Genomic DNA, 62,514 nt, shown 5'->3' with positions numbered 1-62,514 from the left:
GCCTCTGCCTCCCGAATGCTGGGATTAAAGGAATGCACCACCACTGCCTGGCTGTTTTCTTATTAGTATTTTTAAGATTATATTTATTTATCTATTTGGTGTGGTGGTGGTGGTGTATGTGTGTCACGAGTCACAGTTGGTGCACAGAAGTCAGAGGACAGCTTTTGGGAGAGCCAGTTCATCCCTTCTATGCGGGTCCCAGGGAGTGACGTCATTAGATTTAACAGCAGGCACCTTTCCCCACTGAGCCCTGTAACTGGCCCTGACTGGCTGTTTAATTGCAGCCACTGCAGGTGTGGCGTGTTTGCTAGGTTTGGTCATGGACACAGGGAGTGTGACGTTCCAATGTGACCTCCAGGAGCCACACTGTTTACTCTGCAGGCTGAAGACACAGATTGAAAAAAAAAAAAAAAGCATGCCAGGCCTAGGGAGATGGCTCAGAGAACTGACTGTGTGTGCCAGCAAGAAGACATCTCCAGCACCATAGAAAGCTGGACGTGGCTGAGTACACCTATCACCCAGTGATTGGAGATGGAGAGACCCTGGGAGCTCATTGGCCAGAGAACCCAGTCAACACCTGACAAAGTAAGGTGGAAAGTGACAGAAGACACCCTCCTGTATCCTCTCTGGCCTTCGAATGTGTGTGCGTGAGTGTGTCCATTCACACATATCTGTGGAGTCAGGTCCCTTCGGCAGACTGGGGGCTGGGCTCAGGTCACCCAGCAGGCTTTCTCCAAGCAAGTGTTTTTACTGTCTAGGTGATGGCACAGAGAAACTACTGAACTGGACTGCTCCCTGAGCAGATGGGAAGATTTAGTGGGGATCAAACTGCCAAGACCATCTCTGTGTGTGTGTGTGTGTGTGTGTGTGTGTGTGTGTGTGTGTGTTGGGGAGGACAGAGAGAAGACAGAAAAGCAAGTAAGGGTGGGGCACTTGAGCTGACACACGTTGTCCGGATTGATCTGAACTAGGTGCCCTAGGCAGAGGGAGTTGATATTAGGGGAAGATTAAGAGAACGTCTTGGTTAGATCTGATTTTCAGCCAGGCCTTTAATCCTAGAGACAGGTGGATCTCTGCATTATAGGCCAGCCTGGTCTACAGAGAGAATTCCAGAACTGCCAGAGCTACACAAAGAGACACCCTGTCTCCAGCATGGGAGAAAAGAGGGAGAGAGAGAGATCTGATTTTCTAATAAATAGAAACCATTAGGCTTGTTGTTTACCCAGTAACAATCCTTCTGTTTACCCAGCCAGAGGCCTTCTGTTTAGGACAGTGGTTTTCAACCTGTGGGTCTCTATGTCTTTTGGGATCACATATCAGATTCAATTACATTACAATTCATAACAGTAGTAAAACTACAGTTATGAAGTAGCAATGAAATAATTTTATGGCTGGGGGTCACCACAACATGAGGAAATTTATTAAAGGGTCGCAGTGTTGGGAAGGTTGAGAACCACTGGTATAGGACACGGTCACCAGCGCTGCTTGGACCTCTCTCTGGTCATTCTCTCTCTCTCTCTCTTCTTTTCTTTCTTTCTTTCTTTCTTTTTTTTTAAAGACAGTCTCTATGTAGCTTTGGCCCTGAAACTTGACACAGACCAGGGTGATCTGCCTGTGCCTCCTCGATGTGAGATTAAAGGTATGAGCTAACTAGCCAGGCTTTGTTTGTCTGTTTGTTTATTTTTGGGTTTTTTTTTTTTTGTTTGAGGATGCAGTTCTTTATTGGAATATTTTCAATTGTGTTTGCAAACATTAACACTGGGGAAAACAAAATTCTTATTTTTTCAGAGCCTGCTGGGTAGCAGCCTCAGCGACCTGAGCCTTAGCGACCCTCACAGGAGACAGCTGGGTGGAGGCCTCATCAACCTCCTCAAGACACTGGGTCTCATTCTCTGGAGAAAGGTCCTCCTCTTGTATCATTCGCGGGCGGTAATAATTAACCAAGTTGGAGATCATCTGGGAAACGTCTTCTTGGTAATGAGGAGGCCCGAATATCAAAATCTCTGCATCCTCTTCAGGATGCCAATGGGTCACTTGAAGCAAGGTATGTGATGTACTCTCGACATGTAGGATGTACCATCCATCCTTGCCAAATATCGCTTCCACAAACCAAGGATTCACGTACACTGTTTCTGGATCATCCAGATACTCGGTCCGGAACCACTTGGGCAACGTGCTGGAGTCTCCGACCACTTCAAATAAAGTCCCTTCTTTGTGTTTCAGCTGGACCAGCGACTTATAAGTCTTAAAAGGGACCATGGTGCACCAGTATCGTCATAAACAGAATAGGCAACTCCAAACCCAGTAAACCCCTTATTTTTGGTTTTTTTTTTTTTTTTTTTTTTTTTTTTGGTTTTTCAAGACAGGGTTTCTCTGTGGTTTTGGAGCCTGTCCTGGAACTAGCTCTTGTAGACCAGGCTGGTCTCGAACTCACAGAGATCCACCTGCCTCTGCCTCCCGAGTGCTGGGATTAAAGGCGTGCGCCACCACCGCCCGGCATTATTTTTGGTTTTTTGAGACAGGGTTTCTTTGTAGCTTTGGAGCCTGTCCTGGAACTAGCTCTTGTAGACCAGGCTGGCCTTGAACTCACAGAGATCCGCCTGCCTCTGCCTCCTGAGTGCTGGGATTAAAGGCGTGCGCCATCGCCGCCTGGCTATTTATTTATTTTTAAAAAACAGGTTTTCAAGTAGGCAAGACTGTCTGTCCTTAAACCTGCTATATATCTCAGAAGCTGACCTTCCCGTCTGCCCCGCGAAGCCTAGTTCACACAATGCTGGGTTTGCGCATAGGACTTCGCTCATGCTGGGTGAGCTGTCTACTGACTGCGCTCCACCCTCCACTGGCGGAAGCTCCAAAGGAATGAAGGACTCGGGTAGTGTCCAGGGTTCGGGTCAGAGTTGGCAACAGAGAGCTTGAATTCAAAACAAGTTGGAAATTAAAATAAACAGTGGTGACCAGGGGAAGGATAAGTGTCCTTGTTTACTTTCTGTTGCCTTGATAAAACACTCTGACCAAAAGCAACTTGGAGAGGAAAAGGTTTGATGGTCTTGCACTGTCCGGTCACAGTCCATCTTTGAGGGAAGTCGGACAAATTGTCAAGGCAGGCGCCTTAACGCAGTCACGCTTCTTATCCCACACATTATGTCCAACCATGGAACTCACTCCGAGCCAAAGAACCGCAGGAACCATGGGGCTGCTGCTTGCTAGCTGGTTCACTCTCGGCCAGCGTTTTTATACAGTGCAGGACAGCCCCCGCTTCTATATCGATTAATAAGTTTACAGACCGACCCGACCTCGACAATAATTAAACTGTGATTTCTCTCAGATGATTGGGCCAAATTGACAGTTTTAAGGACGATGATAGCCACCCAAGAGCCCTCCGCGTAAGTAGAAAGCGCCAGGGCTCTTGATGTGTGGGGCACAGGTGGCCTACAAGCTAAAACAGCGGCCAAGGTAGTAAGCAGAGCTCCTTCTGTCTGGAGTTTCTCAATGACGACGAACTGCCTCCTCAGGATGCTGCAAAAATCTGCAGAGTGTGGAAGAGCAATTTGGGAATCTCCTGTAACAATCTTTTTCTCTTTGTGAATAGCTTTGTGAATAATTTTAAGACGGTGTCTTAAAAAGGGTTGTGTTCCCAAAGCATGGTAGGTAGGTGCTTAATAAATGATAAAAATAAGAGGAATGAGAAGATGAAGCGGCGGGTCCCAGCGGGACACGGAGGCGGTACTATCCCAGAGTCCAACCCAGAGTTTAGAGAGCGCAAGCTCCAGGACCCGCAGAGGGCGAGGAGGAGGGGGTTGAGGGTGTTAACTCTCAAAAGCAGCCTCATAAAAGTCTGGCTCTGGCCCTTTAAGAGGCGGATGGGGGTTATACTGACAGACAATCAGACCAATCACTGCTTCAAAGAGAAGGGGCTTTATACTTAATTTTTTTCCACCTCCCTCATTGGAAACTATGTCGTTTTGGCACCGTTCAAAAAGACCAATAGCTTTTCGAGATTTCTGCCACTGCCCTTTACCGATTGGCCATAGGCCATCGTCCCGCCCCCGCTCGCCCCACCCCTTTGCACACAAGATGGCGGCGCCCAGTGGAGTGGAGGCCGCGCTTGGGGCTTCCCGAGGCTGACTCTCTCCTTTTGGTGACAGTCGCCGCGAGTGGGAGGACAGGGGCCGGGCGGGGACAGGGGCACCTGCGTGGCTGGACCGCGAGCCCGCGCCCAGCCTGCGCCGCCCCCACCCGGCCCCGGCCCGGCCCGGCTTTCCCGATCCGGTCCCCCCCTTCCCGGTCTCCTCCCGGTCTGACCGGTTCCCGGCCTCGTCTGCCGCTCCAAGCTTCTAAAGCTGAGGGATTTCCTCCATTCCCGCTCACTGTCACTTTCGACATGTTCTGCCTCTCCGCTCCCGCACAGCCCGCCTTCCAAACCGGGACTCCCTTCGCTCTCTTAAGAGTCTTCCCTCCAACCCGCTTCAGACCTTGGTTCTCGCTCGGTTAGGGGTTCGCATCCCTTCCAGATTAGCCCCCCGACTCTCCAGATCCTGGCAGCCTTGACACGGCCTTCACGGAGGAACCGGCCTTGCTTTCGTCCTGAACTCCGCAGCCCTATCATGGAGGCTGTGTTCCTGCTGGTGAACGGGGTGGGCCTGGTGCTGGACTTGCTGACCTTGGTGTTGGATCTCAACTTCCTGCTCGTGTCCTCCCTCCTGGCCACCTTGGCCTGGCTCTTGGCCTTCATCTACAACCTACCACACACGGTCCTGACCAGTCTTCTCCACTTGGGGCGAGGAGTCCTGCTCTCGCTGCTGGCCTTGGTGGAAGCGCTGGTCCGGTTTACCTTTGGCGGCTTGCAGGCCTTGTGGACTTTTCTCTACAGCTGCTACTCTGGCTTGGAGAGCTTGAAGCTCCTAGGGCACCTGGCTTCTCACGGAGCTCTGAGGAGCCGAGAACTACTCAACAGGGGCATCCTGAACATGGTCTCCAGTGGCCATGCTTGGCTGCGCCAGGCCTGTGACATCTGTGCCATTGCCATGAGCCTGGTGGCCTATGTGATCAACAGTCTGGTTAACATCTGCCTCATCGGCACGCAGAACCTCTTCTCTCTGGTGCTGGCCCTGTGGGATGCCGTGACGGGGCCTCTGTGGCGGATGACAGACGTGCTGGCTGCTTTCCTCGCCCACATTTCCAGCAGCGCAGTGGCCATGGCCATCCTCCTCTGGACCCCCTGCCAGCTAGGGCTGGAACTGTTGGCCTCAGCGCTCCGCCTCCTGGCCGGCTCTGTTCTTTTCAACCTCACGGGTTTGGTGTTGCTGGCTTGTGTGCTGGCGGTGACTTTGGCCGTGTTACACCCAGACTTTACCTTGAGGCTGGCCACCCGAGCCCTCAATCAGCTCCATGCCCGGCCATCCTACCACCGGCTCCGAGAGGATGTTGTACGGCTCTCTCGCCTGGCGCTGGGTCTGGAGGCCTGGCGCCGAGTCTGGAGTCGAAGCCTGCAGCTGGCCAGCTGGCCAAATCGGGGAGGGGCGCCAGGGGCCCCCCAAGGAGGTCCCCGGAGGGTGTTCTCAGCCAGAATCCAGGGACAGGACGCTCTTCCTGAAGCAGAAGAGGACGTCAGGACCAACAGGACGGCACCCGCTAGAGGCCGAGAGAGACTCAATGAGGATGAACCGACAGCCGGGCAAGACCCATGGAAGCTGCTGAAGGAGCAGGAGGAGAGGAAGAAGTGTGTCATCTGCCAGGACCAGAGCAAGACCGTGCTGCTTCTGCCCTGCCGGCACCTGTGCCTGTGCCAGGCCTGCACCGAGATCCTCATGCGCCACCCCGTCTACCACCGCAACTGCCCGCTCTGCCGCCGCGGCATTCTGCAGACCCTCAATGTCTACCTCTGATGACTCCCTCCCCGCCCGCCCACCCTCCGCGCTCCACTCGCTGGGACAGCATCAGCCTTCTGCCTCTAGGTCTTGGCCTGAATCTTCTTTGCCTCAACACGAGGCGCGACTCTGTCAAGCCTCAAGCCATATATCCAGGACTTGTAGCTGGAACATTCTGGAAGACTCCAGCCTGGGTGGGACAGGGTAACAGTTTCTCTGCACCCTGTGTGGGGCCCTGTGGTGTCGAGGGTGATGAGTCTGTCACTATGCAAGGGCCCTGAGACTGTGGCGGGCTTTTCCCCAGTCTGCCCAGGGCCCACCCAGATGCCAGCCTCTTGGGCTAGCCTTTGCTTCTGGCTTTTCTGTTGGGGTTTTTGGTCCTTCCCCCCTAGGCCACACCACAGTAGTGTCATGTGAGGATTTCGGCGACTCATGGGCCTTGGAGTGATCTTCATTTTTCTATTTTTGTTTTTTCTTGTTTTGGAATGATCTTGAATCTTTATGTTCAGTCAGAGCCTCTGCCCTGGCGGGTCTGGGAGTAGAATCCCGTAGGTGCCCTTAGAGCCACTTCTGCCTGTTACTGTCTTTTAAAAAAGACTCCCGACTTGACCCAGAACCTGGGGTGAGTAGTTTATCCCTGGGTACAGGGGTGCAGCTAAACCTGGCTTTGGGACCATTTACCCTGAGGCACTCAGTTCTAGGAGGAGCCTCAGAAGGAAGACCCAAATTTCTGCTCATTCCCCTCACACCTCACATGGCACTGAACATGGCATTCCTCCTGGTCTCTCTCTGGCATCGGGGAGGGCATTCTGCACATTTCCCTAGGGTTCAAACAAGGGGCTAGGCCTCTGGGCATGCAGCCCCTGTTAGGTCTGCCTGCCCAGTTTCTATGAATAAAGCTGCGTTGATAGCTCTAACAGTTTGGTCCTTGCAAGGGTCAGCGGGTGTTCAACCAGTGTTGCCTGGGGGCTTTCAACTGGCTAGAGTAAGTGAGCACCTGCATTGCTTAGCTTGGGGGTGTGGACGAGGAGATGGGTGGCAGGGCTGTGTCCCCAGGAAAGCTTGGTGGTCACCCCTTCTGATCTGACCTACCGCACTCATTTCTGGACCAGGCTTCTCTGTACTGCATTAAGTCCTTGTGAGCGGAACGTGAACTCGTTGCCCCTTCCCTGTGTTCCCAGTTGTGCCACTCTTCCTGGGAGGGCACAGTGGAGCTTGCTGCTTGGAGGCCAATTCCTGGAGGAGCTGGCGCTTGTCTGTTTCTTGTTTGGTTTGTTTTTCAGGACAGGGTTCTTCTGTGTAGCCCCGGCTTTCCTGGAACTCACCATGTAGATTAGGTTGGTCTTGAACTCAGAGATCCACCTGCTTTTGCTTCATAAGTGCTGGGCTTAAAGGCATGCGCCACCGTGCCCAGTGTGGTGCTTGTCTTTTTTGTGTCTTGGTTCAGGGCCTGGTACTGTGATGGGCTCCATGGAGTAAGGGACTTTTTGCTAGAGTGTGAGCTGGAGCCTAGAGATCAGCAGGTCTGCCTGGAAGACACAGGAAACCTAGAGCCTTTGATACAGCGCCCTCTCATGGCCGCAGGAAATTAGGGGCAGCACAGTCTTCTGGAAGAGGGGTAGTTGCTGGGTCCCAAAGGAGGTCCCTCCACTCTGCATGGAGATGTTGAACAGTTGTGATTAGCAAACCCGGGATGTTTGTTAGTCATAGCCTGAGCCCTCAGGGGTTCTGTAGCCAGCCTCAGACTTAATGGCTTGGCCCACCCAGGCTGTGCCCAGCACAGTGGAGACAGTTCTCCACTGCCCCTGAATTTGGAGGCCTGTGGCAGGGCTTGCAACACACCCCTCCCCACCCGCCCCCTGCTGAGCAAGGAGAAGCCTGGCTCCTTCCAGTCTCTGTTTAATGTGGAGGATAAACATTTTATTAGGGAAGATAAACTTCCTGAGCTGGGGGCCAGGGACCTCCTTTCCTACCACCCCGGTCTGAAATTCTTTCTTCAGGTCTTAATTCCCTTTCCCCAACCACCTTAGAAGCCCAGACCTTAAATCATTGTTCTAGTCTGGAGCGTGGTCGCCCCCTTGTGGTCATTCCAGAAACTACTTATGTCTGGGTGGGGTGACAGCAGCGGCTCTACAGTTAACTAAGAAAGCGAGTTATCCTTACCGTTATCCCGCTCACAGTGAGGGCAGCCATGAATGAAAGCTCCCGATCCTTTTTCAGACCAGACAGTGGCTGCTCCCGCGTGGTGTGGCATGTCTGAATTAGAAAAATGTGTTCCTTTTTCTGGGTGGCCAGAGCCCCAAATCAGGAGGGCAATCTGCTGGTCAGGCAATCCTTTTCGCCTCCACATAGCTAGGTGGCATCTCCGTGAGCCGACTGATTAATCTAGGTCTGCCTACTGTTAGCTCTGCCTCGTGGCTCCATCCCACCCAGGAACCCTCCCTGCTGTGGATCCTCAAAAAAAAGGCAGAAGCCAGTGGGAAGTTTTTGAGGTTTATTGAGTGAGCTCTGAGAAAAAGGCTGGCCCTAGGAGCAGGAGATATGGAGTCAGGGACCTAGAGGGGACACAGGACTAGGAAGGAGCATCCCACCTTGGAATCCTGGGCCAGGACAACCAGGAACCCACAGTTGCCAGCACAGCACACTCCTGGGCAGAAACCCAGCCGCTGTTCCACACTGCCTGCCTTGACCTCAGACAGCCTGTCTCCATTCCTTGCCAGCAGTGGGACAGGAGGTAGCTCCTTCTCTTCCCTAGTCATTCACAATATTCCAGGGGGCCAGCCCTCCTGGTATGCGCCTGACAATGTCACAGACCCTCCTCTAGGAGCAAGTGCCAGCTCCAGGTTCACTGTATATTAGGCGAAGACTGGGGAGCTGTGCCAGTCAGAATAGACGAGAAATCCAGAGAAGGTGCTGTCTGTCTTGATGCTGGCATAGATGCCAATGTAATCACCCACGCCCACCTGCACCCACACCTGGTCCTCGGGTTCCAGCCTTACCATAGCACCCCCCGAGAGCGAGGCTGGCTTGGGCCACCCCCCGAAAAACTGGAAGAAAGAGGCGATGGACTCGCCATTTTTGACAAGATCGAACTGCAAGCTGGCCCGGTAGACGGTCGCGTGGACGGCGAAGTAGTAGACACCAGGCACTTGGCAGGTGAACTTGCCGGTAGTGGCATCGTAATGTCCCTGCTCATTTAGCAGCACGCGGTCGAAGGGTAGGGGTGTGTCAGCTGGCGGAGGCACTCGGCTCTCGGAGCGCTTGGCACTGAAGGCTGATCGCGGGGGCACCGAGCACTCCCCAGCAGGTCCGATAGCCCCCACGGGACCTGCCTCTCCACGAGGCCCAGGCTCCCCTCGCGGCCCAGGCAGTCCTGGGGGTGGGGGTGGGTCGAAGGGGAGAAATTAGGAGTCACAGTGGCTCGCAGAAGGGCGACTCTGTTGACTATTCCTAAGTCTCCCAGCCTCCCTGGCTGTTGCCTCCTGCGGGGAACAGATCTGAAGTGCTGAGCAGAGGGACCTAGGCTTTCTGACTCCCTGGGGCTGACTCACCCCTCCACCCACAGCCCACCTCGCCCCACCCTAGCCGACTGGAATGGAGGGGGAGTAGCGCCCCCTGGCGGGACCCTTGAACCCCAAAGGATTCATGAGAGCAGCTGCGGCGCTCACTAGGATGTCCCCACGGACTGCGATGAAGATGACTTCTTACCCGGCCTCCCGCCCTCGCCTTTCTCGCCCGGAGCTCCGGGCGCACCGTCGCGGCCATCACGACCGTCGCGGCCAGGCAGGCCTTGGCTGCCATGGTGGCCTGGTGTGCCTGGAAGGCCGGGCTGCCCGGGACACATGCTGGGGATCTTGTTGTCATCCAGTGGAGGAGAGCCTGACACCAACCCCAGAAGCAGCAGGGCAAGAAGTGGCCTCATGGTGGTGACCTCGGAGGCCCAGACGCCAGGATCCTCTTGTAGTCTGTGGGCTGGGCAGGACCAGAGTCGGAACCCAGAATCTCAGGACCCACCTCGCGCCCCAGGTCCCCGCTCCACAAACATGCCTTTGGGGTTGAGTGCAGTGTGACAGGATGAAGAGGAGGGTGCCCCAGACCAAGAATTGGGAGAGCACAGGAAAGGAAAGGAAAGACAAGCCCTCCCTACCAGGTCCCCTAGCTGGCGCCCAGGCTGTCCCACAGTCCCCTCCCCCACCCATACTCCTCCTCTGCCAGACTCATCCCTCCCCTCTCCCCAGCTCCCCCTGCTGCTCTCTCTGAATGACTTTCTCAGACCCTCCACCTGGCCCTGCTCCCACTCCTACCCCAACCAGGCAGCCCCTGCCCTTGCTGACTGATCCCAGCGTCTGTTGCTCCTTGCCGGCTCCACAGCGCTCCTCCCAAACTCCTAGAGGAAACCAGTTGTTCAGGGGCCAAGAGCTCCGGGACTGGGAAATAGCAGGGAAATAACTCGTGGTGTCGCCCGGCGGCCGGCCAAAGTTGTGGGGGTGTAGGGGGTGTGGAGAAAGGAGGAGGAGAGAGAGACTTGAGCCTGCTTCCCACAGAGGCTGAACTGTCAGACAGACACTTGTGGCTCCAGTTCCCAGGAGCTGGCGGGAGGGAGGGATGGATGGCTGGAACAGTGACAGGGACCAAGGTCAAGACTAGTGTGTGTGGGTGGGGTGGAGGCGGGTGGAGACCTAGATCAGGAGAGCTCAGGGGACCCTCCCAGGCGGAGAATAGGGTCCCACCACACCAACAGACTCTCAGTATAGCTTTGTTGACAAATGGGAAAGCTGAAGTCTGGTGATGGTGATTTTAAACACTCAGACGGGAAGGGGGAAGGCAGAAGATAGGGAACCAGGGTCAGAGACTTGGATAAGAAATCTCTAGGTTCTCTAGGCTGTAAGGCTGTCTTGGCAAACAAGAGCGCAGGGGTGGTACAGGGAAGATCGGGTGGCCCCATTTGCCCTGGGCAGGATCAGGTCCCACTCTCTGGGAAGCACCAAGAGAAGATGGGTGGAGTCCCATGCCCAGGTCACTCTTCCCTTTGTTCTCTGCCTGCCCTGTCCACCCACATAAGTAGAGGAGGATGGGCAGACAGAGGGTAGGGGCTGGCTTCAGGTCAGGGCTGGGAGCAAGCTTCTAGGCTAGTGGCCTCAGGCAGCCGGTTGCAGTTGAAGGGCCAGGGGGTGCCCAGTAGTGCCAGGCTAGACTGGCACTGTTGTTCTGCCTCCTGGCAGACAGAGCGGCAAGGGGGTAGAATAGTGCCTAGTGGGGTGCAGTGAGGTACAAGCAGTCTGCAAAGGAACCTCCGGAAGTTCTGATAGCAGGGTAGAGTTGTCAGACTCTGTGGGAGGGAGAGACAGACCTCAGATGTCCAGTTCCCATGCACCCACCTCTCCCTTCATCCTCCCGCCTCTGTGTCTCAGTACCTTGTAGTCTCTGAGGGTGTCCGCCACCTCCGCCTGGGTGGCCAGGCCTACCCAGATGTTGGGGAAAGCTGTGGTGTTGTAGCTTAGTCCGAGACACATTTCCACTTGGACAGGTTCACAGGTCAGCTCTGTAAGGGGGGATCACTGTGAAGAACAAGACACTGCCTGGCCCTGGGGCCTTGTTTCCACATGGGTCACGGGGACTTCTGTCGAGTGTCTCAAGAGGCACCACAGAACCGTTTCACAGGCTTCAGCAAGCCCTTCTGTTTGCCAGAGCATGCATTGGCCAGCCCCTGCATCATGTAGGCCCATCTGATCTTAGGAAATGTGGAGCACCCTCTGGGGACTACTTGGGAGCACTTCTATCATGTGATCTGTGAAGCAGGCTGTGGAGAGGGACTCTGAGTGACAAGGTAGATAAGTCTCGATACCCCTACCACTGACCCCCACCTTCCCGTGTCCCTCTCAGGTGACATTAGTGTCCAATGCCGTCACTGGCCAAGAGTCCCAGGGTGAGGAGAGGGGCCCAGGCACGAACTTCCCAAGAGGGAAGGAAAGGGAGGTGAGAAAGAGTAGCAGGAACCCAGCCTGTTGTGGCCAGCAGGACTTGCTCGGGTAAAGGCTCCCTACCTGGTTGTGGGAACAGGTGGCTGCTGCAATTGTCATTGCTGTCATCTTCACAGTCTCTCCATAGGTCACACATCCATTGCAGTTCCCCACACCCTCCGTCCTGGCAGAACTCTCTGGGCCCACAAGGGTCTGCGGGCACAGAGGCATGACGGTGCCCTAGGACATGCCTGTACCCACGGCCCTCCACGGTACCCTTTGATGTTCCATGGAGGAGCCTCTGTTGCCCACACCCCCATGCCCAGGGGCACCTACTCTCTGTAGTATTGATGGCCTGGTAGGTGGCTAAGAAGCCCCCACTGCTGATACCACGATCGGTCTTAAAGATTACAGCCAGCTGGTGCCGCGAGGAGACGAGGTGGGGTGGCGGCTCTGCACCACAGAACCTGCCCGGAGCAGAAAAATAGCCTGGCACAGGTCCCTGGCCAGCCCTGGGGGCTCTTGGCCATGCCAGGGATGATAGCGAACAAGATTGCTGATTCATGGAGCTTAGGGAAGGAGACACACGCTGTCACAGAAAGTAGGAAATGGCTTCTTAGACTTGGAAAGAGTAAGGGAAGAGAAGATGGCAGAAGGCAAAGGCCCTACAGGTGGAAAGAATAGGGCTGGGCAGTTGCGGAAGCCAAGGCCTGGTCAGGAAAGCACACGCTGTTTCCGGGGGACCGGTAAAGAGCTCGGAGTTTATAGAGCAGCCGAAGACAGTGAAGCCTAGTGTTGGGAGTCCAGGCTGCCGGGGGGGGGGGGGGGGGATGGGACGCCCTGATTGGTACCTGCCCAGGAAGCTGAAGGCCCCGGAACTGCTGGCCTCGTACACCTCCACGTAGTCAAACTTGCACTCAGCTTGCTCTTCCAGGCTGAAGTTGTGGAACTGTAGTCCTATGCCGTATCCCACGGGCACTGAGATGTACCAGGTGCAGAGCTGGAGGAGGGCATGTGTGAAATAATTAACGAGGACCCTCTCCGGTCTCAGCCCTGTCTTGCAGGGGGCACTCTATGCCCACAGTAGACTAGGCAGGGTGTTGCCTACCTACATCATCGGTGCCTCTTAAATAGGAATGGTCGGTCAGACATGGTGACTTACACCTATAGTTCCAGTGCTTGGGAACAGGGTTCAAAGTCAGCCCAAACTTATATCAAGTTCCAAAGAAGCCTCCTGAGCTATCTACAGAGACTGTTTCAAAAAGCCAAGGACCAGGGATAGAGTAGCTCAGGGGTAAAGGACTTATCTGTCACGCACAAGATCCTGGGGTTGTTCCTCAGCATGGAAAAACAAAAACAAAAACAAACACAGAACAACCCAGCAGGTGTGGGGTTGGGGGTGAAGGCCTGGAGATGCATGCCTTTCTTCCCAGGCAGTGGCAAGTGGATCTCTGTGGGTTCCAGGCCAGCCAGGGTTACATAGTGAGACCCTGTCTCAAAACAAACCAAAGCCCATGCCTGGCATGGTGGCTCATACCTACAATCCAAGCACTTGGTAAGCTGGGGCAGGAGGTTTCTCACCAGTTACAAGATCAGCATGGGCTACAGAGGGAGACCTTGTCTATAAATATATAAATGCCCTTTCAATTGTTGAAGGTAAAGGTGTTTACCCAGCATAGAAATATCTGGGTATACCATTGGTACTGAACAATGTTTCCTTCTGGCCGGCCTGAACTTATCTTACCCAGGCACACAAACCTAGGCACCCTGGTGTCTGTTTCCTGGGGGCACTGTGTTTACCTGTTGTTGAGGGTAGTGCTGTGGGTAGTTGGGGGTAGAGAACACCCCATGGAGCCCAGTCAGATTTCCTCCACACCCTGGAGAGAGTCAAATGGCCATGAGTAGTCAGGCAAGAAAATTCTGGGTCAGAGCAAGGAAGCCCAGCCTCGGACAGAAGCCTGAAGATGTGGCTGCCCCATCCCTAGCTGGGCCCGTACCCGAGGTCTTGGCACTGCAGTTGGCCTCGTCACTGCCGTCAGCACAGTTGGTAATACCATCACATACTAAGTCGTGCGTCAGGCAGAGGAGCAGGTCACAGCGGAACTCATTGTGGGCACAGCTCCCTGGAGAATCATCTGGAGTCAGAATCCCCCAGAGTTTCATCTCCTTTGCTGTGTCGGGAGTAGCTGAAGGGGTGGCATCTGGGGACATGATGGGAAGACACTCACAATGTCCCGGGGCCACAGCTTGGTACCAGGCCTGGAAACCAGACCCTTCCACGTCAGCATCAGAGACGAAGGACACACGGAGGTGGCTGGTATTGGTGTTTAGTGTGGCTGGAGGCGTTTTACCACATACCCTGTCAAAGAGCCAGGCTGGGGGTGATGGAGGCTCTGAACTCCGGCAAGAAACGAACGGACCAGAGCCCAGAGGTGGTGGCGCATGCCTTTAATCCCAGCATTTGGGAGGCAGAGGCAGGCAAATCCCAGTGAGTTAGTTCAAGGGCAGCCTGGTCTACAAAGTGAGTTCCAGGACAGCCAGAACTGTTGCACAAGAAAACCTTGTCTTGAAACTGCCCTCACCCCCACAAAAGAAAGAAATGGATCAGAGAGGGAGGTGACCTTCCTTAGGCCACACAGCAACAAGGTGCTGGCAGGGGAGGAGTCAGAGGTTAGTTCTGTTAATTTCCTTTTTTGCTTCCACTCCCAGTTTCTCCACTTTCAGATAAGGGGGATCCTCTGGATGCAGAGGGACCCACCTGAAGAGAGGGCCTGAAGGCTCTGGGGTAATTTCCAAGCGATCAAAAAGACAGGCGAGCACACCTTCTATGCTGAGGGCTTGAATCTTGAGCTGTATTGTCTGGCCTGTGGCTACCTGGATATGCCAGACACAGTGACTGTGGGGTGGGTAAAGGTCTGGGTAGTTGGGGCTGCTGAAGAAACCCTGTGGACCAGGAAGGAGGCCTCCGCAGGCTGCAGGGGGTGGAGGTTAGAGTTCAGAAGTCAATAGAAGAGAGGTTTTTCCCCCTCACTCCCAAGGTTCCTCTTCCAGGCTTTTCTTCCCCACTACCACCTTAGGCATTCTCCACAGGGCGCCCTTAGAACTCACTGGTCTGGTGTGTAGGGCTCATGGCTGCTTCCTGATGTCCCGCGGTTGCTGGAGAGATGGTGGTGGTGCTGGTGTTAGGACTGGTACTAGGAATGCTACCCTTGGGGGTGAGGCCTTGGGTGGGCAGTGGGCTCTCAGTTGTCCTAGGGAGGGATGTAGTCTCCAACTCTGGGGGCAGGAGGATGGAGGAGAGTCATTTAGAGGAACAGGTCCCTGCAAATAGTTCATAGACTCTCCATGTAAAGTCCTCCCATGTACTCACGGGTCAGGATGACAGTCACCAGCAGCCCCAGCAGCAGGAGCAGCAGGCCACTGAGCAGCAGGATACAGAGGCAGGAGAAGTGGCAGTCTGGTTGTAGCCCTCGGAGATGCTGGGCTGCAGGGAAGACACAGTGGGCTTTTTAGAGGCACCCCTGCCCAGAATGACCCTTGCACCTTAGTTCCTGGACTCTCTCCTGTTCCTGGGCAACCCCTGAGATGGTTACCACGCCAGGGAGCTTTGAGGCTGCTGCTGGCATCTTTCTGTAAGGCTGGTGGAGGGCAAGAAGGCCCTGCTTCAGGGTCGAAAACAGGATTGCAGAACTCTGTCTGGAATGGAAGATAGAGGCTTATGGGCTGAGACAGGCAGGTTCACTGGGGACCGGGATCTTGGGAGGTGGGTTCCATGTGGGCCTTACCTTGCTCAGCTCAGTTGTCTCTGGATAGAGGATGACATCAGAAAAGTCCTTCATGGCTCAAGATTCTGCATGGCCTTTTGGAAATCCTGTGACAGCCCAAGACCCCTGAGGGTCCACTCTGAAGTCACAAGCCACCTATCAAAGACGCAACTTTTACTCTCGAAGGAACAAGGCTATGAGGAGAGACCAGTTCTCTTCCTGCCTTCGGCAGAATGATTGGAGCTCCAGGTTACTCTGTTTCCATGTGGGGGAGGGAAGTGAAGCGAGAAGGAATTCACAAAAGGCACGGAATGGTCCTTAATCCAACTCAGCTGAGGATGCTGAGGTCAAGACCCTGGCACCGAGCAGCAGTCCTTAAAGGTACAGGCTGTGGCCATGAGCACCAACAGAGAAGGAGGTGTTCTGTGGGGTGTGACTAGGTCAGTCACCACGCCCCCACCCCAAGGTATCCAGCTGGGGAGCTGGAGGTCGGAGGGCATTAGAGCCTCAGGTGAAGAGAGACAGAGACAGAGACAGAGTGAGTGCTGGGGTAGAGGTGGGCAGTCTTCTAAGGGTCACAGGCAAAGCCAGCGGCTCACTACTTTGCCCCATTAGAGTGGCAAAGTTACTGACTAACTCTGGACCTTTGGAAGAAGACACTCCTCCACCCTGGCTTTTTGTTTTTGTTTTCAAGACAGGGTTTCTCTTTATAGTCCTGGCTGTCCTGGAACTCTCCCTGTAGACTAGGCTGGCTTCAAACTCACAGAGATCTGCCTGCCTCTGCCTCTCCCTACTACCCTGAGGGCTGGAACTACAGGCCACCACTTGGCTGGATTTTTTTTTTCTTTTAAGGTGGTCTCATATTGCCTGGGTTGGCTTCAAACTATATAAGCAAGAATGACTGTAAACATTTTTTTTTGGTATATATGTGTGTGTGTGTATGATGTGTGAGATGTGGGTGTTTTGCTCATGCTTGTGTGTATGGAGGCTAGAAGTTGATGTCAGTGTCTTCCGTGATCTCACACACACACATACACACACACACACACACACACACACACACACATTCACACACGCACACATGATATTATATATTAAAGCCAAGTCTCTCACTTGAACCCAGAGCTTGCTTGGTTCTACGTGTCTAGCCAGCCAGCCTACTCCGAGGACCACAGACGGGACTGCCACGCCTGTCTGGCATTCACAACCTTTCCATGAGTGGGAAGGGCTTTCCCTACTAAGCCATTTCCTCAAAAGGACCCGGAGCTCCTGAGTCTCCTGCCTCTGATACCCGGTGCTGTGTGTGCTCCCACATGGCGACGGGGTTGAACCTTCACGCATGCTTGAGGGGCTGGCTCCCCACATCTGGGGCCCCAAGCCTGCAGGAGGAAGGACGGGAGTGGGGGGACGCCTGACATCGTGGGCAGGTGGAGTTGTGGAGTCTGGCTGTTGGTCATGGTTGCTGTCATGAGGTAGAAGGCAGACACCACAACCGAGTGTCCCATTCCTGCCTTGCGCAGCTGTTCTGGTGCGAGAGCCAAGGACCTGCCCGCAGACTTGTTTCCTCACAGGGCCGGGCCGGGCTGAGTCTAGTAACAACTCCAGGTTCCTGGCTACGACTTGTAGAATGTCTGTAATGTTTTAGGCCCTGGGCAAGAGGTCTGGCATATTGTTTTCTCTCATTTCAGACATATAACTCATTGAGGGACCATAAGCATTTTCAAAAGCCACTATTAAGGCTCGGTGAAGTCACACAGCTGAAGATAGGTGAGTTAAAACAGAGCTTGTGGGGGCTGGAGAGATGGTTCAGAGGTTGGGAGCACTGACTGCTCTTCCGGAGGTCCTGAGTTCAATTCCCAGCAACCACATGGGGGCTCACAACCATCTGTACTGAGATCTGGCTCCCTCCTCTGGCCTGCGGGCATACATCGAGGCAGAATGTTGTATACATAATAAATAAATAAATAAATAAATAAATAAATCTTTAAAAACAGAGCTTGTGTTCTGTATGTTGACAACTGTCCTCTAGAGGGGGCCATGCCGTGTTAGGAGAGTGGAAGGGGCAGGCAGATCTGTGAGCCACAGACAGCTGGCTCTGCAGGCAGGAAAGCAGTCTTTCTCCAATGCCCTCTCAGAGGCTTGGCCACTTCTGTCCAGGCTTCAAGCCTCTTCCCGGACTCTGAATGGAAAGTTCAGGAGTCCTGGTCTTCAGGGAAGGCCAGCCTAAGTAGCTGCAGGGGCGAGAGTCTTGAGGAGGCTGTGATAGGTACCCTCTGGCCACAAGTCTTGGCCCATTCTGGTTGGGCCACACTGAGCAGTATTCCTAGCCATGCAAAGTGTTTGGAATAGCCAAGTGTGGTGGCTCCCACATTTAATCCCAGCACCTGGGAGGCAGAAGCAGGCGATCTCTGTGAGTTTGGAAGAGACTGGATCAGAACCTATGGACTGGCCTACACTGGGCTCTGCAGATGGTGAGTTTGGGGGGTGAGCCCCGTGGTGTGGTTATTCACTAAAGGTTGTGGGCATCAGGCCTGGCTGGGGATGAAGTGGGCTGATGGAGCTGGTTACCCTCATCTTAGTAGCACATGACTTAGCAGGAGCAGTTTCAAATAGGGGCTCAGAGTCCCCTCCTTCTATCCCCAGTTCAGATTGGGTAGGATTTATCAGTCATGCCTTGGTGGGGGTATAGGGCAGCACAGTGGAACCCTCCGTGTGCAGGGCCCTGCACTTGTCCAGGGGGACAGCCGCCAGGGATGAGCCGTGTCTCAGCTGCCACTGAGTGAACCCCCACTACTTAGAGATAGGAATCTTCTGGAAGTCAGAACTTGTCCCTACACAGAGGCTCAATGACTTGTTTTAGTCTACAGATTAATGTGGACAGATAAGATGACATGGCCAGTGTGAACCAGGGGCTTCCCAAAGGCACCCACAGACCTGTCTGGAGCCCGGGTTGGGGACAACATTGACACAGATGCATGGAGACCACTAGAAAATCATCTCCAAGGGCTCGAGGGCAGCCCATGTAGCCCATTGAGGAGGCTGCTTTCTCAGCCACTGCATCCTCTTTCTTGGCAACCTTTTTTTTTTTTTGAGACATGATCTTTTTTTCCTCCCAAGGTTTATTTTTATGACTTTGTGTGTGCATGCCTGTACCACATGTGTGCAGATGTCTCTGGAGGCCAAGAGCAAGTCTCTCCTTCTACCATGCGGATTCCGTGGATTGGATTTAAGTTGCCAGTCTTTGGCGGCAAGGGCCTTTACTTGCTGAGCTACCTTGCCACCCCAGTTCTAACAAAAGACTGTGTTATCATCTAATAATGCATAATTATGTACTAATATTATCTAATAGAAGACGAGTGTGTCTGCACACACATACACACAGGTGTGAGCTTGGAGGTCACGGGTCAACTTTCAGGAACCAACTCTCTCTTTCCACTGTGGGGATCGAACTCAGGTCTGTAGGCTTGTATAATGAGTGCTTTTAGGCACTCTCTGGGTAGCTCTCTGACCATAAGTTGCTTCCTGTCAGGTATTTGGTCACAGCAATGAGAAAAAGATTACCCCCCCCCCCCCAATCGAGTACCTACTGTGTGTCACATTTTTTTTTCTAAACAGTCTCATAGCTCTGAGTTGGTATTATCATAATCAGTTTATAGATGAGGAAACTGGCTCAGGGAGGTTAAGTCATCACGAGCTGTGGTTGCCAACCACTTCCTCCTGCCCTTTGCAACCCACACAGGTGGTTGTTTGTGCCCATGAGCGTCGAAGGGTAGGGCTCCTTGGACGTGCCCAGCTCCAACAGACCCTAGCAGGGCTCAGCTAGCTCACGCTGGCTTTGCCACTGGGCACGTGTCCACGGTACGTGGTTGGTCGGTTCACTTCCTACTAAGGGAGGAAAATTCTGCTGTGAGGCCTGCCCAAGGCTGTCACCGATTCAACCAAAAGGCTAGGTGAGCACCATCTTCCTTCTGCCGGGTATTTGACAGGTCTCGTTGAGCTCTCTGTACCCTGTCAAAATGACAGTGGCCCCTAAGTTCCCAACCCTAAAGATCCATAAAGTATCAAAATGAGCAATCAAATATGAACCCTGAGGCTGGAGTGGGGGCTAACGTGAACAGGTCTGTCTCTGCATTTCCTTATCTGTTTCGGTATGGGCCCTTCTGGCAGAGCCTTGAATTTGATCCCAGAAACTGACTTGGTAGGAGAACTGATTCTCGAAAGTTCCGTACAGATGCCATTGTGTGTACACGCTGTCCTCCTTCAATAGGTAAATGTAAAACAAACAAACAACCTGTAAACTGGGCTAGAGGCCCTTGGGTGTGTTAAGTCCCTATTCAAGTGTATATTTGGAGGAAAAGTGAGTTAGCATGAAAATTCCTGAGCCAAGGCCTTCGGTTCCTATGAGGCTGGAGGCCTACAAAGTGTGTGTGTGTGTGTGTGTGTGTGTGTGTAGGAGGAGGATCTTGTTCAAGGTCACAAAAGCAACTGCAGAGGTAGCACCTCCTCTCAGCCAGGGCCTGCAGGAGAATGGGCGAAATAATCCAAGTTGCTAGGAGGCGAAGCAGATCGCAGAGAAATGAGCTGACAGACCTGCTTGTGTTTGGGGTTTGGTGCAGTCCTAGGGACCGTTGCCATGGGGATGAGATGGCACCACAGGCTAAGCAGAGAAAGGAAAGCTGGGAGCAAGGGCAAGGGCTGGACTTGAGTCCCCACTTTGATACCGTCTGTGCTCTGGGAAAGAGAAGGCACAGGGCGGCTTCTACCACCCCTGAAAAACCAGGCACCATCACTTGGCTGCGAGCCACTTTCTGTTTAGAAGACGACATTGTTTACCTGGGGCTGACTGGGAGAAGCCATCAGCTTTTAGACATCTCATTCTGGGTCCTGCCACTCCTGGGGTGGACAGGGAAGTCCAAGTCCCTCAGAGAGCAGCCACAAAGGTTTATTCAAATCTTTCTTATGTTGCTGGTGTGGTTTGTGTGTGTGTGTGTGTGTGTGTGTGTGTGTGTAAAGCTCCAGCCTAGCATTTCAGAAGCCCTGGGGTCAATTCCCATTATCAGCTGAAATGGGAGGGTGAGGCACATGGGACTGTAATGGAATCTCAGCCCCTGTGGAAATCGAAGCGGGAGGAGCAGACTTAGCTCATCCTAGGCCTTAGGCAGTTCAAGGGCCACTTGGACTATATGAGATCTTGTCTCAGAATAAAAGTTAAATCCCCAGATTAAAAAGCTGTTTTTCGAGCTGGAACTGGTGGGCCATGCCTTTATTCCCATTCTTCCCAGCATTCAGGAGGTAGAGGCAGGTGGATCTTTGTGAGTTCAAGGCCAGCCTGGTTTACAGAGCGAGTTTCATTACAGTCAGGGCTACATAGAGAAACTGTCTGGAAAACCAAAACCAAACCCAAACCCAAACCAACCAACGGACCAATCAACTAACCAATCAACCAAATAAGCTGTCTCCCTTCATGAAGTGGGGCACACTATAGCAGAGGCCCCAGGTGACAGCAGCGGCTTGTGCCACAGCAAGGATGGACTTTATTCTCCCGGAGTGTCTGGAGCACTGAAGTAGCCAGGAAGAGGAATCCCAATGTAACATTCTAAGCTTATGGGAGTGGGAGAGACTTCAGTTCTAACATCAGTTGAAGAAATGATGATCCCACCCCACACCCAACAATGTCACTGTGTGCCCTAAAGAGCTTGTACCCTTGTTTGTTTTTGACAGGGTCTTACCATATGTAGCTTTGACTGTCCTGGAATTCTCTTATGGACCAGGCTGACCTGGATCCACCTGCCTCTGTCTCTCAAGCACTGGGATTAAAGGGGTGCACTACCATGTTTGGCTTTTTTTATGTGTATGGGTGTTTTTTCTTTTTAAGATTTATTATTATGTATACAACATTCTGCCTCCATGTATGCCCACACGCCAGAGGAGGGCACCAGATCTCAGTACAGATGGTTGTGAGCCCCCATGTGGTTGCTGGGAATTGAACTCAGGACCTTTGGAAGAGCAGCCAGTGCTCTTAACCACTGAGCCATCTCTCCAGCCCGTGTTTTGCCTGAATGCATGTATGTGCACCATGGGCATATAGTTCCTCCAGAGGTCAGAAGAAGGCATCAGATTCTCTAGGGCTGGAGTTGTGAACTGATTTGTGCTTACTAGGAATTGAAATGGGGTCCTCTGGAAGTGTAGCTGGTATCTTTAGTCAATGAGCCATCTCTCCAGGTCCTCTTTTGAAACAATATATATATTCCGACTGCCCTTCAAGTTGCCATATATCTGGGGATGACTTTAGACTTCTGATTCTCGCACCTCTCTCCCTGCTCCTCCAAGTGCTGGTGTTCCAGGCTTGTGCTGCTACGCCTGGCTCTCAAATTTTGATGGAAATTCTTTAGGAAGTGGGAGTGTGACTTAGTATACTTAGTGTAACACCTGCTTAACATGCACAGGCCCTGCATTTAATCTCCAACACCCTAAAACAAACCAAAAGTCAAACCTCCTTAGGGGATACGGTGGTTTGAATGAAAATGCTCCCCATAGACCCATAGGGAGTCGCACTATTAGGAGGTGTGGCCTTGTTGGACTAAGTGTGACTTTGTTGGAGGAAGTGTGTCTCACTGGGAGTGGATGCGAGGTCTCAGATGCTTAACCATGCCCCAGTGTCACTCTCTTCCCACTGTCTGTGGATTGGAGTGTAGAACTCTCAGCTACCTTTCCAGTACCTTGTCTGTCTTTATGCTTCCCACCATGATCATAATGGCTAAACCCTTTAACAGGGGGGGCAGTTATTTCTAAAGGTTTTTTTTTTTTAAATGTATGCAGTGTTCTGCCTGCATGTGTGCTTGATTGCCAGAAGAGGGCGCCAAATCTCATTACAGATGGTTGTGAGCATCATGTGGTTGCTGGGAATTGAACTCAAGACTTCCTGAAGAGCAGCCAGTGTTCTTAACCTCTGAGTCATCTCTCCAGAAAATGGAGGGCTCCAGTCATCAGTCTGCTCTAAGATAAGTGACACTGTGTCCAGCATTTGTTAGGACATCTGCAGCTGAGGTCTGCTCTATGCTCTAAGATAAGCGACACTGTGTCCTGCATCTGTTAGGACATCTGCAGCTGAGGTCTGCTCTATGCTCTAAGCGACACTGTGTCCAGCATCTGTTGGGGACGTCTGCAGCTGAGGTCTGCTCTATGCTCTAAGAGACACTGTGTCCTGCATCTGTTAGGACATCTGCAGCTGAGGTCTGCTCTATGCTCTAAGAGACACTGTGTCCAGCATCTGTTGGGGACGTCCACAGCTGAGGTCTGCTCTATGCTCTAAGTGACACTGTGTCCAGCATCTGTTGGGGACGTCTGCAGCAGAGGTCTGGCCCTCACAGATCAGTTCTCCTTACAGATATGTGAGCGATGTGTGGTGGCTCAGACCTGTAATCTCGATACCGTGTAGGTTAGAGCAGGAGGGTGCTGAGTTCAAGAACAGCCTGGGATTCAGAGAACCTGTATTTTAAAAGGGGGGTTAGCAAGTAAAAGCGCCTGGCCCAAAGCCTGATGGTCTCTTCTGATCCCTGGAACCCACATGGTGGAGGGAAAGAACCGACTCTTGCATGTTGTCCTCTGACCTCCACAGGTAAACGCATGCACCCCTCTCCCAGTAAATGTAAAAACCTCTTAAAGAGTCACCACCAGATATGTCAGTTCTCCCAGGGGTTTAGACAGTGCCCTATAGGATAATGTCTTTGTAAGTATGCTATAGCTCATAAACATTTTGGCCAAAAGAATAAAATACATATAAACACAAGACAGCTCAATCTGGGAATCCATATGTAGAATATGAAATCTGAAACACATACTATTTAAAGAACAAAAAAAGAATTGAATGCTAGGCAGTGGTGACGCACGCCTTTAATCCCAGCACTTGGGAGGCAGAAGCAGGCGCAACTCTTGAGTGTGAAGCCAGCCTGGTCTACAGAGCAAGTTCCAGGATGGTCAGAACTATACAGAGAAATCCTGTCTCAAAAAAAAAAAAAAAAAAAAAAAGGAAAAGTTTAAACTTAACAGGTGTGTTAAGTTTCTAGAGTGCAGTGTTCGGAGGCCAGCAGAAGCAGTGAGCTGTGTGGCCCTCACTAAGCTGGAGCACGTCCCAGATTTGAGCCCCTCCCAATCAAGACGGGCACAGCGGCAGCTTCGTTCTCAAAGCTACTATTTATTCTGTACAAGGCTCCACTGTACAACAGCCATTTGCCTCTTGCTTACATAGTAAACAAGTGTACACCAGCCCTTGGGCTCAGTTCACAGTCTTCCCTAGAGAAGGGTACCAGGCCAGGTAAATTCAGGGTGTCTTTCTCGGGTGCCTCAAGCACTCCAGGTTCTGAGGGCATCATCGGGCCCACCTGTGGGCGTGTGCAAAACACCTTAGTGCTGAATAGCTTGACTCTTGGGACAGTGTGGAGTTTTGCCTAATGACTGAGGGCCAATCAAGTCCATGGGTAAGAATCCTATGAGACAGCCCCAGACATCCAGGCTTTAGCTCCTAGGGTAGGACCAAAGACTGATGCCAAGAGAGGGTTAGGGGTGGCATGGGTGTCCCTGAGCAGCTCAGTCTAGAGGGCCTTTGTCCAGGAGACTCTGAGAAAGGGGACAGGTGGCAGGAAGCTTGGGGACAGGGGCATTAAGAGGAGAATAAATTAAAGGCAAAGCTCTAGGGACAAGGGGCCTGGACTGTCCTTCAAACAGCTGGGGAGTAGACCAGGGGCGGGTGAATGGACAGCAGGAAGAGCTAGATACACTATCTGAAGAAATATCCTTTACCCATTTCCCGCTTAACCTCACTGCAACGCACAACAAGCCGGGGGCTAAAGGCAGCACCTTATTTCCCCAGGAGTCTTTGAACATGGCACTGGGATAAAGGGAAACAGCTGAGGGATATCTCAGGAAGGGGAAGTTACCCCCTGGTCCCCAAATGGTATAAGGCACAAATCTTGGAGGCAACTAGATTCCATCCAAAACATAAAAAAAAAAAAAGAAAAAAAAGAAAAAACCACATTTTGAAACAGAAAACTTAGATTCCAGGTCTACTGTGACTCTGCTTGGGCCTGGCTGACACTCACCTAACACCACAGGGGCCAGCATTAGGGAAGTTGCATTTGGAGAAGGGGAAAAAAAAAGAAAAAAAAAACCAACCCCCCCAAACCAAAACCCAACAAAAACAAAAAGGGAGGGCCAGCCCGAAGTCCCAGCTGTGAAGAGGCGTGAAGGACGGCGTCTCCAGTCGGAACATGTTCGTTACAGTTAATTTTTTAAAAAAAGTTGGGCTTTTGAAAACCCAAACCAGCTTTTTTTCAAAGATGTCCCCCTCATCTGTACCCCTGGACTTAGCAGCGTTAAGAGGGCTCTTGGCTCATGGGTGTTTCCTTTCTGGGCTGGTGAGCAGGTCCAGGGGGCATTCGGCGCAGGCTCCTCCCTAACTCCATCCAGCAGCGATGCTCCCAGCAGGCTCCAGAGGGCGCTGTCCTCCCAGAAGGTGTGGGGCAGGAGAGGGCAGCAGGTGGCCTGAGGATCTTCTCCCCACAGACTGCTGTTGTTTATTACACACAGGAAAAAAACCACAAACTTAAAAATGCTAACAAGAGAAGCCGAGGAGCTGAGGAACACTGCTGTCGTCTCTGCATGAGTCCGTCTTCCCTGATGCGCCGTGGCTCAGGGGCACCTGGCTCCTTGCTCCAGACCCCGACCAGGCCGGACCAACTTCTGCTCGGCAGCTTTATTTTACTTTATTTTTCTCTTACTTGTCAGGATTTTGTTGTTTTTTTGTGGTGTTTTTTTTCTGAATTTTTAAAAAACTTAGGACGTGGGGCTGCCACAGGGAAGAGGGAAGGGCTGTAGCTCCGCAATGCTACATACGGGAGGGTGGACTGGCCAGTTCATAAAAGAGCAAATAGGCGTCGCTGGTGCGCACTTGGCTGGAGGACATGGGTGTGACACTGTGGAGAGACCAGGTAAAAGTCAGAGCCTGTCAACGAAGGCCACAGGGACACAGAGCACAGTGTCGCCAGCTTCTCTATGCCAACATAAGCTCTGCCTCTGTCCTTTCAGGGTTTTGTCAAGATTTTTATTATTTTTAAATATGCGTATGCGGTATGTATGTGGGTACTTGCACTGAGTGCAGGTGCCCATGGTGGCAATGGCAATGAACTCCTCCTCAGCTATAGCTGTAAGTGCTCTTAACCACCGAGCTATTTCTTCAGCTCCACCCTCATATAACCCAGGCTGACTTCAAGCTTGTTATGCAGCTGAGGATGACTTTGATCTTCTTGTTCACCTCTCAGACGCTTGGCTACAGTTGTAAGCCACCATGCCCATTTTTGACAGCCCAGAAAGGGCAGAGCAGACTTGTGTGTATGATGTTTGGCCTCGACTTTCTGTCTGTTCAAGATGGAAGCCGTATGAGGTGGTCTGCTGTCTAGGAGCCCAGTCAGAACCCCAGCTCTCACCTGGAGTCATTGAAAGTGTGCCATTCGCCCGTTCCTGGACTTCGGCAGTAGGCTGTATAATGGCCTCCCATGGTGGTTCCGGAGTGATTGGACACAGCATAAAGGTTGTAAACAGCGTGGTCTGAGGAGGAGACACAGGTGTTGAGCTCTGGAGGCATTCCTGCCCCAGGCCTTCCCTTCCTCTCATTTCCCTATTTTTTTTTTTTTTGTCCCTTAAAGAAACTATAGCTTCTACTTAAAAAGTTGAAAGTTAATTTTAGTTACTCATTGTGTGTGTGGGGGGCGGGGGGGGGGGGTCAGAGAGAAAACCTGAAGGAGCCAATAGTCATCTCTCCTGGGTGAGTTCTGGGGACCGCTCTCGGGTCAGCACCTTTATCTGCTGACCTTTCTCAAGGGCTCCTTACTTCCCAGTTTTTCAGTTTTTCCCAACTGAAAAGAGCTTTCCCCTCTGGCATCTTCGGACTTCCTCCTGATGAAGTATACTCACTGGTGTTTTCTGAAGCAAATTCTCTCAAGTCCAGGTCTCTTAGTGGAAAATTCACAAATGTTGTGAGCTTGCTGGTTCGTATCCTGGATTCCGAGAATCGCTTCAGGTCTGTGATTGTTGCGAGTTAAGGACAAAAAGCCGGAAGAGAGTCCTTGGTGAAGGCTCTTCTCGGGAGCAGGAAGGCAGACAAAGAAGTCTATGCTGTTTTTTCCCTACTCTGCTCCCCTCCCCTCCCCTCCCCTCCCCTTTGGTCCCTTGTCATTAGTCACACCAAAGAGTCAGGTCCCACCCTGGGGCAAGGATACGGAGCACCAAGATCTTTGGGAACCTCTGCACAGAGAACTTCTTTATACATCGTTTTCTGGCTCGGCAGCGGCAGCATGTCTGAAAGACAAGATGAAAGGGGCTAGACCCGGGTGACCCCTCCCCAGCAAGGCACTGGGGGATGGCTTCTCTGTCACTGAGGAGCTGACTTACTGGCTTTTCGTCCCCATCCAGCACATCCTCTTTGGTGAAGAGCCTCATGCAATCCATTAATGTCACCTCAGGATAACCTCTCTGGAGAGAAAAAAAGTCCAGGTCAGCTGCGCACAGCCTTGTAAAGCCCAAGGGAAGCTGGCGCTGGGCTCCAGTGGGGCATACCTATACCTTTACCTTTGCAATGGGCAACGAGAGGTCCCAGAAGGGATCGAAGACTGTGGAGCAGTAGCCGCAGTCAGTGCACGTCAGGGAGCTCTTCAGCTGCCCAACAAAGAGATCTGGGGAGAGAAAGCCAGGGTGTGCTCAACATACTGAGGGCTTGTCTTCCTTTTCTCTCTGCTCATGCCTTAGTTTTAAGAGCCACAGGCAGAAACAGGGTTTCCTGGGAAGACAATCCTCGGAGCTTCTTAAGCAAAAGTAGGGAATGGAAGATACAGGTATTTTCTTATCTGTGTACTTACCCCCAATCCGACTGTCTTCCCTCTCTAGATACTTCCTCCACATCTGCCGCCCCTTTTCGTCATCCCTGGGAACCACAGACAGGAAGACAGCTGTGTCAGACCCCGGTAGGCGAGGGTCTATCAGCTAGACTCTTTATGCGTTTATATGTATTTTCTTTGTGGTGCTAGGCAGGGAATCCTAGACCTTGCTTGTGTTCTTCACACAACCCACTGAGCTGTACCTCCCAAACCAAGGTTTTTCTTGAGACAGGATTAGCCCAGGCTGGTCTCAAATTCATAATCCTTCCTACCTCAGCCTTTTGAAATCTAGGATTACAGGAGTGTACCCCATGCCTGGCTTCAAACTTCTAATCTTTAATGTAACTTAGTGGCAGAGTGCTTGCCCATCACGTCCAAGGCCCTAGGTCCAATCCCCAGTGACACACACACACTACCATCACCAAAATAAAAAAGCTCATGTTTAAAGCAGTAATGAAGCAAATTTGATTCTCCCCAGATCACTACTCTCAAAGAAGTAGGCACAAATTCCAAGTTCACAAAGACTTCCCCTCCAGTGGTGTTCTCCTCTTACTTACGGGAGGTGATCAAGGTTCTCAGGGCTGGGCTTGGGCCTCACTGTCACCCGGTTCACCTCATTGTGGAGCCCATCCAGGAGGAAGCGAAGGAACTCCTGAGCATCCTGCTGACTGAACCCAGAGAAAGTGAGTGAGCAGCGCCCTGCTCAAGCTACCAGCCCTCGGGGGAGGACATGCATCCAAGGCCCTTACTTATAGCCGACAAAGCGTGGTGCGTATCTCTGAATCTGGGTCTTGAACTCAGATGGGCTCACCACATCATTGGGGGATGACGTCCATATGGTCTGGATTAGTTTTGCAAACTCTGTTAGAAGGAATGATCAGAGAGGGGGTGGAGGAGGTGAGATATTTTCTGTTTAAAAAAGTGATTGTATTTTAAACTGTGTGTGTGTGTGGGGGGGGTTGATGTATGCAAGCTTGTGAGTACCCAAGGATTCCAGAAGTGGATGCTGGGAACCCTGGAACTAGAGTTACAGGTTGTTGTAAACTGCCTGACAAGGGCTCTGAGAACCAAACTCTGGTCCTCCTTAGGAGCAGTAAACATTCTTAACCACTGAGCCACTTCTCTAGGCCCAGGTGAGATCATATGTACGAATGACTATCTATCTATCTATCTATCTATCTATCTATCTATCTATCTGTATATATATAACCTTGAGCTGGGTGTGGTAGCACACACCTGTGATCCCAAGTTAAGGTAGGAAGAAGATCAGGAGTTCAAGGCCAGTTTGGGCTACCTGAGACCCTGTCTCAAAAATATAAGACGACCATCCAAGCAAACCATGGATCAACCAACCAATGAACAAACAAGATAGGACCCTGAAACTGGAGTCAGGCATGGTATAATCCCAACACTTGGGGAGCTGAAGCAGGAGAATCATGAGAATCATGAGCTTGGGTCCAGCCAGTGTTACACAGTAAGGCCGTGTCTCAAACAACAGATCCTGGAATGCATCCCAACGAACAACAGGCAAAGAAAGAAAAATAGAGGAGTGGAGTGTATCCAAAACACAACCATCAGTCCAGTCTGGTAGAACAGAGCTGGGAAAGAAGCAGGGCCACACCCACATGGGGCTCCTCACCTTCCATGAGGGCTGTGTGTGCGCTGCTGGTGTGGCCGAGGTCCCGCATGTATAGCCTTTGAAGGCAGTAATCTCTCAACTCTCGGGTGTTGCTCAGGCACTGAAGAATTGAGTTCATGAAGCACTAAAAGAGATGATCTGGGCAATTAGTGGGTGTGCACAGCTCTAAGCTTCCCACAAGCCATGGATTCCCAGTCAATGGCACTGTTGGGATGTGGTAGCAACTTGAAGCAATGGGGCCCAGTGGGAGGCCTTTAGGTATTGGGGGGCTTGCCCCTGAAGGACTCCAATCTCTTCCCTCTCTGTCTTTTGCATTCTGGTCATGAGGTGAATGGTTTTGTTTGCTGCACATGTACTATCTCGTCACAAGCCCAAAGCAACAGTCACTAAGTCAGCCACGAACTAAAACAGCCCAATAAACTTACTGTCATTTCAAGTTGATTTATCTCATGTATCTAGCTGAGGGACAAAAAGCTAACTAACACAGGGATGGAGTTAAGACCTTTACCGGGCACCTCTGTTACTTGCAACTAAAGGCTCTGTTTCACCTCCCAAAGGTGAACTCCCTCACAGCGCCAGGTTCCTCTTTCCCAGAGAGAAGGAAGGCAGGGAGGAGTGAGGCAAGTCCCCTCTATGGGGAAAGGCCATATAATTGGTTATTTCCTACTGAGGTGTACAAAAGGGTGTGGGCACACTGGTCAGCGGTGGGTGGGAAATGATGGGAGAACCAGGAGGAAGGTCCAGGAGAGAAGCAAGCTGGCAAAGAATGGGGCAACTTCCTTTTAGCAGTACTTCCTGCTGGGGGCGGGTGAGACAGAGCCCAGCGATTCACTGAGACACAGTCAGGAAGGGCAGGTACTGATTGCCCTCTAGGATAGGAAGTTAGCTGGAGCCAGGAGGGGACTCCATTGGATTATCCCAGTCAGGAGAATAGGGATGACCTCTACTCTCCTGGGAGGAACTTACCGTGTTCCCAAGGTTTCGAAGACCAGCCAGACCCTGGGCACTCTTCGAATTCTGTAAGCAAAGAAAATGTGACCTATGAGGAGGCCCAGAGCCTGGCTCTGCACAGCTCTCACTCAGCAGCCACCCCACCCCCCACCCCCGCTGCAGTGTTCTTGTCCCCTTTTCCTTCAGACTGGGTTCCTCTGTGTAGACTGAGCTGTACTCGCTCTGTAGATCAGGTTGGCCTCAAACTCACAGAGATCTTTCTGCCTCTGCCTCCCGAGTGCTGGAGTTAAAGGTGTGCGCCACCACCACCCAGCAGAGTGTTCTCTTTTTAACCTCGGTCTATGAGTCTTGGAAGAAAAGAGAGTAGAAGAATGCCTATTTTCAATACACAATCTATTCTTCAGGGCTCACTTTTTATGGTCTCACTGGGTAGCCTAGTGAACTTGTGGCAATCCTCCTGCCTCAGCCTCATGAGTACTGGGATTACAGGTATGATCTACTACATTTGACTTCTCTTATTCTTTCTCTGCCACAGTGGAGACTAGATAAGAGAACTAGAGGCTAGGGATCCATAAATCCAGCAATATATATTTCTTGCTGTAAGAAACTGACAGTCCAGGTTAGGCAGGGTGAGGAATGCCTGCAATCCCAGCACTTGGTTCACGGTCAGCCTCAGCTACATACACAGGTGAACCCAAAAGTCTGAGCTATATGAAACAACAAAAAAAAGCTTTCCTATCTGAAACCCGGGTTCTAGTTCACATGACCTATATTTGTAATAGACGTTCAATATATCAGGGAACCATCATATCTTCACTTTTAGGGGGTTGAGAAAGGTTAAATGACAAACCACTCTAATTGAGTTTCGATCTTCAGTGGGGGGGGGGGAGCTCAAGCTGCCTGCCATTCTGAGTTGCCAAAGACAGGTGGAATTCCTTCCAGCTGAACTCAGCATCTAAGGGCTGAGCCAAGACAGGAGGATCCTCCCTGCCCGCCTCAGGTTTCAACATCCCAACTGGCTACTGGCTGCAAACACTTGCTGCACGGAGCTGAGGAAGCACCTGGCTGAAGGTGCTGCTCTAGTCTCTACTGCGGAGGCTGGTGAGGGGGCTGGAGAGAGAGCAGGTGCAAGGCTGAAGGCTCTGAGTGCCATTTGTCACAGTCTCTTTGCTAAGCCTGGGCACACCTGGGAATCAGGAAACCTTGTGGCTCAAAGGGTTAAAGATACAGTGGATGAGTCTGTGGATGAGGCTACCACCCCCTCTTAGGAAGAAGCCTTGGAGCAGGCAACTCTGGAGCAACACTGGCTGGGGCATGCGTGGGGCCAGCTCAACCCTGATCAGAACAGAAGCCTGAAATAACTCAGCTAAAATTACTCATGCTGTGTGCTGACAGCCTAGGAGACTGTCAGCGGCTCAAAGCCCAGGAGACTGTCAGCTTGAAGGGGGGAGGGAGGAGCAGGCCGAGGGAGGGCTTTTCTCAAGAAGTGCCAGGCCCGTCCCACAAGTAAAAGGATCCCTCCCCTGGTCAGTTGTCAGGTCCAGCTGTAGGAGGCAGAGAAGAGAGCACACCCAGAAGAGATGTGGTTTAAACCTTCAGCTGCAGGGAGCACCTGCTGCCATCAGGTAGGGCGTAGCATCCTCCACTGCCCTGCCCTGTACTGTTAACCATAAGTGGCCCCAAATAAAATGCGAATCCTACCACTGGGTGTCATGGTTGATTGGGCTTGGCTAGTGTTTGTGAAAGGTCCTGGGTTCAATCCCAGGTAGTGGCAAATGGGAACTCTGCCTTGCTGACAACAGTGGTGGGCCCTATAAGGGGGCTACCACAGAGACGGTCCCTGCGAACAAAGATCTTGTCAGAGCGTTGGATAAAGTGGAAAAAGACTCCCTTTCCCCCAGAGCCCAACAGTAAAGCATGGCTGCGATCTCCATGCTGCCCACTTGGAGACACCCACTGAGGAGTGCCCACACACGCTGCCCACTGAGGAGTGCCCACTTGGAGACACCCACTGAGGAGTGCCCATACACGCTGCCCACTCACACCTGTTTTTGTAGCTCTTTTCTAGTCCTTACCCCCTGTGCCCGAGACGACATCGATCTAAACAGGCTGTAGAGATGCAAAGCATCCTACCACTGGTGACCATGTCCACGTCCACCAAGGCGGGCTCTCGGCTGAGGCACTTATCCCAGCACTAGTGAGGGTGGGGAGAGGGAGGCTGGAGTCACCAGTCCACAGAGGCACTCCGTTTTCAGGCCCACTGGGCGACTGCAAGGTGGGAAGTGCATTGCATCCTCCATGGTTAGTATTTGGGCCCCAATGCTTCTGTTGGTTTGGTGGTGGGGAGAAGGAAGAGGCTCCCCTAAATCACTATTAGGACCCTCTGATTATTATTATTATTATTTTTTGGTGTGGGGAGTCATGTTTTAATCTAAAATTTCCTGAACTTCCAAACACCTGGCAAGTTCTTTTTTCCCCCTTTCTTAGACACAGGGTCTCACACTATGTAACGCTGGCTGACCTAAAATTCACTGTGGAAATTCACTATGTAGACCAGATTGGTCTTAAACTCAAAGCTATCCTCCTGCCTCTGTCTCCCAAGTGATGAGATCATAGGCATTCACCACCATGCCTGACTCCACTTGCCAGCTCCTGACTGCCCTGTGTAGAATGGGGGGGGGGGCTTACAGGGCTTGGCGGTGGGGAGGGGAGCAGGGCTGCTCTAAGCCAGGCCGATATTCTTCTGCCATGAATAGGAAATCAGGAGCTCCAGGGAAAGTCAGCACTTTCCATTCCAGAGAGGAACAAAATGTCCCAGGAGTGACCTTTCTCACAGGGCAAACAATCCTACCTCAGGGCTGGCAGGGAAAGAGAGGCTAGGATTGAAAAGGTAGGACAGAAACCCTGCGCAGCCAGCCTCTCCCGGGGACGGCACAAGGAACCAATTCCAGCGGGACTCGGGTGCAGGGTGCAGCGTTGAGAAAGTTTGGACCCGGAGCTTCCTTACACTCAGCCATCGGCAAACCTAGCTTTGACTCAGTAGCAAGTACTGGTCTAGAGAGCAGATGCCACTTCCATAGTAAACAGCACTCCTCTGCCAGGGCAGGAGTGGGGGCTCAAATACCCTGTCACGGGCAATGCGGGTGACATCTGGGGATGGGCCTGTAGGGACGGGGGACTGATATTGTGACTTCACACTGGAGACCCCAGCTTTATCTGCATGGTGAGGGTCAGCCATGTGTCCTGGCTGCAACCAGGAGCCCGGTGTAGCCCTGGCACGGGGCAGGGCACGCACTGCCAACACGGGAGCTGGTGCCTGTTACATAAGACCTGTCAAGCTCAGGCCCCTTTTCTCGTTCCCAAAGGGACAGTGGCCAGCCTTAGCCTCAGCATTACTCCACGAGCTGCTTCAATCAAGGAATCCACTGCCCACTCCACACAAGTGAAGAGGGCCAGGAAAAGAAAGGGCTCGTTCTCACACCTGTCTACAACCTCTGCCCTTCACAGGGTCAAAGCACCCTGACAACTGACCCCCGGCAGAGAACCTATTTGGGAACAGAGACGGAGAGGCAACCAACCCCTTTGATCCACCTTCCGTGCTGGAGTTTGGCCTTGGAGGAGTCACCCCCGAGTCCAGCGTGCCGTCCGTTCCCCCTAGTCACACACCAGCCCTAGTCAAGGTTATTCTCGCCTGCACCTGTCTTGATAGGTGACTGGAATTAAGAGGCCAAGAGCCACCAGGTGCCCGGGTCACCCAGGGAGGCAGCCAGGGACCTTAGGGAGCTTGGATATCAAGAGGGGAGGAGTCTGGGGCAAGCCGGCGATTTCCAGGGAAGGGGGCATCCCTTGCCAGGAGACCCTAGGAAAAGAGGGGAAAGATCTGGGAAAGAACGTCCCGGGGTTCAGAGACTCGTGGTGGTCTGGGGTTGATCCCGTGAGCAAGCAGGACCCCAGACCTTCGGCGTGGGAGGTCCCAGAAAAGGGCCCGCGTACCTTAGCTTTGTTGAGCAGAAGCCCCACGAAGGTAGAGAGCAGCAGGGACGGGGACAGAGGGGAGCGCGGCCGCAGCTCCTTGGCGAGGGCGGGAAAGGGGGCGGCGGGGGGCTCCTCGGGCAGGGTCACGGTGTATGAGGTACGCATGCTGCGGAGCGGGCGGTGGGCTATGCCCCCAAACCGGCGCGGCTGACCAAGGGGTTACGGGGAGTCCCCGCGCCGTGCCACAACCCGGACACAGAAGCCAGCAGAGATCCCACAGGACCCCGTCGGTAACGCGGGGCAGTTACCGCTACTGCAGGGCCCAGCGCGCGCTCCTCCGCCTCAACCTCCCCACCGCGCGCAGCCAACCGACCCGGCCCAGCGATCGCGCCCCGGCGGACTGGCTGACCCGCCGAGCCTCCAGCCGCGCGACGTCAGCGCCGGGGCGGGGCCGGGCTCGGGACCACGCCCCACCCCGCCTCCGCCCCGCCCCTGGAGCCGGCACGCGGACTCCGGCGAGGTCTCAGGACCTGCCCAAAGCTGCTGACCCCGAGCCACAGACACGCGGGAAACCCTACTGGGGCAAAGCGGGGACGCGCTGTCCCTGGACGGCCCAAGGGTTGGACTCCACGGACAATCTTTGGGGTCTTTGGGGGACGACCACTTAAGATCAAATGTCAGTCAGCTTGGAGCGACTCCGCCCAGGGAGCAGTTGTGAACTTGGGGTTGCAGATCCTTTTGAGACCCCAGCGACAGTTCACTATTTTCAGGACAAAATGCATAGGCGCACACTTTCGTCCACCTAGGTCTTCGTGACGCCCAGCCTCCTCACGTCTGCAGGGGTCGAGGAGCCCCGGCCAGGAAAGACTCCCGAACGCCTCCCGGGCTGAGCTCCGCTCCACCAATAGACCTAGCCTACCTAGCCCCTATCAAGAGAGGCGGTGTTCATTTTATAAGGTACAATAGGTCATTGGCCCTTTTGGCTCCAGGAAAGGACCATTTTTGGACCTTCCTGACCTTTTACCCAACTCCATCTCTTATAGAACCTCAAATTTAACTTTTATAAGAGGATGTGAGGAAGACGCTCCTCTTGTGTGAGGTAGGGGTGGTCTTTGTGTGGGGGTGGTCTCTGGCCTCCACGTGGCCAACGCTTAAAGGCCTAGGTCTAGGGAGAGGGGTTTGTTTCTGATGCTCCGCCCCCTCACCTAACAGGGAAGCGCAGGAATCTGCCGAGAGAAAGTATCTTGTTTGGAGCTTGCAGGCTATTTTTAGCTAGTATTTTTAGCGTTTAAAAATACTCGGAGAGGCAGCAGTGTGCGCTGTTACTCATCTGTGGGTTGCTTCTGTTCCTCCCGGCAAGCGCATTCCCACATGTACACGCGTACCGCGCACACGACCACAGCCACATGGGGACTGCGTCCGAGATGTTTGCGTGGGTTGTACCCTAGGCCACCCACAAAATAGGAATCTGGTGCCAATAAGGTGGGGAGTATGGACAAGTCTCTCACCATTATGTCCCCAGCAGTGATAAGGGAAGGAGGCGGGAGCAGGAGCCACTAGGCATTTAGGGCGGTCACGGTTCGAGGCATGATCTTCGGACTTTGCCCCAACCTTGGACCGTGGACACACGGCGACAGCCCTTTTCTCCAAGCTTCCGTCTTTGCAGCTACACCCTTTCCCAAGGTGCAGCTCCCACACTGGGCGCATCAACGCTCGCATTTGATCACAGCACTGCTGTATGATAACTAGAGCATCGGGCACGTGGTCCAGGAGGCTGTAAAGCAGTCTGTCTCTAGCCTCTTTCCATGATCATCACCCTCGTGCCTCTCTGGTCCCAGCCACCAACTACCTTACTCCTATTCTGCTCTTAAGAAACAGAGCTCGAGCTGGGCAGACGGCCCAGCAGGTAAATAAATGTACTTGCCTCCAAGACTGACTGAGTTTGATCCCGGGGACTCACGTGGTCGAAGAAGAAAACCGACCCCCACAAACTCTCTTTTGACTTCTAGGCTTACAAAATAAATAATTTTATTTTGACACAGGGTCTAACTAGGTAGCTCTGAATGGCCAGGAACTTGCATGTAACCTCATAGAGGTCCTTTGTCTCTGGCTCCTGCGTGCTGTGATTTAAGGCAAACCATGCCTGAGTTATTTATTTATTTTTAAAGAAACACAACTAGGCCAGGTCAGGTGGTAGTATGTGCCTTTAATCCCAACACTCAGGAATCAGAGACAGGTGGATCACTGAGGCCAACCTGGTCTACCAAGCGAGTTCCTGGACAGCCAGGGCTACAGGAAGAAACTCTGTCTCAAAAAAGCTAAAAAGCCAACCAACCAAAAAAAAAAAAAAAAAAGAAAACCACAACAGAACTAGCTGAGCTTGGCACCCCTATAATCCCAGCAGCACTCGCTGAGGCAGGAGGATGGCTAGTTTGAGGCAAGCCTGGGCTGCATAGCAAGATTCTATCTTAACATTTTCTCCAGCAGTGTAGCTGATTAGGTGCCATGCTCCTGTAAATAACCTCTTATCCATGCCCCTGTTAGCAACTCTAAGGGAAAAGGGGAAAAGTAGAAGAGGGACTCCTTGGGAAGAGGTAAGAGAGGGTGATCGGAAGGAGCTAGGGGAGTATGATCAAAAGATGTTAGGAGCATGTGTGAGACTATCATAATGGATTCATTATTGTGTGAAATCACCTTGAGGTGAGGGCTGGTAAGATGGCTCATCTGGTATAGGTGATTGCCACCGAGTTCCAACCGTAGGTTCCTTACACCACATGGAAATAAATTTGGCAACTTATGCTCTGCCTTCCACCCACCCCCGTGCTGAAGCAAGGGTGTGACCACACACAATAAACAAATGTAATAAAAACACTCATGCTGGGATGCAGTTCAGTTGGAGTGTTTGCCTAGCGCACAAAGCCCTGGATTTAATCCCCAGCACCGCATAAACTTACATATATAATACCGTGAGATGAGACGTTCAAGGTCATCGTTAGCTGTATAGTTAGTTCAAGGCTGGCCCAGAGAATGGCCTAATGTGTGTGCACACACACATACCCCAAAGCTGCTGCTATTAAGTCCCTTGAAAGATCAAGCACTGGTCTGTTTCTATATATTACCCTAGTTAATTTCCATAATCACGCCATGAAACTGTAACTATTACTTTAGTTTATAGGTGAAGAACCTTATCGCCCAGAGGGGTCAGTGTTCTGATGGAATGCAGAGCTAATAAATGACCGTGTGGAGCTCGGAACCCACACTGTCTGATGGCCAAACTCACACTTTTAACAAGGGCTAGAAACTCTAGGATGGTCCTCCTTTCCTCCGCCTACTTATACATTCTAAAAACTTGATTTTGGCCAGGTGTGGTGGCACACAACAGTGATTCCAGCACTTGGGAGGTGGAGGCAGGAGGGTTGTAAATTTGAAGCCACTCTGGGTTACATAGTAAGACCCTGTCTTTAAAAAAAAAAACAACCAGCTAATCAACCAACCAACCAACCAACACACCAGTTTTCTGAGCAGATGGAAGCCCCTGGGTTTGATCTCTTGGACCATACAAACCAGACCGAATTAACTGCTTGGGTCTGGGGCAGTTCCAGTTCAGTGGTAGAGTTAGGCCTTGAGCTTGATTTCCAGAACTACAACAAACAAAACAGCACCCTTGAGCTTTCTATAAAGCCTTCCCTTAATAATTTCACCCAGTTCTAAATACCTGTTAGTTCATTCCCTCAATTTGCACGCTGTTCATCGGAGTATGTTTCTCTTTGTTTTATAACCGTAGAACTTGCAAATGCTCTCAGATGGTGTGTGGCTGTTTTGGTTGCTCCAGCACCCAGGGACCTCCTCTAGGACAGGGTTGGAGGTTCCTTAATGAGGTCTTAACGAAGAGGACCAGACCAAGCTCTACTGGGAACACCTGCCAAGTTGCAGTTTTCCTCGTGGGGGAGGGGTGAGCTGTGGGTGGGGGTGCTGCCCAAGAGATGCTCACCCACGGTAGCAGTCAGTCTCTGTCTTAATTACATGCGCACTCCCATCTTGGCCATGCGCCAGCATGCTCTCCCTCTTTCCTGGGATGCAGGAGGTTGCAGGGGAGGTGTGGGTGTTTCTGGGAGCAGGGAGGGACAGATGGGGAAAGCTGCTGCATGGGAGTATTTTGAGAAATCTAGGGTGAGGGAAACAGATTCACACAGCGTCCAGTCTTGTCCGGCAGGTCTGGCTGCTGCAAAATGCAGTCAACGAAGATCTCCAGCTTATTTCTCAACTAGCTAAGTTTCTGTGAGACCCCCTTCTCTTCAGAGCCTTCTTCCTGAAGTGGGCTGGGTGAAAAGGAGATACTCCTTTAGGGTCTGAATCTGGCTGAAGCTACATGACTCTAGACTGAAATATCCAGAGCCCAGTGGGCTAGACTGCAACCCCAAGGCTGCCATTCCTCTGGGGTAGGGCAGGTCATTTTCTTTACCTCAGTCAGGGTTAGCTCTACAAGGACAGGGACCGAAACCATGCTGCTGCTCTCAGATCGCAGTGGCAGCTCTGACCAGGTGACAATGCTTGGGCTCAGGAAGCTGTTTCCTTGCAAGTGTCTGTTGTTGTCACAGAAACAGACTGCGGGCTTGATGGAGGCATGGAAAAAGCAGGGGCTCTGGGTCTTGGGGAGGGGCTGGGCTTGGGAAGGGGCTGGGCTTGCAGTCCACAGTGCACCTTGGGGAGGAGGGTCAGTTTGCCCTTCTGAAGATCTACAGGAAACTCTACCTCCTTGTGTGAATCAGACCCCCACGGGTCAAATGTTCTGTGCTCCTCCAAGCCTCAGGAAATCTTGCCTGAACCAGCCAAATTCTAGAAGCCCACACACTTCCTTCTCTTGCCTATAGCTCTGTCTCGGGAGCCAGTTTTATGTATCCACTGAGGTAAGAGGGGACAAGGGACCACGTGTACAGCTCAGCTCTGAACATGATGTTTGTTTCTGAGGCTGATGGTCAGTGGAGCGGGTCCCCCAGGGGCAGGGAACATTTTGCTAGGCTTGGATTAACTTGTGTTCCTTTGCTCCACCCCAGCAGGGTATTAACTTATGGCGACATCCTGGAGCTTGTGTGTGTGCTGTGTGTGTGGGTGAGTGTGTGGGTGTGTGGGTGAGCGTTGAAGGGAAGACAGAATGGATGGAGGGTTATGGGCACCAATTAAGAAGTAGACCTGGGTAAAGCAGTGCCAAGAATGGTGCCAGGTTCACAGCCTGTAGTTTTCACGGGATGGAGACGTTAGGACTGCACTGTTTCCAACATTTGGTCCCAAACCCACTTCCCTTCCCTCCCCTCCTAAGTAGTGAGAACTTGTCGTGGCCACGGGGACTCTCAGTGTTTCCTCTGAATGACCTTCTCAGCACAGACTGAAGCCCTTAGGCAGTTTGGCCTCTTTAGAGTGACTGAGCCTGGCTGGGGTGGGCCAGGTAAGGATGGGTCCCAGGGTCAAACAAGAGAGAGCAGAGGTACAGTCCAGTGTGGCTGAGTCAACAGAGAGGGAGGGAAGGAGACAGGAGAGGGAGGTCCACTTTTTGTCCTGGAGTTCTTGGGCAGTCACTACCACCCTCCACTTGTTCTCACTGCGGGGCACCATTCAAGTCCAGAGTCCCACCCAAGAGGTGGGTCACATGAGCTTGGTTTATATAATCTCCCTGTCACTGAACAGCTGGAACCCAAGGCTTCAGAAGATGAGTCAGGCAAACAGGACCAAGAGATTCCATCACTTCTAGAAACAGGTCCCCCAGCAGAGAGAGAAAGGGCAGGGCGGGAAGATTGTGTGCAGCAGAGGACAGCCTAGACCCCGCTTGGGTCCCTCAGTTCCTGGTTCTGTGTGGAGGAGGCAGGTGCCTAGCCTGCTGACTGTGCTGAGAAGGGACCTGGGCCAACCCTTGGCTCTTCCCGGGGAGAGGAGGTGAGGCCTGGGCGGGGCAAGTGCAAGGCGGAGGCCAGCAGGCAGGGTGCCAGGGCCGGCCAGGGAGCAGCTGGGGGGTGGATCATAGAGGATTAGAAAGGATTGTAGGGGTTAAAGCACAGGCCTGGCAGTGCTCAGTGGGAACAGCTTGTCCTTCCATAGGCCCCGGGAACAGAAGAGGTGGGGCGGAGGGGGGGCAGCCTGGGTTGCTGCTCTCTGGCTTTAGACTCTGCAGGGCTGAGCCACCTGGGCTGGCTTGCCATCCTCACTGGGAGAGTGAGGTTACTCCTTACCCCTTGGTGGCTCCTGGCTCATTCTTCTCTGTTTTTGGTGAACCGGAGCCTCAGGGGAGACCCTCACAGTCCCAGGGTTGTGCCGCACCCTCACCCACTACATTCCTCCCTACAGGTTATTTGCTCACAATCGGTGGAGGCCGTGAAGCCCCAAGTGAAGGTTGCCCCGGTACTGTTTTAGTGGCTTCAGATGCCTCCACCCTCACTGCTGCTTTGAGCCTTATGGCATCCCTATGAGGTGGGCAAGGCAGGAGTGAGCACTCACTTTTATAGAGGAAGAAAGGCATCTGAGCCACCCAAGGTTAAAGGGTCAGACTGTGTCTTTCAGAGGTCAAGGGACAGCCTGGCTTATCCTCAGATGACCTCTTCCTTCTCTACCGCTGAGGACACAAACATTCAAACCTACCTCCTATCAAAGCAGGTAAGAATGGATTTCTTGAGGTGAACTGAAGGCAGGAGCTGGCTCACACATTCTCGCCTCCCGAAACACATGGCCAGGTGCAAAGATGACTGACCTTTCCTGAGCACCTACTGTGTGAGCACCTACTGCGTGTCTGAGCGCCTACTGCGTGTCTGAGTGCCTACTGTGTGTGAGCGCCTACTGCGTGTCTGAGCGCCTACTGCATGTCTGAGCCCCTACTGTGTGTCTGAGCCCCTACTGCGTGTCTGAGCACCTACTGTGAGCACTTACTGCATGTCTGAGCACCTACTGTGTGAGTGGCTACTGTGTATCTGAGCTCCTACTGCGTGTCTGAGCACCTACTGCGTGTCAGTAGTGCTCCTCTGGCCCAGTAATTTGTGCAATGGGACCTGTGGGCGCTTTCATTTTACAGAAGTGCAGACAGCTTCACATGAAGGGAACTGCCCAGGAAAGCTGGGTACTAGGTGCAGAGTACTGAGCTAGGAAGCAGAGCACCGTGAAGATGCTTTGTTTTAGAAAGAAGCCATCTTTGGAGAACAGAGATTACTGGAAAGCTTAGGAGGGGGTGCAGATTTCAAGGCATCTGCTCTCACTGCTTCAGGATACAATCAGCCCCCGGAAGAGAGCACAAGAGGTGGAGGTTAAGTGAAGGTCTATAGGCCAGTGAGACCGTGGAGGTCTCTCCTGGCTGGTGGGATTGAGTGGGGCTCAACCTTAGGGCATCCTTGACCACCTAACAGTGTTGTGCCTTGCTTCTGGGTGGGAAGGATGGCGAGGGTGGGGATTGACCTTGCTCAGGATATGTGTTCCTTCTATTAGGTCCTTTCTGAAAACAAGTCTCTCTGGCTCTGGAACGAGGTAGGGCCAGGTATCTCCGGGAGCAGTGGTGGGAAAGGGGGCAGCAGACTTCAGAAGAGTTGTACCCAGGCTGTGGGGATCTCACTCCCAGTAAGGACAGAGCACACTCTTGTGAGGCAGACGATGGGAGTCTGCAGTTCAGTCTTTGGCCAGGAAAGCTTCAGCCTTAGCATGCTTAGGCAACCGGAAAGCTTGTAACAGGGCAGATTCGACGGCACTATCAGAATATCTGGTGCATGTGCTCCAGAGGCCTGGTGAACCACTAAGTGATCCCAGTGCAGGCTACCTGCAGACCTCATGGAGAAGCAAAGCACGTATATACAAGAAGAGTTCCTTTTTTCTCCGCAAAGGAAGAGCCAGCAGAGGCTCCCTCCACCCATGGGAGCATTGCCCCTCATCCTCACTCCCCCGTGAACAACACAGCATGTCCCAGTGCACCCTGCCCCATCCTGTGCCTGTAGCCAACCCTAACCGTTAGGGTCCAAATGTTCTGGGAGACGCAGCTTTAGATCTACCATGACACTTCCCAGATGGCCCAGCCAGGCTGAAACACTTTAAGTATTACCAAAGTTGTCCCAAGACCTTTCGTCATGACACACTTTATAGCTTATGACCCAACTATGGCCCCAGGTCCTGAATGCTCCCCTGAGTGTCTGAACAAACCCTCCAAAGCACCATTTCTTCTTGTGGCACGGCTCTCATTTACCAAGAACTAACTTACGTTCTATGAGGAGGGGTACACAAGGAAACGGAGAACACGGCACCCGACCCTCTTGTCCACACGCTTGCCTACTTATGTGTTCTTCTGCCCATTAATCCACCCACCCACCCACCTCTTCCCTCCCCCAGCCCCTCCTCCCTCCAATCTAGTCACTCATCCAGCCACCCGTGCAATCAGCAGGTCAGCTGAGCTCTGAGTTGCCGGAGGCACCCGGGGAGGGGGGTAGAGATAGGATCATTTGAAATCTCCGAGAGCTTGCCACCTAATGGACACACCAATAACTACAGGAGAGGACGAACGTAGTCACTGCCCCAGGGGAGGTGTGTTCAGGGATTAGATGTGAGCGAGACCATGCCAGCCCTTGGTCAATCTCCAGCAGAACCTCTTCCTTCATTCCAGCCCAGACAGGGCTGGAGTATTGCGGTATTAGATCATCCCCAGACAAAAGACTCTGCACTATTTTCTCCAAAGACACAAATCCTACTATCCAGATACCCTGGATCTGAGCTGCCAGCGTCAGGGGAAGAGTTCTCCTACTCTTGATATCTCATGGGAAAGTAGGGATGGCGTGGGAGGATGGCTCTCTTCACAAAGAGAGCACTGTGGTCACCTCCACTCTGGCATCCATCCCTGGATGGACCAGGGCCTACATGGGACCCTGACATTTTGGATGGGAAAGTACAGGGTGAAAAACAATGCAGATAGGGGTGTCGGAACATTCTAGAGATCTTTGGACCAATTCCCAAGTGTGAAAGGCTTTGGAACCTGGGTCGGCCCTTCCCCTCAGCTCTGAGCCATGGAGCCACCAGCCATGCTGGGATGACCTTTTCTCCTACTTGTCTTCACTAGTGCAGCCATCAACCATGGGTCAGGTTGGGAGATCTGTTCCTAGCCTGGCCCTTTATAAGACTGTCTGTCTCCCCAGCCCGTCACAGGATCCCCAAGAGTAAACTCACCATGGTGTCTTGCCCTGGGGAATTGGAGCGGCTGGGCCCAGAGACCTGGCCCTTGCCCTTCTCCCACAGTGTGTAGCGGCCACTTGGTCGGTAGGTGGGACTGAGGACTTCAGGGACTCGGGAGGGAGGGGCTTGCGTGAGCACCTGTGGTGCACTGCCCTTGCGACCATAGTTCTCCAGGTAGTCTGTTAGGTACTCATTGCGGCTGGCTGCTTGGTAGAGGCCCTGCAGGGCACAGAGCTCCTTACGGGTGCGGGCCAGCATGGGGCTGCGGCCCAGGTTCCCCGGGTCTATCCGGTAGCCATCTGAGGTCCGGTAGCCATCTGAAGTCCGGTAGCTATCTGAGGTCCGGAGGCTGGAGAAATCCCGGGCCAGGTCCGAGTGGCTGTTAGATTTCTTCTGGCTCAGGGTCACCCCCTGGTCTCGGGCACTCATGGGCAAGTAGCTGAGGGAGTTGCTGGTCACTCCATACGTGAATCCACTACCTCCATTGAGTCCGCTGCCTGAAGGCCTTTCATTGCCCCGGGTCTGGCTCTCAGCGCGCTTACTACCCCCAATGATGTCAGGTCTCAGCAGGGGGCGGCCCCTGTCATAGTCCAGGATGGAGGAGGGGCCGTAGGTTCGGGGCCGAGGGAGGAAGCTGGTTGGGGAGACCGGCTTGAAACCAAGTTTTTCCTTCTCCAGGAAGGAGGCGGCCAGGTTGGCCCCATAGGAAGAGGGGGTGTAGGTGCTATAGCCCGATTTGGCATAAGGGGCATCTGTGTAGCGGGACGACTCTGTATAGCGCTTCAGGGTGGAGGAGAGCTGGGACATCCTTCAGGGTGGCACTCAGTGGGTACTGGGAGCCTCATGGGCTGAAAGACAAGGAAAGCAGTTGTCAAAGTGTCCTGCAAAGTGCCAGGCTTACCCCTTACTTGCTCTTTATGCCACGCGGGCCACGACCTTAAGACCTAACAGGCGCTACTCAGGGCCTGCCCACAACAGGCTGGCTAGCTTCAGAGAAACACATATGCAAACAGGTATGTACACGGGCTTGTGTGTACCCATGGACACACAAGAAAAATCAGTATCGGTCTGTTGCGGTCTCCCTTGGTTCTTCTAAGACCCAAACATACAGTTTTCCAGCCCCCCTCTATGTCACACACAATCTCTAGGCAGATCCCACCCTGGGCTTCTTCTAAGTCTTGGCAGGAACTTCAGAGCTGGTGGGGATTGGAGGAGTCCCGCCACCTTCATTGCCTGGACTGAGGACAAGGAGCATTTTGAGTTACAGCTGCTTCCCTGCCTTTGGCAAGCAATACTCCTTCAGGTACAGACTGCCCCCTGGAAATGTGCTGGTGACCACAGGGTCAGATTCCTCAAGAGGAAAAAGAGGTCTCAGGAGAGCACGTGCCCTAGAGGAAGTGGTGAGGGAGTGTCAGGCAGAGGGGCTGGACCCGACCTACCTCAGTGCTCTTCCTTGGACACAGGCACCTGCTGCTTGGTCACACAGCGAGGGGAACACTGGCGACATAGAACCTATCTATTTTCTTCCCTGTGTTTGGCCTAGTCTAAGTGGAGATTGAGAACCTATGGTCTAGGAGGTTTCCTGATCAAAGCAGGTGCCAAACTACTCCCAGAGTTACTTGACTTGTGCAAGAGGCGCCCCCTAGAGTCGAGATCCTGTACTGCAGAGGAGAGTCCCAGATTGAAGGTTTTTGCGGATTAATCACTGAATGTGGAGGTTGGACAGCCCTGAAGGTCATGCATTTTTAACCTCTCTATCGTACAGATAGGAACAGTGGCGCTTGTTTGCCCAAATTCACATGCTAGCTAGAGTTAGGACGGAGCCCAGGTCGTGGCCCAGCACTCTTTCCCCTCATCAGTGTTAAACTGGTCCAGAGACGCCCAGAATCCCTTCACATGGGGCAGCAGTGGAGAAGGTGCTTTGGAGCAAGGAGCAAGGAGCATTAGGCTCCTTTCTTCGGGCACTTTTGAGTCAGGAGCTCAGGTGGAAGCCTATCCAGGACTCTCAGAGTAACATGTGGTTTAACTCCCCTCCCCCCACTCCCCGTGTGTGTGTGTGTGTGTGTGTGTGTGTGTGTGTCACACATGAAAGTCAGGGGGCAACTTGTGGGAGTCAGTTCTATCTTTCCACCATGCAGGTTTTAGGGTTTGAATGTGGGTCGTCAGCTTTGGTGGTGGCAAGTGCTTTTTGACTTGCTGAGCCATCTCACTGGCCCCGGGGTTAGTTTTGACTCCCCCGTGACAGGCTAGCTGAGCAAAATTACCCTAGTTATTTAATCTCTTTGAGCCCCAATTTCCTCACGTGTAAATGAGCATAATAATCATCAGGAATCCTATCTCGTTGTTGTAAGGAACCAGTGAGATAATAATACGTGAAAGCATCTAACAATGGTTATTATCTCCTCCGTGGCCCCAGCCTGGCAACCCAGCTCCTCCCTTTGTAAGTAGTATATAATAATGGGAGGGCTCCCTATCTCCTGGCTTGGCTGGCTTAACCTCAGCTTGGGCGCCAGGCTCCCCCCTGCCATCCCCAGTGAGTTAAGTGGGCAGTGGGCAGACATCTGGCCATTCAGCAGACACGGGCTCAAGCAGGCCACAGCTTGCTTAGGCCAACAGCCCCGCTTACTAGGGCAGCGAGAAGTTTGTGCCGAGCCCCAAATGCAGAGAGCTTGGCAGAAGGCTACAGGAACTCAAGCTACTCATCAAGGCTTGGGATAGAGGTAGAGGTGCAAGGTGAACTGGTGGCCACAGGACAGAGACCTCCAGCAATTTTGAGTCCTGGCTGGCATCAGAGAGCCTGTCTATCTCTACGGTCTGTCCTTTCCTTGCCTGGCTCAGGGGACACCAACACCCCGCATGCACACCTCCTTATCCATTATGTTCCCTCCTCCCATGCAACTTCCACTTTGCTCAGGGAAATAGTAACTGGGAGAGGATCTGAAGCAGGGATAGAGGGAAACCATGGTGGAGTGGGGGGTGGCAGGCAAAGGCTTAGGGATGGGGGCAGGGGATCTGTCCTGCTCTATTTCACTTTGGAGAGCTCCATCAATAATGCAAAGTCAAAGAGACTTCAGGTCTCAGGCTCTGGACTCTGGGACGTACAGCAGCCAATCAGATTGCCCCCCCCCCACCTCCAGAGTATGAGCTCATGGCTCCTCCCCACGACTCTTCCTCCCTTCTCCCACACTGAGGCTCCTAGGGATTGGTATTCTGCGGGCAGTGCCCCAAGCCTGTGACCTCTCTTAGCCCCGAGAATGACGCACAAATGCCCAGGCCAAATAAGATACAGCAACAGGGACAGACAGTGTTGGCACTGTTAAGGCTTGGACACATCTTCTAGCGCACAGAACCCTGGGGAGGGCTCCCCAATCCCAGCTCTCTTGCCTGCTCCAATCTGGCAGGCAACTGCCAAGCCTCTCTTCTCCCCTCCCCCCAGTTCCACCAGTTACTCCATCACAGCCTCTGGGAAACTGCCACTCAGCTCTGATGCCTGCCTCCCAGTTTCCAGGGCTAGGAGAGGGTTCTCTTGCACATTCCACCCCCCTAAAACCCCCCTACTCTTAATGGAGAAAAGTCCCAGGACCTTCTAGGTGAGAGACAATTTAAGTTGGTATCTCTTGGCATTACCTGGTTCTGCAGTCCCTGGAGGCTACAGAATGCACCATGGGCGGGAGCTTCTGTTGGGGATCTGGCTGTGGCCTTGCTGCGCAAGACAGGGACAGGAAGGGCAGCACTCACATGGCTTCGAGTCTCCCTGTTGCCACAGGAACGGCTGCGACTGAATGGCTCTTTCATGGGGCAGTGGGAGGCCAGCCTATTGGCTGGGATCCCCCATACTCCTCCCTGTCCAGTGTGGGGCCCCTGCTGCCTGGCTCCTTTCATTGTTTATCCACAACTGGCAAGTTCAGGCATGTGGCTCCTGACTGTGCCTCCCCAGGTGCCTGCCACCTTGGACAAGGCGAGTAGTCCCAACTCATGCTCCTTCTTCATGCCATCTTTACGGAGGTGTTGTTGCTTCCCTTCTGAGGTTCCCCCATCATTTTGCAAAAATTTCCCCAGAAACTGGCATGCTGGCATTGTTGTGCATAGATGCATTCAGCTTCCTGTGGGGGACACGGGAGCCATCCAGCTGTGGCTTCCAGCCAGATGGTCCCACACACCTATAGACCAGGCACTCAGCTCACTGGGGATCTTGTATGCAGCTTCTGATTTTATCTGCCGGACAACCTCATACCATATGCTCAGGGCTCTCCCTAGCCTTCTTGGTGCTGTGCTCAGATGTCGAATCCTAAAGTCTTAGTGTGGATGCAAGCTTGAACTTTTTCGGGTACATAACCACTCAGGCTTACAAACATAATTGAAAAGGTTATTTTGTCTATATTAAATTAAAATGAAAAGGAAATCCATAATTTTAAATGGACAAAAGATTTAAATAGTGAATTTTTGGGACAGGTCTTACTTTGTAGACTAGGCTGACCTCAAACTTTGCATCTTATCTCACGTTCCAAGTGCTGGGATTATAAGTATGAGCCACCACCCCTACCTAATGGGTCTTTCAAATGACATTTTTATCACTCATATTTCAGAAGGTTTTAACATTTAAAACTGCACTGACTTGGGCTATGCTGGATTAACTCAGTCCTCCTGGCTGCTTTAAGCAGTAGACGCTAACAATATGTCTACTTGCAGATATGGAAATACTTCTTTCATCTCCCAGTGAGCTGCTGTATTACCAGAGCTGGACGGGTCCTGTGCTCTGCCCTCTACTGTCACTCTGAAACTATCCCCTGTCCCCGGATTGGGAGGGTGGGCCTGTAGAATCGAGAGAGGACCCCCTTCAGGATGCAGATGTCCGTTTCTCTAGGAAACACTCCTTCCTGCAGGAGCAGCCCCTGGATTTTCCACTGCAGGGGAATGAAAGTGAAGCCTGGTGCAACCTGAGCCGCAGCACAATACCGATCGGCCGCGAGATGGTGAGAGAGGCCTCCATTTCACTGGCTGTGCCAAGCTCTGTGTGTCCCCTGGTACTGGCATCTACCCCAGCACAGACTCCTGGGCCCCAACCTGGTGGTGGACATACCCCTGAACCTTCTACCCATGGCTTCTGCTTAGCCCACTCCCTGGGTACCCACACTAGGTGAGTCGGGTTGAAATGAACCCTGGTCCCTTGAGGCAGCCAACCTCCTGGCATCAGGTCACTGTCATCAGTCCCTGTCATTTCCTGTAGCTCACGTGAAGGGCTCCCTAACCTGCCCAGCTAGGGGAGTGGCTTAACCCTCAAGAATCCCAGACACTCCTGGCCCTGGAGGCAGGGGATGGGTGATGCCCCACATCTCCACAGACTCCATGCCCCTTTCTGTCCGCATGTGCTCACCTTCCCGAGGTAAAGGCATATCCACGTCTGCGGCTTTGCTACTGCCTGACAGCGGCCTCCTGCTCCCCCCAAGACAAACATCACGGGCACACCCAAAACAGCACTAAGTTCCTTTCCTCCTACCCAGATGTTCAGGGTAGGTCAGTGGGGAGTCCCAGTTGGTCTCACTAGGTGCTTGGGAACCTCCACCATGGTGACCTCAGAGCTTCCCAAAGCTGCTTGCTAATTGCATCAGAATGTGCTGACCTGAGGGGTAAGATAGGCGAGGGGACCCCGTCACAGTCGGTGACCTGTCTTCCTGGCTGCTTGGATCCCTTGCTACTCTTTCGGGCCACAAGTGTCCACTCTGCAGATGTGGAGAAAACGACAAGAGGACAGGGGTAGTATGCATTCACATGTTATACCTCTCAGGCCCCTTGGGCTCCAGCCTGACCTCTGATCTGTTGCTAGCACCCCTCTCTCTATTAGAGGCTGGTTCTCAGGCGCCCACCCACTTATCACAGGATGCTTCCGCCTTTGGGGGATCGTACAAAGGAATTTGTGTCAGTCTCTATTATTCTCGGTTTGGGAAGGTACCTTAAGACTTGGGGAGGGGATGGGGAGATGAGGAGGTAGGATAAAGAGATCAGAGACTGAAGAGATTACAACAACCATCCCGACATGTGGAGAAGTGGGTAGGCACAGGGGCATTGCTATGGGGTGTGTTTTTGATTTGGGGTTAGGAAGGGTGAATATCTCTGTAAGTCCAAGAAAAAGCAAAGAAACAGGCTTCCTGGAAGCAGAGATAACTTTCAATTCTCTTTCCCATCCCCTCTGCCCAGGTACCTTTCCCAGTGGGTGACCCCTTCTCTTGAGAGAACTCCATCTCTCTCCCCTGAGGGCTTCAGCTGTCCTCTGCTCCCTTATCTTAAGGAGCATTTGGGCTTGGTTACAGGCCAGTGGGTGGCGTCTATCATGCTCCTCCAAACCCACTTAGGGCTCACATGGGTCACTCAGCTGCCCTTGAGGCTCAGAGACCAAAGAGAGAGCTACTGACCTGTATCCAGGGGTACTGGACGGGAGCTGGGGGCTTCTTTCCCAGCAGGGAAGGGACCGCAGTGTAGAGTCCAGAAGCTGGAGTCTAACTGGGGCTGGGTAATCCGGAGCTCAGGTTACGCTAGCTAGATATATATAGTATCTTATCTGACCTCGAAGAGATGGCAACTCACTTGCATTCCAAGCCCCAGGAGAATTAAAGGGGCAGTGACAGGCCCACCTTCCCTCGCCGGGTGATCACGGAGGAGAACTAGCTGGAAAGCTGGGAGGGGATATTTGGAAGTAAACCAGGAAGAATGGAGGGGCGGGGGGGGGGGGGCAGAGCCGAGGGCTGGGACTGAATTAGAGTCCTAAACATGGAGAAGGTGGATTCTCTAGAGCTGTCAGTCACAGACTGAGTGTCAGTCCAGCTGCGGGGATTCTGAGATGGGGAGGATCTAGCTACGGGGCACATGGGCAGAGAGAGGCTGGGGACCAGCACTCAGGTGTCCGTCCACTACTTTTAAAATCTAAAAAAAAATTTTTTTTTTTTAATGGTGGACTTCTACGTCTAGACTCGCATTCCCCTTCTTCCCCTTATGGGATCTAAGATAGTTTGCAAGGGTACTTCAGCTTTCTGAATTTTAGCTATGTAATTTGTACAACATGAATAACAAGGCCAGGGGTGATCACACACACACACACACACACACACACACACACACACACCCCTTTAATCCCCACGGAAGGCAGAGGGAGGAGGAGCTCTGAGTTTAAGGCCAGCCTGGTCTACAAAACAGACAGCTAGGGCTACCCAGAAAAACCCTGTCTTAAAAAATCCAAACCCCAAATGAACAAACAAGCAAAAATCCATGAATAATAACAATAATAGCAATTATGGTATCCCTCACAGTGATGAGATTGAAACAATAGTTTTAAACTTCCTTGACCATAGCAAGAGCTTGAAAAACTACAATCTTACAGACTATTTCCACTTCTTATCTAATTACTACTGTTAGCTGCAGCAGGCAACCTTTCCTAGATGGTGACCCTTCCTAGAAGAAAAAGGCCTCAGGCCACCCCTCAGGGAACTGCACTAATGCCAGAGACCAGCCCTGTGGTTTCCTGAACTGGTCCATGTCCCCAAAATGGAAAGGGCAGACAAATCTTGCCACCTTCCCAAGGCGAAAGGTCAAGCCTGCTTGGGCTCCTTTCCCCTTTGCTCAGAAAAGAATAGCAAGTGTGGCCTCCCTGGGCTGCCAGGAAAATGTCCAGCCTCAGAGAAACTGTTCCAGTCTACCTGTTGGAGGGCTCAGGGTTCCAGGGCAGCAAAGGCAGGCTGGGCAGGGTTACTAGAGGAGGGCGTCTCTGGTCTTGGTGCACCTGTCTGCTCCCAAGACGATTCTTCTGTTTCTTGATGGCTCTCCCTGAAGACTGGAAGGCCCCGGGGCTGGTGCCTCCACCCTGTCTCAGCACAGGGTACTGACTCAGACTAGGTCCTGATGATGCACTTCAGAGGACGCCCTCATTCCAGTCCTCATTCCAGAGTGGCATGCATTTACAGCATCGAAGAGTAGGGGACACCCCCACCCTAGCCCATCTACCAGTTCTTCAAGCCTCTGGTTTTGTGGATTATGTATGTGCCTGTGTATGTGTGCTTATTCCTACGTTTGGAGAGATAAGCAGTCCCTACCAGGATCTTCAATCCGGCTTCATTCTCAAAAGCACTGGGGTCAAGAGCTGGGAGTTCTCCCTCCTCATCAGAGCTGGAAGGGGTTGGCCAGGACTTCGCTTGGCTAGTTGCTTGCCAGGGAACACTGCATGGCTGCCTTTGCTTTGGGATTGGTGAGAATTTTAAAGTTGCCTCTTTCTGATTTGGGATTGGTGGAAAAATTTCCCTTCCGCTTAACTGCTGGCTCTCCCCAAGCCCCCTTCCCCCCCTTCGGAAAACTGACCACAACCCCAGGAGGTTTGACAACAGGGAGGGAGGTAGCTGCATGCGCACATGGGGAGAAAGGGTGTCAGGGTCCAGGCGTCATTCTCAGGTCACACACCACACAGGGCACGGGGACCGGTACCCGCGGTAACAGTGTTTCCTCAGAACACATTGATCAGCACACAGATGGCTCTTCCTGGCACCCTGAGCTGGCAGCTGGCAGCCCCTCTCACACACTGGCACCCACAGCTGGAGTTCCCCCGCACAGCTGGCCCTCGCCCTACACTTCTCATGTCCAGCTTGCCCAGGCTGCGGTTGACACCCTACTTTCCGAGCCTCCAAGCTGGCACTGACCCCGGCTTTCCCCTTCTTGGATCTGCGACAGGTGGCACGTACCTGCCTCTTCTCGGAGGATGGACGAGTCGAACCGGGCACAAGCATGGAGCTGCGGATGAGTCCTGGCTGGTACTGGCGCGGCGCAGCGAGCAGTGGCTGACGCAGAGGGCTCCCTGGCCTCGCTCGGTGCCTGCCCGCCTCTCCCCCACCTCCGCCGGGGGCCCAGAAAGGACCTCCCCGGGAAATCGGCGCCACCCAGCGGGCAGCCGCCTCATCGCGCCCGGGCCGGGAAAGCCCCACCCCGCGTTCGCGTCACTGATATACGTCACGGCTATTGGCTTGTTTCTATTGTGGCGTCAATATAGCCCCGCCCGGCGAGAGTCTCCCAAGCAACCAGTATATACAGAGACCCACGTGGAGCAAAAGCACGCCTGTTTGGAGCCTGTGGCTCGAGGAAAGAAGTGGACTGGAATATAACAGGTCCGGGTAGCTGGAGGGTCTCGTCACGGGGAAAGGCAGCATACCAGCTTTCAGATTTTAGAGAAGGCTTAATGTTACTGCATACTTTCTTACCGGGCTGGGAATGATCTATTCCACAGTCTCTTCTCTTTCTGTCTACTTAATAAAATAAGTTATTTTATTAACGTATTAAATTAAATAAAAATTAAATCAATTAAATTAATTAAAATGAATTTATTTAAGCCAACTATATAGCAGTATTTATAGAACCGCATCAATCAAGCAGATAAGATTGTCTGTTCAACATACTATTACTACGTTACTATTCATACGACTCATCCTATGGGCTACTTATTAAGTACCTTATTAGACACTGTGATAAGTACGTTGCATGTATTGGTTTTCCCATTTAATCTTTTTAATGGTCCTGTAAAATGAGAACCACTATTATAGCCATCTATTGCACAATGTAGCTGAAGCCTAGAGGGTCCAGTGTCACGAGGTGGTAAATGCCAAGGGCCAATTGCATTTCTACTAACACAGTATGGTGGTTCATTTAGGTGACTCACCCCAAGAAAGGGGAGCTATTTTATCTAAACTATTAGCATTAGAATTAAAAAGAAGAGAGGCAATTTGTATTTTAATTTTAAGCAAACCTGACTTCTAAAAGTTATTTACTTATTGTTTAGTTGGTTAACACTTCTAGCCAATGAGAATCACTCTTGTTTGTTTGCTTGCTTTTGTTTTTGTTTTTCAAAACACTGTTTCTCTATGTAACAGCCTGGCTGTCCTGGAACTCTCTCTGTAGACCAGGTTGGACTCGAACTCACTGAGATCCACCTGCCTCTGCCTCCTGAGTGCTGGGATTAAAGGCATGACCCTCCAGAGTTACTCTTAAAGGCACCCTGCTCCTTTGGCTTGTGTAGGACTCATGGTGGAGTAGGTAATTAAGTCAGGGAAGAATTCTCTGAACTCTGAAGAGAAAGCAGAGACTGGCTGTGAGAATGGCTAGTGGATAAAAGCCCTTCCACCCCAGTTTGGTCCCCAGAATTCATGGGTGGAAGGAGTTTGTCCTCTGACCTCTACATGGGCATGCGCGTACAAACACATAAACAGACAAATATAAAAACAACATGAAAATGAAATGCTACCATTGTTGGGCTTCCTCTCCAGGAGAAGAAGAAAAGACTGAGGCACATCTTAAATTTTTCCCTCTTAATTTTTATTACCACCCCTTCTCCCACACTGATGGAGAAAACTGCCCCACCAAGTAGGGTGGTGCCAAGGTATATCCAAGACTTCAGCTTTGCCTGGCTCATTAATTCCTCCAGGTGCCCTTAGCTCCTCCTCCCATTTTCCACACTATTATCACAGCGGGTCACCACTCTCAAGTTCCTCCTCCTCTTACATTTCCCAGATAATTTAGACGCAACTAGAGGGGGATACTTACTTTTTTTTTTTTACCAACCCGCACCCCACTACTTCATTAGTTAGGTAGGTGTGGAATATATGAGGCTCTGTTCTAGATACTGGAGATAGGGAGGCAAATAAAGCAGGCGCAATCTCTCTTTACTGGGCTCACATTTTAGGAGGAACAGAAAGACAATAACAAAAAGTACAAACTACAGTGTGTGAGGTGGCGCTAGAGCAGTGGAAGCCAGTTAGACAGCTGGGGGTGACAGTTCCTGCGTAGGCTGTGATCTGAGATGACCCGATGAGAAGGTAACATACAAGTAATCTGTAAGCACAAGAAGTGAGGCGTGTGCATGTGTAGGGGAAGAATGTTCTGGGCAGAAGGGGCAGTAAAAGCAGCGGTTCTGTGGTGGGAACCATATGCTAACTAGGTGGGTGTGGCTGGAGTGGTGTGTGGATACAGCTTGCCATGCCTGTAGCTGTCTTGGGTCATAATCGTCATGATTTCCTGAGTTGTCTGATTTTTCCTACATAGTTTTGACGTGGGATGTTCTTCTGTACATGTGTTGCTTTTATTAGTTGAAGAATAAAGCTGTTTTGGCCAATGGCTTAGCAGAGTAAAGCCAGGTGCGAAATCTGAACAGAGAGAGAGAGAGAGAGAGAGAGAGAGAGAGAGAGAGAAGGAGACACCATTTAGCTGCCAAAGGAGAAAGATTCCAGGACATTACCCATAAGTCATAGCCTCGTGGTGATACATAGATTAGTAGAAATGTGTTAATTTAAGATATAAGAGCTAACTAGGAATATGCCTGAACCATTGGCCAAACAATGTTGTAATTAATAAAGTTCCCGTGTGATTATTCAAGTCTGGGTGGCTGGGAAATGAAAGTGCAGTCTCTGTCTGCATATTCTCTTGGTGTGCTGGCTAATTTTCTCAAATTGATACAAACTAGAGTTATCTGAAAGGAGGAAACCTCAACTGAGAAAATGCCTTTATAAGGTCTGGCTGAAGGCATTTTCTTAATCAGGCATTCATGGGGGAGTGTCCAAGCCTCTGTGGGTCGTGCCATCCTGGTCTAGTGGTCCTGGGTTCTATTGAAAGTAGGTTGACCAATCCATGATGAGCAAAGCAGTAAGCAGAAGTCCTCCATTGCCTCTGCATCAGTTGCTGCCTCCAGGATCCTGCCCTGTTTGAGCTCCGGTCCTGGCTTCCTTCTGTGATGACAATGACATGGAAGTATAAGCCAAAGAAACCCTTTCCTTCCCAAGTTGCTTTAGGTCATGGTGTTTCATCACAGCAATAGTAACCCTAACTAAGACCCCCAGAAAACTATAAAAGGTAAAACCATTAGAGTCATAGATGGGACTTTATAGTCAGACCTTGGCTCCCTATGATATTATCTTTAAGTAAATAAGGAATATTCAAGCTGGTGTCCTAACCCAATAATGTGCTCCTCTTTTTGGCGCAAACTGTGGGGACTCCACTCGGTCTTGCTGATGCTCAGGCCCACCTTCTGTTGGTCTCCGTACACTGAGAAGGGAGTCCTGGAAGGTTTCGGGCAGAGCAACAAGGCTCTGATTTCTGAATGGAGAATGGATCCAAAGAGAGCCAGAGCAGAACAAGGTTTGTGAATTCACTGGGGAGAAATGATAGGAGCTTTTGCTGGTTTTTGTGGAATTGATGAGAGGTGGTTGTAACCCTGGCATTCTTTGACTGCAGCACGAACAAGGTTTGAGATGAGTTAGGCAGCAAGAGGGAGAGGGAGGAAGTATTTTTTTTCTGAACGTGAGAGAGGGAAGCTGTAGAAGGGGCAGGTTTCGGTGGGGAGAGGCAGGGAGATCAGCCTGGTAGTGTGTCATGCATTTGAGATGAGTGTTGGGTTATGGAGAAAGCAGACGTTGAAGTCTGGTGTGATCTGGGCTGGGGGTTACGGCATTGAGAGTCCTCAGGTTATATAAAACCATGGTATAGACAGAGAAGTGTGAGGCCTGAGCTCTGGGGTTTTCCAACATAAGTGGCTTCCGAGGTGGTTGGAACCATCCGACTGGAGTGGAGAGTGTGTTGGGTGCTAAGGAGAAGGGAAAGAGCCAAGTAGATTAAATGAGATGGATTTCGGAATTGATTTAGAAGATTGATGACCTTGACCGGAAGTTTGGTGGAGTTTGGTAGAGAGATCAGATGAAAATCTGAGTATGGATGAGTTCAACAATGAATAGGAGGCAAGGGATGGAAAAAAACCACCCTCTTTTAAGGTGTGTGTGTGTGTGTGTGTGTGTGTGTGTGTGTGTGTTATAGAACATGGGCCCGCACGTGCTGTGCTGCATAGGTGGAGGTCAGAGGACTTTTTTTTTTCCAGTGAAATCTTTTCTGTTTGTTTTTCTGTTTTTGCTTTTTCAGAGGCATGATTTTTCTTTTATTTATTTATTAAAGATTTCTGTCTCTTACCCGCCATCGCCTCCCATTTTCCTCCCCCTCCCCCAATCAAGTACCCCTCCCTCGTCAGCCCAAAGAGCAATCAGGGTTCCCTGCCCTGTGGGAAGTCCAAGGACCACCCACCTTCATCCAGGTCTAGTAAGGTGAGCATCCAAACTGCCTAGGCTCCCACAAAGCCAGTACGTGCAGTAGGATCAAAAACCCATTGAGAGGACAACTTTTGAAAATTAGTTTTCCCTTTCCTCCTTGTGCTTGGTGCTAACTGGTCCAGTTTCCTACTTCCATCTTGCTGTTGAAACACTGGGATTACGAATGTGCACTGTGGCTTTCATTTCTGACTTGGTCCCCGGGATATGAACTCTGTGGTCAGGCTTGTTTAGCAAGTGCTTTTACTCACTGCCCCATCTCTCTCTCTCTCTCTCTCTCTCTCTCTCTCTCTCTCTCTCTCTCCCTCTCTCTCTCTCTCTTTTAATTTTATTTTTTGGGACAATGTCTCACTATGTAGCCTTGAATTCACCATGTAGCGTGTCTGGAGCAGTTCCCCAATTATACAAAGAGATGGGCTTGGGCCTGGTAGTAGAAAGACTGGCTTTGATGGGGGGGGGGCATGAACCACCTAAAGTGAGGGGAGAAGCCTAGATCCCTGGGGCAGGCTCGGAGGTGGATGGATGTGGTGGGGATCTGGACAGCATCTTCTTTCAGTGAACTAGAAAGTGAGGCCAGGTAGCGAGGCTGGCTGAGGAAAGGCAGGCATTTGCAGAGTGAAGAGAAGTTAGAAGCAGACAGCTATTAAGTTGGAGGTGGTGGAGCAGACCTATAGTTTCAGCCATTCAGGAGGCTGAGGCTGAGGATTGCAAGTTCAAGGCTTCCCTGGGCTGCAGAGTGAGGTCAAGGTCAGACTGGGAAACCGAGTGAGACAGTCTAAAGAGTATGAAGTCCCTGTCAACAGTGCTAGAGATACATCTGAGTGACAGAGCCCTTGCTTGAGACCCTGGGATCAAACCACAGTTAAAATAAAAAGATAGTTATTTAGATGAGAGGTTCTCCATCTTGAACCAGAACCCTCTCTCTGACTCAGGAGGTCTAAGATGGCCTTGAGTGTTTACATTTTCAATGCATTGGTGGCTACTGCAGCACCTGCTGGCCTGGGGACAGCTGTCGGAGAATTGTTAGGCTATCCTGGGGCAGCTATGAAAGGGCGTTGTGAACAGCAGATGGTATCAAGGTTATGACTCCAAGGTGTCTCTGACCTGTGTTCTCACTTGCCGTGAAGATTTGGAGTCCTGCATCTTTGCAAACGTTTTTATTGTGTGTGTGTGTGTGTGTGTGTGTGTGTGTGACAGAGGTGTGTGCCTATTGGCATGGCACGCATGTTGTTTTGATGCATATAATGGCTTCACATTCTCTTGGGGCCAGTGCCCCCGCCCATTCTTTGGCTATACTGAGGGCTGAACCCAGGGCCTTGTGTAGTCTAGGTAAATGTTCTACCAAGCGAAATCCCCAGCCTGACTTCCTGACGTCAGAGTTTCTATTTGCCATTGCCCTCAACTAACTCCATCATGGCCCTTGACCTGGGCTTTAAGAAGCCTGGCTTCATCCTGCAGATCTGGATGTCTTGATTAGGAAAACAGGAAAAAAAACCCAGTCACTTAAAAGTTGCAAATAGGCACTGGAGAGATGATTCAGAGGCTAAGAACGCTCACTGCTCTTCTAGACAGCCAAGTTCAGTCCCCAGCAACTGTACGAAGGCTCACAGTCATCTGTAACTCCAGTTCAGGGCATCTGAGTCCTCTTCTGGACTCCATGGGCACTGCACATGTGTGCTGCACATCATAACATGTAGGCAAGACACCCATACACATAAGATACATTAAAAATAAAAAAATACACTTAAAAAGGCTGCAAGTAGATCTGTGTCTAGAAAGGGGAGACTTCCATTCACTTTGGGAATGCTGAGTTTGTGCTTTGGAGCTTCTGCAAGGGGTTTCTATTTCTGAAGTACAAGGCAAGTACCTACCATTGACACAAGGGGAATTCTTATTTCTTCTTTTTCTTACTTCCCAAACGCTCCTTAGGGTTAGAGTTAGGGTTAGGGTAGGTTTAGGTTTAGGTTAGGAATATGGTTAATGTAGTTTTAGGTTAGGGTTAGGGGTAGGATTAGGTTTAGGTGTTAGCCTGCATCCATGCCCCTTGGTCAAGTGCCTGTGAACTTTTTCAGTCCCATCAGCATTTATGAGGGCTCTATCTTCTTTGCTTGCCAGTCCATATTACCTCTTTGATTGTAATCATTCTATAGGGTGTTACTTCTTACCTCATTGTGGTTTTGATTGACAGTTTTCCAATGGCTAGAGATGCTGAGCATTGTTTCATTAGCTTGCTCGCTTATATCTTCTTCAGAGTAATGTCTCATTTAATTTTTTTGCCTCCTTATTTAAGAAAATGACGGTTTTAAAAAGAGTAGTTTTAGATTAGCAGAACTCTCAAATATGTACCTTATCTTATGCATGTGTAACTCCCCTGTTTTGGTGATCCCACCTTGGTAGGTTTGTTACATTAATGCTCCTGTGTTGACATGTCACAGTCCCACGAAGTTCACAGTCAGGGCTCACTCCTGCTTTCACTTCTTACTCGCTTTTTATTCTTCTCTCATACATTACACCCCAACTACAGGAATGCTGTACTTTATTTATCCATGCGTGTGTGCATGCCCCATTGGAGACAAGAAGAGGGCCTCTGATCCCTTGGAGGTGGGGTTACAGGTGGTTGTAAGCCATTCAGCGTAGGTGCTGGGAACTGAACTTGGAACCTCTGGAAAAGCAGCAAGCGCTCATAACTGCTGAGCCATCTCTCCAGCCCCAGAGACGCCTGTTGAATATGTTTGGATGGGCATCCTTTTGTGGCTTCTTGCTTTGTAGACAGTGAAGGGAAGACAGACATTTCTTTGGGGTTTTCAGGGCTATACAAAAGAAAATTGGTCCAGCAGGAGCTGATAGGAGCCCAGGAGGAAGGCAGAAGACTAAGGACAGCAGGAAAGGCTAGGAAAGAGGAGCTTTGGTGCATCTGGGGACCAACAGAGAAAAGGAAGTGGGTAGAAGATAGACACCTTTCAACCTATTAGGGCTCCATGTTGCGGGCTGAGACACAGTTTTGTATGTACCAATGTGTCAAGAGCCCTGGGCTCGTGGGTGGCTTGTTAGGGTTAGAGGCATCACTGCTGTGTGCCGGGATCAGCTGTACTCTGAGGAAAAGCCCCCTTGTTCTATCTCTTCTTTTGGAGCTTGGCTATTACATGTAAGAACTGTAGGTCAAACAACCCATAGCTGTAGTCTATGAGACTACAATGGTTCTCCTCTCGTGAGTGTAGCCGGTATGACTAAGCAACTGAACCTTTTTTATTTTCCTGCCTGTTTATTTTTTATTTTTTTCATTTTTAATAATTTATTTAACTTTATTTTATGTACATTGACATCAGAATCCCTGGAGCTGGAATTATAGACAGCTGTGAGCTGTCATGTGGGTGGATGCTAGGAATTGGACCCAGATCCTCTGGAAGAGCAGCCAGTGCTTTTAACTGCTGAGCCCTCTCTCCAGCCCCTCAACTGAACTTTTCACAACCCCCATTTCCCACCCCCCACTTCTTTTCCTCCTCTTCCCTCCTTCTGACAAGATCTCACAGTATAGCCCTGTCCATCCTAGAACTGGTTACGTGGATCAGGTTCAAATTCACAGAGGCAGGCCTGCGTCTGCCCACCAAGTGCTGCCACAAGTTGTCATGCTTGGCTTTACCAACTTCTTCTTCTTCTTCTTCTTCTTCTTCTTCTTCTTCTTCTTCTTCTTCTTCTTCTTTCCTCCTCCTCCTCCTCCTTCTCCTCCTCCTCTTTTTCTTCTCCTTTTTGTTTTTTTGAGGCAGAGTTTCTCTGTAGCTCTGGCTGTCCTGGAACTCGATCTGTAGCCCAGGCTGTCCTTGGACTCATGGAGATCTGACTGCCTCTGACTCCCGAGTGATAGGATTAAAGGCATGAGCCACCACCACTTGTCTGACTATCTCTCTCTCTCTCTCTCTCTCTCTCTCTCTCTGTATGTGTGTGTGTGTGTGTTTGTCATGTGAGTGTGGGCACCCTCGAAGGTCAGAAGAGCCTGTACGAGCTCCTGGAATTGCAGTTATAGGGAGTTGTGAGTCATCTGATGTGGGTGATGGGAACTGACCTGGAATCTTCTGCAAGAGCAGCCCATGCCCTTAACTGCTAAGTCATCTGGCCAGCTTGCTTTGAACTTCCCTAAATTCAGCCGACTGCACGTTTAAGGAGCAGCCTGTGGCCAGCCCCTGCCATCCTGTGCAGCTGAGGTCTACAGCTGTGCCGCTGGCAGAGCCGCAGAAAGCAGCCAAGCTTCAAAGCTTGGTGTTCTGGTTTGAATTTACAGTCAGAAATGTCCTCCATCAGCTCATTTTAACTCTTGTTCTCCAGGGGGGAGTGCTATTTCGGGACCTTTAGGAGAGAAGACCTGGGCTGGAGGAAGCAAGTGTGCCTTTGAAGGTTATCCCTAGCTCCTGGTTCCTGTTGTGGTCTCTGCTTCCTGACCTACCACTGTGCCTGGATGCCATCCACCACATGGCCATTGCTATCCTCTTCTGCCCAGGAACACATGGCTGACAGTGATGAACTGAACGCTCTGAGATGGAGAACGACAGCTATAGTTGTTTGCTTATCAAGTATTTTGGTCACAGTGACACACAGATAACCAATATGCCCAGTCAGAGCTGAGAACTGGCTGTTGTCACTGGGGACCTGAGTGCTTTAGGAATCTCACCAGGAGGCCCCACAGCAGGAAAGCACAATCTCCTGATGTGACAGCGATCAGCTGCCTGAGGGTGACACCGAAGGGGGTACAGGGATCCCCAGATCATTGGCGTGGCCAGTGCAGGGCCTGTTCTGTAACCTCATTACTCGTTCATTACCCATCTCCGCAGTGATGTCTGAACTGATATGGTTGTGTCTTGATATGGCTTGTCTGTCCCAGGTCTGAAGAGTCTAGGTGAGCCATCACTTCCAGGTGCGTCTCCTTCCTGAGCGAACTCCCTCTCTGCCTCGAGCCCCATCATGGACTCAGTGCCTTTCCCAACCCTCTCCTGTTTTCCTTGTGCTGTCTTCTGAGGACCAAGGGGGAGGGGCTTAAAATGATAGATGTGTATCAGTCCTAGTCAAAGTGTGAGCATCCTCGTGCTGTTTCCGAGACACGAGAGGAGCCTTCCTCACCCTTCCCAGCTTCTGGCGGCCCCAGATGACATTGTTCCAGTCTCTCTGTCCACTTCCCGTGCTGGCTTCCCTCTCTGTCTCCCATTCCTCTTTGTCTGGTTCCCCTGGTTTTATGAGGCTATGGGGGGCCACCCTAAAGGAGATAACCTTGCCCTAATTCGGTTGCATTTTCTCAGAGCATATTTTTAAAGAAGACCACATATTGGCAGGGAGTGAAGATCAGGACTGGAATGCATCTTTTCAGGGGACACAATTTAGCCCACGGCAGGAGGGGTAGGTCCTCCTGCAGCCCCGACATTAGGTCCGCATTCTCTATGGAACCCGTGGCTATGCTCTGGTGCCCATTCTGTTGGCTCCAGGACACTGTGTCTTTTCCACAGCCAGCTCCTTGCCACCGTCTCCCAATCCACCCCTCTCCATCATTCTTGTTGCTATCAGCCTCCCTGTCAGCCTGGAGGCCTCTTGACCCCCACTGCCTCACCATGCGTCATCTGCCCACCCACAGGCTTCTTCACATCCGCGCTCAGTTTAGTCGCTGACGTCTTGCTAGGCTCTTCTTGCCAAGTCCCTTGATTTTTCTGTCCGCTCTGTCTGGAAACACCTGACCCTTGCTGAGCTGTCCCACCCACCTCCTCGACACTGCTTCATAAGAATAAAGGAGATGGGAAAAGATGAACCGATCAGGTGCGTTCTAAATTCACGACCACACAGCTTGGTGCTGTCCAGCATTTCCACTACGTTTGTTTCCACCCCGCATTTCTTGCTTTGATCCCCCCCCCTTTTTTTTTTGAGACAGGGTTTCTCTATAGTTTTGGAGCCTGTCCTGGAACTAGCTCTTGTAGATCAGGCTGGCCTCGAACTCACAGAGATCCGCTTGCCTCTGCCTCCCGAGTGCTAGGATTAAAGGTGTGAGTTAGTTTTCTACTGCTGCCTAATACACACCCAGAAATACGGTGGCTGAAAGTGACACCATTTGTTGCTGCACAGTCTAAAGGATAGGCCGGGTTTTTACCATGCCAAGGTCTCA

General features: G+C 51.7%; 5 protein-coding genes across 9 annotated transcripts; 1 reads left to right on the top strand and 4 right to left on the bottom strand.

The window, feature by feature from the left end:
• Window positions 1–1,776: 1,776 nt before the first annotated feature.
• Window positions 1,777–2,259, bottom strand: LOC121438216 (KH domain-containing protein 3-like). Its single transcript, XM_041638395.1, has one exon. The coding sequence runs from the start codon at window positions 2,257–2,259 to the stop codon at window positions 1,777–1,779; it is 483 nt and encodes a 160-aa protein (XP_041494329.1).
• A 1,816-nt stretch (window positions 2,260–4,075) lies between these two features.
• Rnf26 (ring finger protein 26) lies at window positions 4,076–6,775 on the top strand. Its single transcript, XM_041638698.1, has one exon. It carries the CDS (start codon window positions 4,605–4,607, stop codon window positions 5,883–5,885), a length of 1,281 nt encoding a protein of 426 aa, XP_041494632.1. The 5' UTR covers window positions 4,076–4,604; the 3' UTR covers window positions 5,886–6,775.
• Window positions 6,776–8,352: 1,577 nt separating this feature from the next.
• On the bottom strand, window positions 8,353–10,484 carry C1qtnf5 (C1q and TNF related 5). 2 transcript variants are annotated; one of them, XM_041638612.1, is made up of 3 exons: window positions 10,172–10,484; window positions 9,576–9,839; window positions 8,353–9,240 (listed from the first exon to the last, which is right to left on the bottom strand). In XM_041638612.1, the coding sequence occupies exons 2-3, from the start codon at window positions 9,787–9,789 to the stop codon at window positions 8,723–8,725; spliced, it is 732 nt and encodes a 243-aa protein (XP_041494546.1). In that variant the 5' UTR covers window positions 9,790–9,839; window positions 10,172–10,484; the 3' UTR covers window positions 8,353–8,722. The 2 variants fall into 2 exon arrangements, with proteins under 2 accessions (XP_041494546.1, XP_041494545.1); XM_041638611.1 differs by having other exon boundaries at window positions 9,576–9,832; window positions 10,172–10,480.
• A 455-nt stretch (window positions 10,485–10,939) lies between these two features.
• Window positions 10,940–15,666, bottom strand: LOC121438383 (membrane frizzled-related protein). 2 transcript variants are annotated; one of them, XM_041638702.1, is made up of 13 exons: window positions 15,613–15,666; window positions 15,421–15,523; window positions 15,198–15,311; window positions 14,936–15,103; window positions 14,586–14,799; window positions 14,056–14,186; window positions 13,825–13,950; window positions 13,628–13,704; window positions 12,679–12,827; window positions 12,142–12,294; window positions 11,912–12,024; window positions 11,282–11,409; window positions 10,940–11,196 (listed from the first exon to the last, which is right to left on the bottom strand). In XM_041638702.1, exons 1-13 carry the CDS (start codon window positions 15,664–15,666, stop codon window positions 10,972–10,974), a joined length of 1,755 nt encoding a protein of 584 aa, XP_041494636.1. In that variant the 3' UTR covers window positions 10,940–10,971. The 2 variants fall into 2 exon arrangements, with proteins under 2 accessions (XP_041494636.1, XP_041494637.1); XM_041638703.1 differs by having other exon boundaries at window positions 11,912–12,022; window positions 12,164–12,294.
• Window positions 15,667–24,722: 9,056 nt separating this feature from the next.
• Window positions 24,723–52,123, bottom strand: Usp2 (ubiquitin specific peptidase 2). Of its 3 annotated transcripts, none has more exons than XM_041638654.1 (13): window positions 51,987–52,123; window positions 43,261–44,114; window positions 30,124–30,174; window positions 29,158–29,281; window positions 28,268–28,379; window positions 28,076–28,186; window positions 27,501–27,565; window positions 27,214–27,317; window positions 27,037–27,117; window positions 26,865–26,943; window positions 26,560–26,667; window positions 26,073–26,193; window positions 24,723–25,562 (listed from the first exon to the last, which is right to left on the bottom strand). In XM_041638654.1, exons 2-13 carry the CDS (start codon window positions 44,071–44,073, stop codon window positions 25,475–25,477), a joined length of 1,857 nt encoding a protein of 618 aa, XP_041494588.1. In that variant the 5' UTR covers window positions 44,074–44,114; window positions 51,987–52,123; the 3' UTR covers window positions 24,723–25,474. The 3 variants fall into 3 exon arrangements, with proteins under 3 accessions (XP_041494588.1, XP_041494589.1, XP_041494590.1); XM_041638655.1 differs by lacking the exon at window positions 51,987–52,123 and adding an exon at window positions 46,894–46,969; XM_041638656.1 differs by lacking the exons at window positions 43,261–44,114; window positions 51,987–52,123 and adding an exon at window positions 34,102–34,492.
• Window positions 52,124–62,514: the final 10,391 nt, after the last annotated feature.

The sequence above is a fragment of the Microtus oregoni genome, unplaced genomic scaffold, assembly GCF_018167655.1.
Source record: "Microtus oregoni isolate MIOR12 unplaced genomic scaffold, Mior012 000055F_ref0000237, whole genome shotgun sequence".
Classification (NCBI taxonomy): domain Eukaryota; kingdom Metazoa; phylum Chordata; class Mammalia; order Rodentia; family Cricetidae; genus Microtus; species Microtus oregoni.
Note: the sequence above shows the minus strand (reverse complement) of the source record. Positions and strands in the feature narration are given on the sequence as shown.

Excerpts from the sequence above, each read along its gene's own strand:
- LOC121438216 (XM_041638395.1), bottom strand. The coding sequence starts at position 2,259 with ATGGTCCCTTTTAAGACTTATAAGTCGCTGGTCCAGCTGAAACACAAA.
- C1qtnf5 (XM_041638612.1), bottom strand. The coding sequence starts at position 9,789 with ATGAGGCCACTTCTTGCCCTGCTGCTTCTGGGGTTGGTGTCAGGCTCT. Across the intron at positions 9,241-9,575 it reads AGGCGAGGGCGGGAGGCCGG|GACTGCCTGGGCCGCGAGGG; the intron begins GTAAGAAGTCAT and ends CCCCACCCCCAG.
- Usp2 (XM_041638654.1), bottom strand. The coding sequence starts at position 44,073 with ATGTCCCAGCTCTCCTCCACCCTGAAGCGCTATACAGAGTCGTCCCGC. Across the intron at positions 28,380-29,157 it reads ACACACAGCCCTCATGGAAG|AGTTTGCAAAACTAATCCAG; the intron begins GTGAGGAGCCCC and ends TCCTTCTAACAG. Across the intron at positions 26,944-27,036 it reads TGGATGGGGACGAAAAGCCA|ACATGCTGCCGCTGCCGAGC; the intron begins GTAAGTCAGCTC and ends CTTGTCTTTCAG.
- Rnf26 (XM_041638698.1), top strand. The coding sequence starts at position 4,605 with ATGGAGGCTGTGTTCCTGCTGGTGAACGGGGTGGGCCTGGTGCTGGAC.
- LOC121438383 (XM_041638702.1), bottom strand. The coding sequence starts at position 15,666 with ATGAAGGACTTTTCTGATGTCATCCTCTATCCAGAGACAACTGAGCTG. Across the intron at positions 15,312-15,420 it reads CCTCAAAGCTCCCTGGCGTG|CCCAGCATCTCCGAGGGCTA; the intron begins GTAACCATCTCA and ends TCTTCCCTGCAG. Across the intron at positions 12,025-12,141 it reads AGGTGCCCCTGGGCATGGGG|AGAGTTCTGCCAGGACGGAG; the intron begins GTGTGGGCAACA and ends TTGTGGGCCCAG.